The 72,089-nt window shown below is 38.6% G+C and overlaps 3 pseudogenes; 1 reads left to right on the forward strand and 2 right to left on the reverse strand.

Moving 5' to 3' along the window:
- Positions 1-20,142: 20,142 nt before the first annotated feature.
- LOC112649558 (U4 spliceosomal RNA) lies at positions 20,143-20,296 on the forward strand (annotated as a pseudogene).
- A 1,983-nt stretch (positions 20,297-22,279) lies between these two features.
- LOC112649507 (tubulin alpha-1A chain-like) lies at positions 22,280-23,535 on the reverse strand (annotated as a pseudogene).
- Positions 23,536-38,202: 14,667 nt separating this feature from the next.
- On the reverse strand, positions 38,203-42,791 carry LOC125754720 (uncharacterized; annotated as a pseudogene).
- Positions 42,792-72,089: the final 29,298 nt, after the last annotated feature.

The following is a 72,089-nucleotide window of genomic DNA, read 5'->3' on the forward strand; positions in this document are numbered from 1 at the left end:
AAAAACTTATTATGGCAGCGATACACCAATAAATTAAGCAATCTAGAAGAAATGGACACATTTCTGGAAAACCACAAAATACTAAAACTGGAGATGGAAGAAATAGAAAACCTGACCAGGCCAATAACCAGGGAGGAAATTGAAGCAGTCATCAAAAAGCTCCCAAGACACAAAAGACCAGGGCCTGTTGGCTTCCCAGGGGAATTCTATCAAAGGTTTAAAGAAGAAACCATACTTTTTCTACTAAAGCTGTTCGGGAAGATAGAAAGAGATGGAATACTTCCAAACTCGTTCTATGAGGCCAGCATCACCTTAATTCCAAAACCAAAGACCCCACCAAGAAGGAGAATTATAGACCAATATCCCTGATGAACATGGATGCAAAAATCCTCAACAAAATACTAGCCAATAGGATCCAATAGTATACTAAGAAGAGTATTCACCATGACCAAGTGAGATTTATCCCCGGGATGCAAGGCTGGTCCAACACTTGTAAAACAATCAACGTGACAGATCATATCAACAAGAGAAAATACAAGAACCACATGATACTCTCCATAGATGCAGAGAAAGCATTTGACAAAGGACAGCATCCATTCCTGACCAAAACTCTTGAGAATGTAGAGATAGAGGGAACATTCCTCAGCATCTTAAAAGCCATCTATGAAAAGCCCACAGCAAATATCATTCTAAATGGGGAAACGCTGGGAGCCCTTCCCCTAAGAGCAGGAACAAGACAGGGATGTCCACTCTCACCACTCTCTTCAACAGAGTACTAGAAGTCCTAGCTTCAGCCATCAGGCAACAAAAAGAAATAAAAGGCATTCAAATGGGCAAAGATGTCAAACTCTCCCTCTTCACAGATGACATGATACTGTGCATAGAAAACCCAAAAGGGGGATCCCTGTGGGGTGCAGCAGTTTGGCGACTGCCTTTGGCCCAGGGTGCGGACCTGGGGACCTGGGATCGAGTCCCATGTCAGGCTCCTGATGCTTGGAGCCTGCTTCTCCCTCTGCCTGTGTCTCTTCCTCTCTCTCTCTCTCTCTGCGTGACTATCATAAATAAATTAAAAAAGAAAAAATTAAAAAAAAGAAAACCCAAAAGACTCAACCCCAAGATTGCTAGAACTCATCCAGCAATTTGGCAGTGTGGCAGGATACAAAATCAACGCCCAAATGTCAGTGGCATTTCTATACACTAACAATGAGACTGAAGAAAGAGAAATTAAGGAGTCCGTTCCATTTACAATTGCACCTAAAAGCATAAGATACCTAGGAATAAACCTATCCAAAGAGGTAAAGGATCTATACCTAAAAACTACACAACACTTCTGAAAGAAAATGAGGAAGACACAAAGAGATGGAAAAATATTCCATGCTCATGGATTGGCAGAATTAATATTGTGAAAATCTCAATGTTACCCAATGTTCACACAATTAATACAATCCCTATCAAAATACCATGGACTTTCTTCAGAGAGTTGGAAGAAATCACCTTAAGATTTCTGTGGAATCAGAAAAGACCTCAAATAGCCAGGGGAATATTAAAAAAGAAAACCATAGCTGGGGACTTCACAATGCCAGATTTCATGTTGTACTACAAAGCTGTGGTCATCAAGACAGTGTGGTACTGGCACAGAAGCAGACACATAGATCAATGGAACAGAATAGAGAATCCAGAAGTGGACCCTCAACTCTATGGTCAACTAATATTTGACAAAGCAGGAAAGACTGTCCACTTGAAAAAAGACAGTCTCTTCAATCAATGGTGCTGGGAATATTGGACACCCCCATGCAGAAGAATGAAACAAGACCATTCTCTTACACCATCCATAAAGATAAACTCAAAATGGACAAAAGATCTAAATGTGAGACAAGATTCCATCAAAATCCTAGAGGGGAACACAGGCAACATCCTTTTTGAACTTGGCCACAGCAACTTCTTGGAAGATACATCCATGAAGGCAAGGGAAACAAAAGCAAACATGAATTATTGGGACTTCATCAAGATAAGAAGCTTCTGCACAGCAAAAGAAACAGTCTACAAAACTCAAAGACAACCTACAGAATGGGAGAAGATATTTGCAAATGACATATCAGATAAAGGGCTAGTTTCCAAGATCTATAAAGAACTTATTCAACTCAACACCAAAGAAACAAACAATGCAATCATGAAATGGGCAAAAGACATGAACAGAAATCTCACAGAGGAAGACATAGACATGGCCAACACGCACATGAGAAAATGCTCTGCATCACTTGCCATCAAGGAAATACAAATCAAAACCACAATGAGATACCACCTCACACCAGTGAGAATGGGGAAAATTAACAAGACAGGAAACTACAAATGTTGGAGAGGATGCGGAGAAAAGGGAACCCTCTTACACTGTTGGTGGGAATGTGAACTGGTGCAGTCACTCTGGAAAACTGTGTGGAGGTTCTTCAAAGAGTTAAAAATAGACCTGCCCTACGACCCAGCAATTGCACTGCTGGAGATTTACCCCAAAGATACAGATGCAATGAAACGCCGGGACACCTGCACCCTGATGTTTATAGCAGCAATGTCCACCATAGACAAACTGTGGAAGGAGCCTCGGTATCCATCGAAAGATGAATGGATAAAGAAGATGTGGTTTATGTATACAATGGAATATTACTCAGCTATTAGAAATGACAAATACTCACCATTTGCTTCAACGTGGATGGAATTGGAGGGTATTATGCTGAGTGAAATAAGTCAATAGGAGAAGGACAAACATTATATGTTCTCATTCATTTGGAGAATATAAATAATAGTGAAAGGGAATAGAAGGGAAGGGAGAAGAAATGGGTAGCAAATATCAGAAAGGGAGACAGAACATGAGAGACTCCTAACTCTGGGAAACGAACTACGGGTGGTAGAAGGGGAGGAGGGTGGGGGGTGGGGGTGACTGGGTGATGGGCACTGAGGGGGGCACTTGACGGGATGAGCACTGGGTGTTATTCTGTATGTTGGCAAATTGAACACCAATAATAAATTTATTATTAAAAAAATAAAATGATCAAGAAAAGCAAAAAAAAAAAAAAAAAAGAAAAGGAAAAGAAAAAAAAGAACTTATGAAACTCAACAGCAAAGAATCAAACGATCCAATCATGAAATGGGCAAAAGACATGAATAGAAATCTCACAGAGGAAGACTTAGACATGGCCAAGAAGCACATGAGAAAATGTTCCACACCACTGGCCATCAGGGAAATACAAATCAAAACCACAATGAGATACCACCTCACACCAGTGAAATTGGTGAAAATTAACAAGACAGGAAACAACAAATGTTGGAGAGGATGTGGAGAAAGGGGAACCCTCTTATACTGTTAGTGGGAATGTGAACTGGTGCAGCCACTCTGGAAAATTGTGTGGAGGTTCCTTAAAGAGTTGAAAATAGATCTGCCCTACGACCCAGCAATTGCACTGTTAGAGATTTATCCCAAAGACACAGATGCAGTGAAATGCTGGAACACCTGCACCCCGATGTTTCTAGCAGCAATGTCCACCATAGCCAAACTGTGGAAGGAGCCTCAGTGTCCATTGAAAGATGAATGGATAAAGAAGATGTGGTATATGTATACAATGGAATATTTTTCAGCCGTTAGAAAGGACAAGTACCCACTATTTGCTTTGATGTGGAGGGACCTGGAGGGTATTGTGCTGAGTGAAATAAGTCAATCGGAAAAGGACAAACATTATATGGTCTCATTCATTTGGGGAATATAAAAATTAGTGAAAGGAAATAAAAGGAAAGAAAAGATAATGAGTGAAAATATTAGTGAGGGTGACAAAATATGAGAGACACCTAACTCTGGGAAATGAACAAGGGGTATTGGAAGGGGAAGTGGGTGGGGAGTTGGGGTGACTGGGTGATGGGCATTGAGGGGGCACTTGGCGGGATGAGCACTGGGTGTTATGCTATATGTTGGCAAATTGAACTTCAAGAAAAAAATGAAAGGATAAAAACCATGTGATCCGTTCAAGAGATTTAGAAAAACTTTGGACAAAGTATAGCATTCTTTCATGATAAAACCCTCAACAAAGTATGTTTGGAGGGAATATATACCTCAACATAATAAAGGTCGTGTTTGGAAAACCCACAGCTAACATCATCCTCAGTGGGGATAAAAGTTTTCCTCCATGGTCAGGAATAAGACCGGAATGTCCACTCTCACCACTGTTATTTAACATATTACTGGAAGTCCTAGCCACAGATATTAGACAATAAAAAGAAATAAATGCATCCAAAATTAACAGGGAAGGAGTCAAACTTTCTCTATTTGTAGATGACATGATACTCTATATAGAAACCCAAAAGATTGTACCATACAATTGCTAGAACTGATACACAAATACAGTAAAGTCCCAAGATACAAAGTCAACATACAGAAATATGTTGCATTTCTATACATCAATAATGAAGCATCATAAAGAGAAATCAAGGAATCAATCCCACTTGCAATGGCATCCAAAAACAATAAGATACCTATGAATAAACCTAACCAAATAGGTGAAAGACCTATAGTCTGAAAACTGTAGAACACTGATGAAGAAATGGAAGGTAACCTAAGATATGGAAAAACATTCTACACTCATGGATTGGAACAACAAATATTGTTAAAATATCTGTACTGCTCAAAGCAATCTACACATGTAGTCCAATCCTTATCAAAATACCACCCGCATTTTTCACAGAAGTAGAACAAAACATCCTAAAATTTGTATGGAACCACAAAAGACCCTGAATAGCCTAAGCAATCTTGAAAAAGAACAAAGCTGGAGGTATCACAATCTCAGATTTCAAGATATACTACAAAGCTGTAGTGACCAAACAATATGGTACTCCACAAAGATACACATAGATCAATGAAACTGAATAGAAAATCCAGAAATAATCCCACAACTCTGGTCAATTAATCTTCATCAAAACAGGAAAGACTATTCAATGGGAAAATGACAGTCTCTTGAACAGTGATGGGAAAATTGGGCAGCAATATGCAAAAGAATGACACTGGACCACTTTTTTTACACTATACACAAAAATAAATTCAAATTGATGAAAGACCTAAATGAGAGGAAGGAAACCATTAAAATCCTAAAAGAGACCACAGGCAGTAACCTCTTTGACATTCACCATAGCAACTTCTTTCTAGGTATCTCCTGAGGTAAGGGAAACAAAGAAAAAAAAAACCTATTGGGACTTCATCAAAATAAAAAGCTCCTGCACAATGAAGGAAAGAATCAACAAAACTAAAAGGCCACTTAATGAAAGTGAGAAGGTATTTGCAAATGACATATCTGATAAAGGGTTAGTATCCAAAAATATATCAAGAGTTTATTCAACTCAACACCTCAAAACTGAAAAAATCCAGTTAAGAAATGGGCAGAAGACATGAATAGTTTCAAAAGAAGACATACAGATGTCCAACAGACACATGAAAAGATGCTCAACATCACTAATCATCAGGGAAATACAAAACTACAATGAGATATCACCTAACATTTATTAGAATGGCTAAAATAAAAAACGCAAGAAACAACAGGTGTTGCTGAGGATGTGGATAAAAGGGAACTATCTTGCACTCTTAGTGGGAATGCAAACTGATGCCGCCATTCTGGAAAATAGTTTGGAGGTTCTTCAGAAAGTTAAAGAAGGAGCTGGAGATGTGTGTACTTAGAGAAAGTCATATGCCTTTACTGAACAAATTGCCTGAGAATCTATTATGCCATCACCTGGGTCATTGGTTTAGAACCATCATTCAAGACTATCAACAGAGAGAAGCACACCTTCCTTGCCCTTTTAGTAGCAATTGGCTTGGGCTCCAATAGTAAAATTATGAGTATTGAATTAGTGGAGTATAGATCACTTATATCAGGGTTTCCTTCCAGTATTCTTCAATTACATTAGATATTATGTGTGACTGGCTCTGAGAGCAGATCTAGTCAATCATACTGTCCTTTCTCATTGCATATTACACTCCCTATGTGAAAGGGGTATAAGAGAGGAAAGTAAAGGAAATAGGGGATTGGGAAGGAGTAGTGATGAAGTGTCATGGAAAGATTTACAGAGAAGGTCAGTTATCCTTTAGCCCATGAAAGGTAAATAGAAATTCACCAAGGAAAAAGGCAGAAAAAAGTTAAATGCATTGAGGCTAATAGACAAGGGACTAATAGAGCCAATGAAAGACTTGAATAAATAGAAACATACTCTAAGGAAAAGCTTCATAATAAGAAATAGAGAGCTATAAGGGAGAGAAAGAAAAGAAAGGAAGAAAAAGACAGACACACACACATACACCCACAGTTATATTGATAAGAAGATATCCTGAGAAGACTGAGAAAGCAAAAAAGGTACAGAGAGAGAAATTAAAATCCAGGATATAAAAATAGTTATAATCACCCATACTGTAGGGTTTTAAGTGCTGTTTTAAGATGACATCATGGTGAAACAAAACAATATACATATATTTTCTCAGAACACTAGCTCATGGCTGTGGGGAATCTGAATGTGTAGGAAATGAACACCACATTTTCTCATTCTTGATGACACTTACTATTTACAAATGGCTGTTTTAAGGGTAAATATTGATTATAGTTCTAAAAGTAGGCAGATACATCATTAATATATTTAATAATTAAGGATAGTAACATAATACAGTATTGACAAATAAGACAATCTTTTTTTCCTGAACTTGATCTAAAAGTAGAATCTCAAATGGCTGCTGTTGCAATTTCCAGGACTACAATGGTTTTTATTATTATTTGAATTCATTTTCTTGGTTTTATGAAACTTCTGGAAAGATTTTTTGCAGCTGATGAGCCCAAATGTTAAGTGTAGGTGATTTGGCTTCTGCTTTGGGCAATGTTGTTGAGCATTCTAGCTTCCTGGAAGGAACATGGGAGATAGAGATCAATTTTGCTTCATGGTGCTTAATATCACCTCAAGGTCTTTTCCCTTCTGTTTCTTTTTCCTCTTCCTTTTGAATCATACATTCAAATAACCACACAAATAACCATACGTGAACATTCAAGGTAAAGCAGCTCAGCATGTCTTTGTAGAGGTACAGAATATAATATGGCATTACACATGCTCAATATGCTGTTTTGAATTCTCTAGAACTTTGTTGCTCCAAAATCAAATATCTTCAGATAAAGGGAAAGTATGTTGCTCAGTCAGAAACATGTAGATGCCAAGTTTGATTTCTCTTCCATATTCTTACCATTTTCAGCATCTATTTTGCAACCTGAGAGGGTTTTTTTTTTCTGTTTTCTTCTCCATTTGGAGTTTAGAAAGTAAGCAGCAGGTAAGGAATCACTGTATCTAGGGAAAGGCACTGGGTGATTTATCTTTGAAAAGCCTGTATTAGCTACAGACAGATCTAGGAAGAAAAGAGAGTAGCTGATAGCTAGCATATCCATGCTATCTCAATGGATAAAAGAGAATAGGCAATCAAGGAAGGCTTGCCCATATCCCTCCCTTTCTTGACTTAGAAGAAATGGTTACTCTATTTGTATATGGAGAATGTAACTAAGAATGCCCTAAGCATACTTCTAGCTACAAAAAGTCTCCTACTATTTCCTTTTCATGAAACATTTTTTTAATTGCAGAGGTGTATCAGTAGCTTAAAAAATCAGCATCCCTTTAGATGCTAGTGGCTTACAGTTTCCACTCCAATGACATTAGCATCTACAATTCTTGTTTTTGATGATTATTAAGTCATCATTGATTTCTCTGCCGCCACTATAGCATGTGTCCTTACCCTGTTACAGAGGCACTCACCAGTGCCCTCAATTCCCCACTCGTGATCTATTTCTACTGCCTGTACTTTTGCTCTACTGCCCTTGATTTGAAAAGAGTCAGTCTGCCTTGTGGTCATAACATTTTCAAATGTCCTTAGGTAGTCTACATGATTGATTATCACAATTATTTTGTATCTCCAATCCAAAGTAGACATATCCTTTCAGGTTTATGGTTTTCCAAGTATTAGAACAATTTCCTCTAGAAATGACCATGAGGTATTTGAGTAACTCTTGGCATTTCTCATTAACTATTAATCACTCTTTAAAGATAAAGAAAATATTAGTACTGGGGTGCCTGGGTGGCTCAGTCAGTTAAGTGTCTGGCTCTTGATCTCAGCTCAGGTCTTGGTCTTAGGGTCATGAGTTCAAGCCCCATATAGTGTGGAGCCTACTTAAAAAAAAAAAAGAATATGAAGCACTTTTCTCTTACCTCCTTTTCATAACTCCTTTACTCAATCAACCATTCACCAAATGTTTGTTGAGCATTTGTGCTAGGTACTAGTGATAAAGTGGTGAATGAGACATACAAGTTTTCTACCCTCACAGAGGTTATAGTTTAGTGGAACAAGCACATGATTACATGAAAGTTTAATAAGTGTTATGCAAGGGAAAGAAGACTTCATAGTTTGAGGAAATAGCAGCTTAGATGAATCATGAAAGCTAGGAGGAAAAGAGATGGGGTAGGGTAGGAGATTATTCCTTACAATTTTGAAAAATACCTAAGCATAGTTGGAATATAAAACATAAAGGGAAGTGTAGTAACAGATAGGACTGGATAGGGAAAGAAAGAAGAAACAAAATAAAAAAGAAAAGCATAGATAATGGGAACCGTGTAATGCATTCTAAAAACTTTGACTTTATCATATGGTAACAGGAAGCCATGTATTAGATGTAAATAGAGAAGTAACAAGGTTACTTGCACTTGGAAAAGACCACTTTGGAATGTGCCAGAACTAATTGGAAAAGGGCAAGGAGGGGTGAGGGGAAAAGAGTTAAAGGGCTGTTGTTGTAGTAGGCAGGCTACATTTGGTGGTGGACTGAACTAAGGTAGTGGTATGGAGATAGAACAGACTGGGCAGAGTTGAAAGGTAGAATATATTCAACTTAGATATGGGAAAACAGAGAAAAGAGTCAAGGATGGCACCTTATTTCTGGTTTGCATAACTTACCTGGGGGGGACAGTGGTGGTGTCATTTATTAGGATAGGAAATAAAAGATAAGTAGCTGGTTTGGGGAGGAAGATGATTTCAATATTAGAGCTTAGGGTTTAAGCTATCTTTAAGATGTCCAAGTGGAGATGCCAAGTAGATATATAAAACTGAAACGAAGCTTAAAAGAAAGATCAGGCATGAAGCTAAATTTGTGAGGACATGTGAATATATGACCTAGACCATGAGGAGCACACAGAATAAAAAAGCATAAAACCTAGAAGATAGATATTTAGGAAAACCTAATGATTGGACAGAGAAAGAGAGGATTGTAAAACATCTGAAAAGAAGTAGACAGATAAGTAGAAACACAATAAGATATGGAAACAGCCAAAATGTTCATTGATAGATGAATGGTTAAAGAAAATGTGGCATACACACACAGACATACACACACAGACATACATACATGCAATAAAATATTACTCAGCCATAAGAAAGAATGAGATGATGCTACTTGCGACAACATGTATGGAGGGAGAGGGTATTATATTATGCGAAATAAGTCAGACTGGGAAAGACAAATAACATATGATTTCACTTACATGTGGAATAAAAAATGAATAAGCAAACCAAAAAAGCAGAAACAGATCCATAAATGCAGAGAACAAACTGATGGTTGCCAGAAGAGAATGGGGTGGAGTGATGAGTAAAATGGATGAAGAGAAGTGAGAGATAAAAGATTTCAGTTATGGAATAAATAAGTCACAGGAATAAAAGATATGGAATAGGGAATATAGTCAATGGTATTGTAGTAGCATTGTATGATGACAAAATGAGAGCTACAATTCTGGTGAGCATAGACTAATGTACAGACTTGTGGAGTCTCTATGTTGTACACTTAAAACTAATGTAACATGGTGTGTCAACTATACTTCATTAAAAAGTTTAAAAATAAATAGGGCAGTGTAGCAGAAACCAACAGAAGAGAAAACGTGGAGGAAGATAAAATATCAAATGCTGATGGTATGTCAAACAAGATAGAACAAGACTAAAAAGAGAACTTGGATTTTATCACATGCAGGCTAGTAGCTACTATGCTAAGAATATCTTCAAGGAAGTTTTCATAGTTAGGTGGGTAGGTGGGTGATTCTAGGGGTTGGAAAGAAAACCAGAATGCACTGGTTTGAGAAGTTACTGAAAAAAAGGCAAATGGAGACAATGAATCTCAACTAAACCACTCTTTTGAGGAATTTGGCCAAGAAAGGAGAAGAAAAATACAATGGAATCAAGATAGATAAATAGACTCCAGAGAAAGGTATTGTTCTTGATGCTACTTAGTGCCTCTGTAGTTGAAGTAACTATTTTGATTTTTAAGTGGAGGGAGGGGCAAAGGGTGAGGGGAGAGAGAGAGAATCCCAAGCAGACTCCATGCCTAGTGTGAAGCCCAATGTAGTGCTTGATCTCATGACCCTGAGATAATTACCTGTCCAAAATCAAAAGTCAGATGCACAACTGATTGGCCCACCTAGGCACTCCTAAATATTTTGATTTCTTCTATTGCTATAAGGAATATATGGAATTTATATTGACTATAAATTCCTTCTTTTGGGGAATGAATCCTAAGGCAACACAGGAAGGAAGGAAGAGAAGCGCTCAGCAGGGGAATCAGGCAGAATCAAAGGAGGCGCAGTGAAGCTTCCAGTTTCCAGAAGTCACTAACACAGGAAGTGCACCTGAGGGAAAGTGCACCACAAACTGGACTGGCTCCAGACAGAGGTGTCTGTGCCCTGCTGCCTTCAGGAGCCATGCCCACTGGAAGCACGATTCCAGCAGCACAAGCCCCGGATCCCAGGGCACCAAGTGGACAAAGCCCACGATCCTGCACTCCCCCCACCCTCAGGACAGGCGGAAGAGGGGAGGGCACAGGATAGCAAGGACTCTCCTGCCACTGGACAGCCCCAAGCTGTGCAGATCAGTGCACCCGCGCAGGCCCCTGGAGCATCTAGGCCAACGCAGACTGGGAGACTGCATTAGTTACTATTGGGGAGCTGACTCCAGAGCTGGAGATCTGGCTGCTGCCATTGTTGTTTTTCCTCCTTGTTTCACCTTGTGCCTGGGAGAGGCCGGGATGCCATGGAACAAAACCTCACAGGATAAACAGCTCCAACTGAGCCCAGCACCAGGCAGGGGCGGGGCATCTCCCCAGGTACACACACCTGAGAATCAGCAGAGTAGATCCCTTCCCCAGAAGACTAGCTGGAAGAACAGGGGAAGGGCAGCCCTGGTGGCTCAGTGTTTTGGCGCTGCCTTCAGACCAGGGTGTGATCCTGGAGACCTGGGATCAAGTCCCACGTTGGGCTCCCTGCATGGAGCCTGCTTCTCCCTCTGCCTGTATCTCTGCCTCTATTTCTCTCTCTGTGTCTCTCATGAATAAATAAATAAAATCTTAAAAAAAAAAAAAAAAAAAAGGAAGAACAGGGGAAGAGCAAGTTCTTGAGCAAGCAGTGCTGGAAAGCTCCAGGAGAAGTCAAGGGATTTATAGTATATAGAACTAGAGGGTACCCCTCCTTTCCCCCTCTTTTTCTAGTACAAATCGTTTTTATATCGGACTAAAAATTTCCAGTATTTTTTCTCTTTTCCCACCTAAACTACAATATTTTACCACCTCTTCATTTTTAAGCTTCTTCCTTTTTGACTTTCATATTTCTACAATTACAGGTCTTAGATATATTTTCCAATTCTAGATGCTCTTCACCATACTCAGTTTAATTTTGGAAGATATACTAGATATGTTTTTGTATTTTGTGTTCTTTGTTTTCTCTGCCTCATTTTGTTCTACAATGGTGGAAGTTAAAACCTTTTAAAACATGATGAGCATGCACCCAGAACCAAGTGGAATACCATGCTGGTTCATTCTGTGAGATTATATTCTCTCTTCATTCCCGTTCTGTCCCCCTCTTTTATCTCGTTTATGTTTTGGTGGTCAATATTGGGGCTTTCTACCAGTAGTGATGGTTTATATAAATTTGGGACTGCACATCTTCTAACATACAGAACTTACTACACTCAGAACCAAGAGGATCACCCTCTAGGACACCTCAAGCAGACTACATTCTCCCTCCACTGCAACTTCTTCACCACCACCATCTCCCAGTTCCCCCCTTTTTTCTTCTCTTTTTATCTTTTTATTTATTCCTCTTTACTTTTTTTTTTTCCTCCTTTTTTGGGATTCTTCACCTTTTATTTTTTACTACTTTGTTTTAAAATTTGTTTTTGACTTTAGTGGTCCTTTTGTTTTACTTTGTTCTGATCTTTGTTTTCATTTTCTGGTCTCTGACCTCATCAGAATCATCTAGGGTGAAATTTACTTAGGTCGTGGTTGATATTCTTGATGCAGCCCACTCATACAGCCACTCTGCACTGAGCAAAATGATTAGAAGGAAGAACTCACTACAAAAGAAAGAATCAGAAACAGTACTCTCTGCCACAGAGTTACAGAATTTGGATTGCAATTTGATGTCAGAAAGCCAATTCAGAAGCACAATTATAAAGCTACTGTTGGCTCAGAAAAAAAGCATAAAGGACTCTAGAGATTTCATGACAGCAGAATTTAAATTTAATCAGGCCAAAATAAAAAATCAATTAAATGAGATGCAATCCAAACTGGATGTCCTAACAATGAGGGTCAATGAGGTGGAAGAGAAAGTGAGCAACATAGAAGACAATTTGATGGTAAGGAAGCTGAGGAAAAAAGAGAAAAACAATTAAGAGACATTAAGGAAAGGATAAGGGAAATAAATGATAGCCTCAGAAGGAAGAATCTATGTATAATGTTTTTAGCAATTACCACATTTTATTGATATATGCTTACTTTTATGATAATTTCTGTGACATCTGGGTTCCCAACTAGAATGAAAGTTTCACAAAAGTAGAGACTGTTTTTGTATCTCTGGGACCTAGAATAGCATCTGGTACTTAATAGATAGTCTACAAGTACTTGCTAAATGAATAAATGAAGACTCTGTACATATCAATATGCATATCCTTGTTAAGCTTCCTTCCTAAACTTCCTTTAACTTTAATACATAGCTAAGCAACCAATGCTTGTAGGTAGTTCCATAGACAGTGCTTGCAGTAGGCCCATGTAGATATATTCTTTGTGGGCATAATTCCATGTTATAGACCTTCCTAGCCTCAAATAAAAATGTACTTATTTTATGTCCTAACTTTTTAATACTCAGGATTTTTTAGTTTTTATTTATTTATATTTAATTTTTTTCCTAAATATTTCATTTATTTGTTCACTTGTTTGTTTGGAGAGCATACGAGCACAGGGAAGGGCAGAGCTAGAGAAAGAGAAAATCAAGCAGGCTCTGCACTGAGCGTGGAGCCTGAGTGCTCATCTCATGATGTGGGACTCATAAATCAAGTCAGAGGTTTAGCTGCCTGAGCCACCTAGAAGACCCTTTTAAGTTTTTATTTTAATTGCAGTTAGGTAACATTCAGTGTTATAATAGTTTCAGGTGTATGATACTCTAGTCTTAAAAAATCAGAATAACTCAACAAAATTAATGCTTAACTTATATACAACCTTCCAGAGATCATGTCTTAAATGAATTCTTTGTATAGGAGTAAGGCTCCCTTTGAGGTAAGGGGTGGAAGTGGATGCATGGGATGGAGTCATGTCATAGAATCTAACAGAAGCTATGAATTCTTTCTCTGTATGGATATACAAATGCATGTAGACATAAATTATTTTATATATATTTTTAGGGGAATCGTGGTAGAAATCCTATCCATGGAAGATAGGATTTTTGGAGAATTTAATTTAAGGCTAGGTTGTTATTGAACCAGAAACCAGGCATTTGGTAGTAAAAATTGAGGTTGGGTGATGGGTACAAGAGTATTATTAGTATTATCTCTACTTTTGAAATTTTCCATTATAAAGAATTAAAAAGCTAAAGTGCCAATCCAGTTTTTTTTTTTTTCTTAAGAAGAAAACAGAGGCATGGTTTTTGGAAAGAAATGCTCAACACTTCAAGATTTTTTTTACAGAATTTATTTATTTATTCATGACAGAGAGAGAGAGAGAGGCAGAGACACAAGCAGAGGGAGAAGCAGGCTCCATGTAGGGAGCCTGATGTGGGACTCGATCCTGGGTCGCCAGGATCACACCCCAGGCTGAAGGCAGCGCTAAACCACTGGGCCACCAGGGCTGCCTGACACTTCAAGATTTCTTAAGTGAAAAATTGATCCTCTTATTCATACAGACTTAAAAGTTTACCATCATCTTCAAATCCTTTATCTCTTTTGGCCCCTTAATTAATCAATTGTCAAATCTTACCAATTCTACCTCTGCAACTTTTGCATTACACCTATTCTTTCCATCTCCCCTGTTACTTCTATGGCTCTAGACTTGATTACTTCTCATCAAATCCATTGCAGAAAAATCTCCTAAACTTGGATGCTAAACTTTCTTCCCAAACCATTCACTGATCCTGCCTATGAAAGTGACCTCTTTCCACCTTTGGGCATCATGGCACTAATCACAATTTCCCTCATAAGTATACTTATTCATGTCCAAAGTCTGTGTTAACATCTTTACACTACCTAAACTATTTTGAGTTACAGAACCTAGGAGAATCTGCTGAACATTGTAGATTCTCTTTCCACGTCACCTGGTCTCTGAAAAATGCATGTAATATCCTCATTCAAACACAAGAATACTTTAAAAAATAATGCCAAAGGCTTTGTGCATTCCCCCAGACAAGGATCCTCCAGTTTTCAGATTCAGTACACTCCACACACCACCCCAGGTAGTAAGTGCTCCAACTAGAAATATTTCAGTATCACACAGTACCTTATTCACAGACCCAGACCTTGAGTGGCTCCACAACAAAGTCCTCTTTATATGTTATCCCTCTTATTTTTGCATTTTTCTCACTCAAAGCACAAATGAAGTATCTATCTAATCTAGATTGTCAGGCAATGAATATTCATGTTGACCAAAAAGGGAACAAAAAAATGAATCCTAAAAAGTCTGTCATTTCCCTCTTCTCTCCTCCTTCCCACCCACTTACAATCCCATCTGGAAGGGATCTCTCTTTTCTTCTAAACTGAATTGGACTGAACACTATAGATCACATTAAATTGATCAATATGAAATTGCCAATAGTCTACTATTTTTGACCTACAAAAATGCCAACATCATATGTTCCCACCTAATACATAGGGATAAAATATTACTACTAAATAAAATATTACTACTAAAGTGTCAGCCTTTTAAGGGCAGGAATGGCAGGTCTTCTTCCCACCTCAGTCCCTGCATATAGTTGGTGCTCAGTAAATTTTTTATGAATGATGTCTACTTATTGAGATTTCTCAAATTCAAATAAGAACTTTCATTTAAAGAGATATTGGTAAACACAATTTATGAAAAGGGTGTTTGAGAATACTTGACTCTTTGGGGATCCCCTTTATTAAAAAGACATTTAAAATATTTTATAAAAAACATTGACAAAATACACATTTACCACTTTAAGGTTATATAAGGAAGATCCTCCTGGAAAAAGCAAAGTGATGTTACCTGCTGAGCAAATCTCATGTTTTATCACACAAATCATCCAACTCTGTATAAATTAGAGACAAGAAAGCAAATGTACCAACCAAAACTTCTCCCATGTCCCTTGAGCAGAATTTCACACTGTGAGACACTTCTGAAATGAATTCTTAGCAGTTTCTGAAGAAGAGATATTCTGACTGATATTTCTACCTTAAAAGAAACCATCCAGCAAACAGTAGTACTTCCACGACAACATGAACCCTTAGTAAACCTAGTGGAGACCTGGTTGAACATGCCCACATAAGTATTACCTATATATATAAGTATATATAGTAGTACCTATATATATATATATATAAGTATTACATATATATATATGTGGCAAAATTATCTGTTATCTATCTATCTATCTATCTATCATCATCATCTATCTATCATCTATCTATCATCTGTATCTTTTGGCAACTTTCAAGTTTTAAACTGTGTACATGGGTTAACTGTTAGCTAACTGTTTGTTTAAGAAACAGCACTAGATTAAGCAAGGCTTTTTAATTCCCTTTATAATGGCCACTCCCCTCCCCGCGGGGCCCTGACATCTCTGACTCACCATTACCTCTTCCCCTAGCAGTGTATTCCTGAGTTTGGCACCTCCTGTCCTTCCCCACCTTATCAGAAAATGAACCCTGTAGTTTTTCATGGGTTAGTCCCCTCAGGCCCTGGGAAGCATCCCCAAACCAAATCAACCAACCCACCCCGGTCCCCACAAAGGTGGCCAGGTTGGGAGCAGACTCTTCAGACAAAGCCTCTCCAGCTCTGGACAACATCCTCACTCGTTGTGGTCTATCAATGGAGGCTGGGTGCATGTGGAACCAGTATATCCAATAAGAGACTAGGTGATCTCTAGGAAAATCACATGGGCCTCTTGTTCCAAAACAAAAAAAAAACAAAAAAAACAAAAAAACAAAAAACAAAAAACAAAAAACAAAACAAAACAAAACAAAACTTAATTTCAGTAGTATGAAAAACTTCCCTCCCATGCAGCTGTGTTCTCCCCTTTAAGGCTGCTATTGTAACAAAGAACATCTGTTTACTTTCTGTGCCCATCATATAGATTTACAACTACTGTTTTACATAATTGTCTATTAAGTGAAAGAAAGAAGAAAAAAAAGGAATAAAAAATTAAAAAACACCATCAATACTGACTTTTACATTAACCTATGTATTTACCTTTACCACATTCTTTATTTCTTCCCATGAATTTGAGTTCTCCCTAGTGTCCTTTTACTTTAGACTGGAGAACTTTTATTAGCATTTCTTTGAGGGCATGTTCACTAGCAATAAATTGAAGGGTGTTTTTTGTTTGTTTGTTTTTGTTTTATTTTTAGAATGCTTCATTGTCAACTTTTCTTTGAGCCCTTTAATATGTTATCCCACTGTTTCCAGCTTCCATAGTTTCTGATGAGAATTCAGCTATTAATCTTAGTCAGGAAACCTTGTACAAGATAAGTTTTCTCTTGCTGCTTTCAAAATTCTCTTAGGCTTTGGTTTTTGACAGTTGCATTATAATGTACTGTGGATATCTTTGAGTTTATCCTACTTGGAGTTCATTGATATTTTCTTAAGTATAGGTTAATGTTTTTCATCAAATTTGAGTTTCAGCTTTGTATCTTCAAATATTCTTTCTTCCCTTTTCTTTCTCTACTTCTGGGCCTCCCATATGCATATGGTCATACCTTGGTATGCTTGGGGTTGTTCTACAGGTCTCTTAGGCTCTTTTCATTTCATTTTACTTCATGTTTTTTCTTTTGGTTCCTCAGACTGGTTGATCTCAATCAATTTCATGTGTCATGTCACATCTGCTAGTGAGTACCTCTAGTGAATTTTTCATTTTAGTTATTGTGCTTTTTCACTCCAAAATTTCTATTTGTTTACCTTTATAATTTCTATCTCTTGACTGATATTCTCTATTACATTGGATGTTGTTCTCAAGATTTCATTTAGATTTTTGTACATGGTTTCCTTTAGCTGTATAAACATACTTTAACTAGTTAAAGTATGTTTAGTAAGTATAACACCTTACCTTGTCTAGTAAGTATAACATCTAGGATTCCTCAAGGACAGTTTCTATTAATTGCTTTTTTTTCCCTATGTGATGGCTATACTTTCTTGTTTCTCTGCATGTCTCATAATTTTTTGCTGTTGTTGAAAACTGGATATTTTGAAAATTATAATGTGATAACTGTGGAAATTAAATTCCTCCCTCCCCAGGGATTGTTGTTACTACTTGTTGTAATTAAAGTTGTTTGAGGCATTTTTAAACTAATTTTGTAAACTAGGTGTTCTTTGTTATATATGGCCACTAAAGACTATTCCTTCAGCTTAGTGGTCAGCCAGTGATTATATGGAGATTTCTTTAAAACCTAGAAATAAAAAAAATCCTCTAGTCTTTGCAAATGGGCATTGTGTGTGTGTATGTGTGTGTGTGTTAGGATATGCCCTCAGTACTCAGCTAGGTGATTTGTAACTCTGCCTTATCCTTTACTTCCTGTTTGTGAAGAGCCTGAAAGTGAGCCAGAGGTAAGAAACTGAGAGCTTTCTCAGATCTTTTGTAAACCTATGCATAGCCCTTGGCATGTGCAGGTCTTTCCAGATTCCCAAGAATCTGTCAGAGCTTTTCAAATTCCCCTTTTCCCCAAATCATCTCACTTCTCTTTCTTCCCAAGCTTTCTAAAAATTCTATTGTTTCCCCTAGCTTTATCCATTGCTATAGGCAGCAGGGATTAATATAGCTGCCTAAAAATGTTTTCCTCTAATGCCCACTGGGGCATTACGTCTGTTGAGATTGTCTATTTTTCTTAAATCAGTTTTATCAAGTTGTGTTCTTCAACAAACTTACCTAGTGCATCGAAGTTGTTAATAATATGTCTTTATTATCCTTTTAATGTCAGTGGGATCTGAGCAATATCCCCTCTTATATTCTTGATATTGATATTTTGTTTTTTTTTATGTTGAGCAATTTTAATTGGGCTTTATCAATTGTATTAATCTTTTATATATTTGGACTCAAATTATTTATTTTCTAATTTACTAATTTCTCTCTTAGTCTTATTATTTTCTTTCTTCCATTCATTTTGGATTAATTTAGTCCTTTTTCTAGCTTCTTAAGATTAATTATTGACTTTAAATTCCTCTTCCTTTCTAATAATATAAATCTTTAAAACTATAAAGCTTCTTTTAGGTACTGCTTTAGCTTCATCCCATAAATATTTATATGTTGTATTTTCATTGTAACCCACTTTGAAATATTTTCTAGTTTTTCTTATTATTTCTTTTTTGAAAAAATAAGTAAATGCCCTAGACTCAAACATGTCTTTAAATTTCCAAATATTTGGGCATTTTTTCTTATGTATCTTATTGCTATTGATTTCTAATTTAATCCCCTTATGATTAAAATATATTACATAAGGTTTAGATTTTTGAAATTTTTAAACTTATTTTATGATCCAGTACATACTCTGTCTTGGTGAACATATTCTATGTACATATGAAAATGTGTGTTCTAAAAATATCAGTTAAATTGAATTGGTTGATGAAGTTGAAACCTTCCACAGCCCCAAGATTTTTTTTCTCTAGTGTTTCTACCAGTTACTAAGAGGAGTTATTAAAATCTTCAAATATGATTGTGAATTTGTCTATTTCTCTCTTTAGGGTTGTAAATTATTTTTCAATTGAAATATAATTTACATGCAGTGTTTATAAGTTTCAGGTATAAAATGTAATAATCCAAAATTCCATACTTAACACAGTGCTCATTAAGATAAATGTACTCTTGATCCCCTTTATTTCAAACCCCCACCACTCTGGCAAACACCAGTGTGTTCTCTGTATTTAAGAGTTTATTTTTCTCTTTTTTTCTTTGTTCATTTGTTTTATTTTTTTAATTCCACATATGTTTGAAATCATATGGTATTTCTTTCCCTGACTATTTCACTTACCCTCTAGACCAATCCATGTTATTGTAAATGGCAAGATCTCATTCTTTTTTATGGCTAATATTCCATTGCATATACATACCACTCTTTAAAAAAATTTTATTCAAATTCCAGTTAGTTCACATACATTGTAATATTAGTTTCAGGTGTATGATATAGAAATTCAACACTTCCATAAAACACTTGGTGCTCATCACGAATGCATTCCTTAATCCCTATCACATACTTAACCTATATCACTTCTTCTTTATCCATTCATCTATAGATGGACACTTGGGCTGCTTCCTTATCTTGACTATTGTAAATGATGCTGCGACAAACATAAGAGTGCATATATCTTTTCAAATTAGCTGTTTTTTTCCCTTTGGGTAAATACCCAGTAGTGAAATTACTGGATCATATGATAATTCTATTTTTAAGCTTTTAAAAAATCTTCATACTGTTTTCCACAGTGACTACACCAATTTGCATTTCCATGAACAGTGCAATATGACTCCTTTTCTCCACATCATCACTAACACTTACTTCTTGTCTTTTTGTTATTTCTAGCCATTCTGACAAGTGTGAAGTGACATCTCATTGTGGTTTTAATTTATATTTCCCTGATGAGCTTTGTGCAGTGGCAGTATCATAGCCAATGAGGTTTATCCAAGGTGTGATTATGGGTAATTTAAAACATTTCCCTGATGATTAGTAATATTGAACATGCTTTTGTGCGTCTTTTGGCCATCTGCAAATATTATTTGGAAAAAATGTCTATTCAAGGACTCTGCCCGTTTTTTAATTGGATTGTTTGGTTTTTGAGTTGTATAAGTTCTTTATAAATTTTGGTTATCAACCCTGTATTGAATTTAACATTTGTAAATATCTGCTCCCATTCAGTAGATTGCCTTTTTGTTGTTGTTGATAGATTCCTTCAATGTACAAAAAAGCTTTTTGCTTTGGTGTAATTTCAGTAATTGCATTTTGCTTTTGTTTCCCTTGCTTCAGGAAACATATCCAGAAAAATATTGCTATGGATAATTTCAAAGAAATTACTACCTAAGTTTTCATCTAGGATTTTTACAATTTCATGTCTCACAAGTCTTTAATCTATTTTGATTTATTTTTGTGTATGATGCAAGAAAGTGGTACAGTTTCATTCTTTTGCATGTAGCTGCCTGGTTTCCAGCACCATCTGTTGAAGAGACTGTATTTTCTCCATTATATACTCTTGCCTCTGTTATAGATTAATTGGTCATATAATCATGGACTTATTTCTGGGCTCTGTAATCTGTTTCATTGATATATGTGTCTATTTTTGTGCCAGTACTACACTATTTTGATTACTACAGCTTTGTAGTATATCTTGAAATCTGAGATTGTGATACCTCCAGCTTTGTTCTTTTTCAAGATTGCTTTGGCTATTTGGGGTCTTTTGTGGTTTTGTACAAATTTTAGGATTTTTGGGATCCCTGGGTGGTGCAGCGGTTTGGCGCCTGCCTTTGGCCCAGGGCGCGATCCTGGAGACCCGGGATCGAATCCCACATCGGGCTCCCGGTGCATGGAGCCTGCTTCTCCCTCTGCCTGTGTCTCTGCCTCTCTCTCTCTCTGTGACTATCATGAATAAATAAATAAAATCTTTAAAAAAAAAAAAATTTTAGGATTTTTTTTTCTAGTTCTGTGAAAAATGTTTTTGGTATTTTGATAACATTGCTTTAATATGTTGATTGTTTTGGCAGCATGGATATTTTAATAATATTGGTTCTTCCAATCCACAAGCATGGAATATCTTTCCATTTGTATGTGTCATCTTCAATTTCGTTCATCAATGTGTTATAGTTTTCAGAGTACTTAACTTGGTTAAGTTTATTTCTAGATATTTTTGTTCTTTTTGGTGCAGTTGTCAATGGAACTGTTGTCTCAATTTCTCTTTCTGGTATTTTATTATTAGTGTATAGAAATGCAACAGATTTCTATATATTAATTTTGTATTTTGTGACTTTGCTCAGTTCATTTATCAGTTCTGGTAGTTTTTTTGTGGAGTCCTAGGGTATTCTATATATAGTATAATGTCATATGCTAATAGTGAAATTTTCACTTTTCCTTACCAATGTATATGCCTTTTATTTCTTTTTTCTTGTCTGATTGCTGTGTCTAGGAATTCCAGTACTGTTTTAAATAAAAATGGTAAGAGTTGGTATCTTTGTCTTACTCCTGATCTCAGAGGAAAATCTCTAAATCTCTTTCACCATTGAGAATGATGTTCATTGTGGATTTTTCACATATGGCCTTTATTATGTTGAATTATGTTCTCTCTTAACCTAATTTTTTGAGGGCTTTTATCATCAATAGATGTTGTACTTTGTCAAATACTTTCTCTGCTTCTATTTAGATGATTGTGTGATTTTCATTCTTTTTCTGTTTAGTATGATGCATCACATTGATTTGTGAATATTGAACCACACTGGTATCCCAGGAATACATCCCACTTGATCATGGTGAATGATTTTTTTAAAATGTATTGTTGGACTTGATTTGCTAATACGTGTATATATATTAAGACAGAGAATACTTTATTCAAACCCACCAGAGAAATGGACAGCTTGGGTCTGTAACAAAGCATTATGTTTTAAAGCATAGGTCAATAATTGTATGAAAGTGTACACTGCTACATACAAATTAACTGATCAGAGAACAGCTTTTCAGTGTTCAAAATAGAATAAGCTTCCCTATAAAGGCAGCACCTTTGTGACATTTTTAACTTTAGTATTCCTTTCCTTCTTCACCCTCTCCTTCAACAGAATCCACACCAACCTCCTCATAATCCTTGTCAAGGATAGCCATGCCCTCACAGGCCTCAGAAAACTCTTCTTTCTCCATGCTTTCACCCACATACCAGTGACCAAAGGCACACTTGGTATACACCAGGTCAAACTTGTGATCCAGGTGAGCCCAGGCCTCAGCAATGGCTGTGGTATTGCTCAGCATGCACACAGCTCACTGTACTTTGGCCAAGTCTCTACCACCATGGGAGGCTGGTAATTAATGTCAACCTTTAAGTCAGTGGGGCACCAGTCCACAAACTGAATGGTACCCTTGTTCTTGATCATAGCAATGACAGCATTGACATCTTTGGGAACCACATCATCATGGTACAACAGGCAGCAAGCCATGCATTTATCATGGTGAGGATCACATTTTACCCTCTGGTTTGTTGACTCAAAGCATGCCTTGGTGATCTTTGCTACAGAAAGCTGTTCATGTAGGCTTTCTCAACAGAGATGACAGGCTTTTGTGGCCAGAGGGAAGTGATTGTGGGGTAGGGTACCAGGTTGGTCTGGAATTCTGTCAGATCAACATTCAGAGCTCCATCAAATCTGAGGGAAGCAGTGATAGAGGATACAATTTGACCTTTCAGTCTATTCAGGTTCATGTAGGTTAGGCATTCAATATCAAAGTTACTATGATAGATGTCAAAAATAGCTATGTTTTCTACCATGAAGGCACAATCAGAGTGCTACAGGATGGTGTGAGTAGTGAGGATGGAGTTGTAGGGCTTAACTACAGTTGTGGAAACCTGAGAGGCTGGGTAAATGGAGAATTCCAGCTTGGACTTCTTGCTATAATTGACAGGGAGATGTTCCATCAGCAGGGAAGTGAACCCAGAGGCAGCTCCCCCTCTAAAGCTGTGGAAAATCAAGAAGCCCTGAAGACTTGTGCACTAGTTGTACAGTTACTGAATTTGGTCTAAGACAAGGTCAATGATCTCCTTGCCAATAGTGTAGTTAGTGCCATCGGGCATAATTATTGGCAGCATCTTCCTTGCCTGTGATGAGGTGCTCAGGGTGGAAAACCTAGAGGCAGGTGCTAGTGTGAACGTCATCAATGACTGTGTGTTCCAGGTCTACAAAATCTGCCTTGGGCACATGCTTGCCAGCACTTGTCTCACTGAAGAAGTTGTTAAAAAAGTCATCTCCTCCCCCAATGGTCTTGTCACTTGACATATGGCCATTGGGCTGGATGCCATGTTCCAGGCAACAGAGCTTCCAGAAGGCATTGCCAATCTGGACACCAGCCTATCCAACATGAATGGAGATGCATTCAGTTGCTGCTTTGCAGCTGCTGAGTAGATGATGGGGAGGAAGAGGAGAGATTGTTGCTTTTTATAAGCATGACTCTTGGGTGGTCAATGTAAGAGACCAAATCTTTATTTGTTAGTTAATATTTTGTTGAGGATTTTTGCATCTATGTTCATCAGAGATGTCAACTGGTAGGGTTTTTTGAGGTTTTTTCATATAATTTTAATATTAGGGTAATGTTGATTTCATAGATTGAATTTGGAAGTTTTCCTTCTATTTTTTGGAATAGTTTGAGAAGAATAAATATAAATTCTTTAAATGTTTGGTAGAATTCACTTCTGAAGTCATCTGATCCTGGACTTTTGTTTATTGGGAGATTTTTGGTCACTGACATAATTTCTTTCCTGGACTTTTGTTTACTGGGAGATTTTTGATCACTGATATAATTTCTTTGCTAGTAATTGGTCTGTTTCAATTTTCTATTGGTTCTTGATTCAGTTTTGGAAGGTGTTTCTAGGAATCTGTCCATTTCTTCTAGATTGCCCCATTGGTTTGCATATAATTTTTTAGAATATTCTCCTTTAATCCTTTGTATTTCTGTGGTGTCAGTTTTCTCCATCATTTCTGATTTTATTTATTTATTTATTTATTTATTTAATTTTTTTTTCATTTCTGATTTTAAATCATCTTTTATTTTTTTCTTGATGAATTTGGCTAAAGTTTTATCAATTTTTTTTTTATCTTTTCAAAGAATGAGTTCCTGGTTTCATTGATCTATTCTATTGAGGCTTTTTAATATCTCATTTATTTCTGCTCTATTCTTTATTATTTCCTTTATCCTACTGGTTTGGGGCTTTGTTTATTGTTCTTTTTCTTGCTCCTTTAGGTGTAAGTTTTGATTGTTATTTGTGATTTTTCTTGCTTTTTGAGGTAGGCCTGTATTGCTACCCGTTTTCCCTCTTAAAACAGCTTTAGCTGCATCCCAAGATTTTGGACTGTTGTGTTTTCATTTTCATTTGTTTACATGTATTTTTAAATTTTTTCTTGGATTTCTTCATTGACCTATTGATTGTTTAGTATCATGATATTTAACTTCTGTGTACCTGTTTTCTTTCCAGATATTTTCTTGTGATTGATTTTGTTTCATGGTCTTGTGACCAGAAAAGACACATGATATGATTTCAATATTTTTATTCATTGAGACTTGTTTTGTGATCTAATGTGACCTATTCTGGAGAATATTCCATGTCCACTTGAAAAGAATATGTATTCCCCTGTTTTGGGGTGTAATGTCCTGAATATTTCTGTTAAATCCATATGGTCTAATGTGTCATTCAGAGGTGAAGTTACCTTGTTGATTGATTTTCTGTCTGGAAGATCTATCCATTGGTGTAAGGGGGTGTGAAAGTCTCCTACTATTATTGTATTACTATAAATTTCTCCTTTTTTTCTGTTAATAGTTATTTTATATATTTAGGACCCCGCCTAATATAGGTGTATAAATATCTGCAATTATTATATCCTCTTAATGGACTGTTCCATTTATCATTATGTAGAGGCCTTCTTTGTCTCTTGTTATGGTCTATTTTATTTTTCAATCGTATTTTATTTAAATCCAATTAATTAACATATAGTACATCATTAGTTTCAGATGTAGATTTCAGTTATCAATTGCATATAATACCAAGTTCTCATTACATCACTGACCTCCTTAATGCCTGTTACTGAGTTATCCCATCCCCTGACCCACCTCCTCTCCAGCGACTCTCAGTTTGTTTCCAATAGTTAAGAGTCTCTTATGGTTTGTCTCCCTCTCTGATTTCATCTTATTTTATCTTCCCCTCTCTTCCCTTCTGATTCTCTGTTTTGTTTCTTAAATTCCACATATGAGTGAAACCATGTGATAATTGTCTTCCTCTGATTGACTTATTTTGCTTCACATAATGCCCTCCAGTTCCATCCACATCATTGCAAATGGTAAGATTTTATCCTTTTTGAAGGCTGAGTAATATTCCATGATGTGTGTGTGTGTGTGTGTGTGTGTGTGTGTGTGCATAGATAGTACATCTTCTTTATCCATTCATATGTAATTAGACATCTGGGTTATAGTCTGTTTTAGAGTCTATTTTATCTGATATAAATATTGCTATCCCAGCTTTTTTTTAAATTTCCATTTGTATAGTAAATGTTTTCCCATCCCCCACTTTGAATATGCATGTGTCTTTAGTTCTGAAGTGAGTCTCTTAGAGGCAACATGTAGATGGTTCTTCTTTTTTATTGATTCACTAACCCTATGTCTTTTGATTGTTGCCTTTAGTGTGTCTACATTTAAAGTCATTGTTGATAGGTATGCACTCATAGTTATTTTGTTACTTGTTTTATGGTTTCTTTTGTAGTCCTTCTCTTTTCCTTTCTTTTCTTGCCATCTTCCCTTGTGGTTTGGTGGCTTTCTCTCCTGTTATGCTTGTATTTAGTTCTGTTAATTTTTTGTATCTATTATAGATTTTTGATTTTTGGTTAAAATGAGGTTCGTACATAACGTCCTATGCATATAGCAGTTATATTAAATTGAATGTCCCTTAAGTTTGAACCCATTCTAAAACCATTAAATTTTACACCCCATATTTTATATATATGCTGCCATACATTATATCCCTTTATTTTATGAATGCTTTTTTTTTTATTTTATGAATGCTTTGATTGATTTTACAGATATACTTGATTTTATTGCTTTTGTGCTTTAACTTCCATACTGTTTTTATAAGTGATTGATCTATTACTTTTATTATATGCTTACATTTACTTGTGATATTTTACCTTTCATAATTTTTTTTTTATTCCTGGTTTTTGCCTTTTCTTTCCACTCAAAGAATTCCCTTTAATGTCCCTTGTAAGGCTGGTTTGGTGGTAATGACTTCCTCTAACATTTGTTTGGGAAACTCTTTATCCGTCTTTTTTTCTGAATGGTAGCCTTGCTGGATACAGTATTTTTGGTTGCAGATTTTTTCTGTTCAGCACTATGAATATATCATGATGGTCCCTTCTGGCCTGCAAAGTTTCTGCTGATAAATCAGTTGATAGCTTTATGGGGTTTCTCTTTATGTATCTACTTTCTTTTCTCTTATTACTTTTAAAATTCTCTCTTATCATTATTTTTTGCCATTTTAAGTATTATGTGTCTTGGTACGAACCTCCTTGGATTAATTTTGCTGGGGGCTTTCTCTGTTTTCTGGATCTGATGTCTGTCTCTTTCCTTAGATTAGGGAAGTTTTCAGTTATTATTTCTTCAAATAAATTTTCCTCCCTTTCTCTTGTTCTTCCTTCTTGGATCCTTATAATGTGAATATTATTATACTCGATGATGTTGCTGAGTCCTCGTAACCTTTCTTTCTTCTTTCTTTCTTTCTTTCTTTCTTTCTTTCTTTCTTTCTTTCTTTCTTTTTCTTTCTTTCTTTCTTTCTCTTCTTTCTTTCTTTCTTTTTTTCTTTCTTTCCTTTTCTTTCTTTCGTTTTTTCTTCTTTCTTTATCTTTTCAGCTTGTATGCTTTCCATTACCCTGTCTTTTAGGTTGCTAATCTATTTTGCCTACTCTAATCTGTTATTGATTCTTTCTAGTATATTTTTAAATTTCAGTTATTGGGCTTTTCATCTGTGGTTCTTTTTTATATTTTAATCTCTTTGTTGAAGGATTCACTGAGATCCTCGACTCTTTTCTCAAATCCAGTATCTGTATGATCATTACTTTGAATTCTTTATCAGGCATATTGCTTATCTCTGTTTTATTTGATTATTTTGCTGTGGTTTTGTCCTGTTGTTTCATTTGGGACATACTCCTTTGTCTTCTCATTTTGTCTCTGTTTCTATGTATTAGGAAAGTCAGCTATGTTTTTTTATCTTGAAAGTAGTGGTCTTAGAAGAAGAGGAGTTGTGGTGCTGTGTAACACAATATCTCCTGTTTACCAGAACCAGAGATCTCCTATGTGGGTTTTGTGCAACCCTACTATTATAGCTCAGTCATGTTTGCCTTCAGTCCAGTTGCCTGCAATAATAGCCCACTTCACCTGCTGTCAGTATATTGTTTTTTTTTTTTTATTTTTTATTTTTAAATATTTAATTTTTTTTTATTGGTGTTCAATTTACTAACATACAGAATAACACCCAGTGCCCGTCACCCATTCACTCCCACCCCCCGCCCTCCTCCCCTTCTACCACCCCTAGTTCGTTTCCCAGAGTTAGCAGTCTTTACGTTCTGTCTCCCTTTCTGATATTTCCCACACATTTCTTCTCCCTTCCCTTATTTTCCCTTTCACTATTATTTATATTCCCCAAATGAATGAGAACATATAATGTTTGTCCTTCTCCGACTGGCTGTCAGTATATTGTGCAGGCTTTGTTCCCTGTGCTGTTAAGGGAGCAGTTTGGGGTTGCCATGGGCTTATATTTGGCCAGTGTCAGTGGTCAGACCAGATGCCTGTCCTCAGCCCATATGTCAGGGATGTAGTCCCACAGACCTGCAGGGTACTCTCCCTGTTTTGTCCCTGAGAGGATTTCATTGGTGCATGACACTGGCAGTCAGACCAGGTGCCTGCCCCTAGTTCCTCTGCCAGGGCTGCAGTTGCAGTGATTGGTAGGGGCTCTCTCTGTGCTACTAGGCATAAGGTTTGGCTTCTGGGACTTTGGGTGCACTATTATGTATGGTTATCTTCCCCTTTACCCAGGGTAGGATTCACTTTGGAGTGGTGTCAATTCCTGCCAAGGCTTCTTGCAGGATGTGTAGAGTCAGGAGCCACTTTGGAGGGAAGCCTGCAGAGTGAAATGGGTTGGATAGGATAGATCTACAGAAAAAGGTGTGGGTAGTCTGTGTGGTCCCAAAAAGATAGGCAGAAAGCATTTGCAATGGTTTTTGCAAGTGTCCTGCTAATTAGGCTGTGGGTGGGGAGAAATGGCATCCATTAGCTCTTTTGTTTTTGGAGAAATCTCCTAAATATCCCTGTTCCTCCAACACATATTCTAAGATTAATAAATAAATCTGCTTCATGTATACCCCAGGCTCTTTAAAAACTGCTACTTCTATGCTGTGCCACCACTGGGTTATTTGTTATGCTGGCTCTTTAAGAGTAGGAACTCAGTTTCCTATTACCCTTCAGCTCTATATGTATGGGCTCTTTTTCCTAGTGCAAGTCCTCCATAATTTGGGTTCATGGTATGTGGTCTGATCCTCTTGTTTCTCTGTGCTTGTAATGTTCCTTTGTGGTTAGTCTCACTGGGAGTTTGGTTCCTGATCCCATCTCTGTCCTACCTACACTTTTTAATGTGGCCTCCTCTCTACAATTAACTGTGGAAAGTCTGTTCTGCCAGTCCTCAGGTCATTTTCAGAGTTGGTGGCACTGATATGGTTGTTATCTTGGTATGTCCATGGGACTAGGTGAACTCAGGATTCTTTTACTCCTCCATCTTCCTTTACCTAAAATCTAGTTTTGTCAGGTTCCAATAGAGCAATATTATTAGCTACAGATTTGATTGTCATGTTTTCTTCCTGTATTAACCTATAAAAATAGTCTGAAATTTCCCTATTTATCTCAGGTAATAACCCTTGTCTTGAAGTCTCTTTAGTCTTAAATTTCATAGACACACAAACCTTCTTACACTTATTTTTGTACTATATAACTTTTTGTACCCTTATTTTCAACCTGTGTCATTATATTGAGACACAATGCCTATTGTAGCATACAATGAAGGCAGCAGTTTGTAAATCTTTGTCTTTTAGTTGGAGAGATTAGTCTACTTACATGTAAAATAATTTATTGATATGTATGGGTTTAAATCTATTATTTTGTTTTTCAATTTTTTTCTATTGGCCTCATTTGATTTTCGTTGTTCTGTTCCTCCTTTCTTATCTTCTCTTAGGTTAATTAATTATTTTTATTCAAGTGCCAATAATCTTTTATTGAATGTAGTTCTCAATTAGGATATGAAAGGATTCAAGGGTGTCAGGCAAAGGTCATGGTCAGGAATCCAGAATGTGTCTCCACACTGGGCCCTCTTCAGTGGTACTTGTGTAGCAGCTCATGTTTGAGTTCCTCGTAACAATGACAGCAGTTGAAAAGCACATAAACTGCTAATACCGTAGAAAACCCAGTGATCCCCCTTTCTTTACAATGGCATACTTGTTGTAATACTTGTAGTAATCTCTTTGAAACACTCCAGTAATGACTTTAGGGGTGAAATCCTACATCAATAACCAGCTTTGCAGTTCTTCTCCTTCAATTATATGGATTAAGCTATCTTGGAGTCCTGGGTATCCATTATCAGGTAATTTTTTTTTAAGTTTTCCATTTAAATTTCTCTTATGGCTTTTTAACTTTGCCTTTTATATTAGTTTTTAGTGTTTGCTGTATGGATTATGATATGCATCCTTAACATTTCAGTTCACTTAGAGTTAATATTATATAAAAGGTTATTTTCAAGATGTTGTACATATCTTTGTTTTGGGAAATTTGATTATGAGGTGCCTCAGTTTTTGTTTAGTGTATTTATACTTCTTAGGGTCAGTGAGCTTCTTAGATCAATGTACATTTATGATTTTCACCAAATTTGGAAAATCTTCAGGCTTATATCTTCAAGTGTTTTTTGCTTCATTTTTTCTCCTTTCTTCTTCTGGGAATCCAAATACATGTGTGTTATATGATACAGTCTTATGTGCTTGAAGTGTTAGATCAAACATAGGCAAACTCTTGTTCTTCATCTGAATCTGGTCTTTTTTAAGGGCCCTCAAGCTAAGAATGGGAAATAAAAATGGTTTTCATATTTATAAAAGTTTGTTAAAAAAACAAAAACAAAAAGGAAAACAAAGAAGAATATGCATCAGAGATTGTATATGGCCTACAAAGCCTTACATATTTACTATCTGGCCATTTGTACAAAAACATTGTTGTCTTTTGCATTAGAGGGTGGATTTTGTGGGTGTTATAGTAATTTAATTTGAAGCAGAAAATCCTGGAAAGAGGGGAGCCATAGATGGGGGGAGCTTGCAAATCTCCTTATAAGCTCCTTTTTATCCTAATGATGCTCTGGCTATGGATTGGTCTTAAGGGAAGTGATTTATGAAGGTGTCCCTCAAGCAGTATGATTTCCTTTCAAAGGTAAAAGAACTCTATGATTTTTATAGATTTTGTTTTCTCTCCAGTTCCTTCAAATAGCAGTTGTTTTTATATTTTGGCAGAGTCTATAATTGTTATCTATGGGAGATTTAGTTGATACAATCCACTCTTCCAACACCAGAACTCATCAGACTTATTTTTAATTAAGTAGAATATAAATTATAATAAGTGGATGATTAAAAACAGATACATTTTTATTCTTTTGTAAACTATGCTGCATTTTAATGCTTGGTTTCTCATGCAAATGTGTGCTGCATTTCACTACAGGCACTAAAAAATCTTCTTCATTGTATAGACTAGGCAGACATCAAAATAATAGCAATAAGTTTTTGTCTATTTGGGTTGCATTTATGTGTCTCTCATCTGTAATAAGAATTTACCCACTAATATCCATTATCATTGCCTATAGATTTCTTTACTGGTCTTCTCATCCACAGTAGTTAATCAAATGATTTTTACAGTTAAAAAATCTAGATTTTTTTTAAAGTGACCAAATGTGAAAAGAAAATCCACTTCTTATATTTTAAAAAGGATTTAGTTAATGCTTTTAGTACATCTGAGTAACCTACATAACTTTCATCCATATATCCAATGTCTAAGAATTTAGCCTAAGAAAATAATCATGGTTGTACACAAAACACATCCACCAAGCGCTCATTTCAGTGCTATTTTCAATATTATGATAATGAAAACTAGCTTTTCTGCCATCTTTCTGTGGTGCCACAATGGTGTACATGAAAGTCCTGGCAGATGCTCTCAAGAGCACTAACAATGCTGAAAGAGAGGCAAATGCCAGATTCTTATGAGGCTTTGCTCCAAAGTCATCATCTAGTTTCTAACCGTGATGATGAAGCATGGTTACATTGGTGAATTTGAAATCATTATCACAGATCTTGGAAAACTGTTGTGAACCTCACAGGCAAATTACACAAGTGTGGAATAAGGAGCCCAGATTTGATGCACAACTCAAAGATCAAGAAAAATGGTAGAGAGGGAGGCGGCAAGATGGCAGAAGAGTAGGATCCCCAAGTCACCTGTCCCCACCAACTTACCTAGATAAATTTCAAATCATCCTGAAAAACCTACGAATTCGGCCTGAGATTTAAAGAGAGAACAGCTGGAATGCTACACTCAGAAGAGTTCACGCTTCTATCAAGGTAGGAAGACGAAAAAAAAATAAAGCAATAAAAAGCATCCAAGGGGGAGGGGCCCCACGAGGAGCCGGGCTAAGGCCACGGTGAGTGCCCCCAGACCGGAAAGCCCCGTCCAAGAGAAGCAGGAGCTACACCAATCTTCCCCGATGGAAAGGCTCTCACAGGGAGTTGGAGCAGGATCCCAGGAGGGGCGGGGATGCTCTCAGGCTCCCAGGGGCAATAACAGAGGACCTGCGCCCCGGGGGGAAAGCAAGCCATACCCCACAGCTGAGCTCCCTAAATGGCTGCAGTGGGTGCCCGGTTGGGACCAGGAGCTGCTCGGGGCGGGTCCGGGAGGGAGCTGCGTGGCCCCAGCAGTGGGACTCCAGCAGCACAGGCCCCGGAGCCCAGGGTGCCTGGGGACACAGCCCAGGATCCAGTGCTCCTTCCGGAACAGGCAGGGGCCGGGAGGGCCCAACACAGAAAGGATGCTCCTGCAGCCAAAGGGGTGGGGGTGGGGGCTAGCTGTGCAGATCAGGTGCTCACACCTGAGAATCAGCACAGCAGGTCCCTCTCCCAGAAGACCAGCTAGAAGGACTGGGGAAAAGCAAGTTATTGACCAAGCAGCACTGGAAAGTTCAAGGGGAAGAGGAGGGATTTACAGTATATAGAATCAGACAATACTCCCACTTGTTTTTTGTTTCCTTGGCTTCCCCCACCCTTTTTTTTCTTTTCTTTTTTTTCTTCCACTTTTCTTTTCTTTTTTCTCTTGTCTCTTTTCTCCTTTTCCCAGTACAACTTGTTTTTGGCCACTCTGCACTGAGCAAAATGACTAGAAGGAAAACCTCACCTCAAAAGAAAGAATCAAAAACAGTCCTCTCTTCCACAGAGTTACAAAATTTGGATTACAATTCAATGTCAGAAAGCCAATTCAGAGGCACTATTATAAAGCTACTGGTAGCTCTAGAAAAAAGCAAAAAGGATTCAAGAAACTTTGTGACTTCAGAATTTAGATCTAATCAGGCCTAAATTAAACATCTATTAAATGAGATGCAATCCAAACTAGAGGTCCTAATGACGAGGGTTAACAAGGTAGAAGAACAGTGAATGACATAGAAGAAAAGTTCATGGCAAGGAGGTAAACTGAGGAAAAAGAGAAAAACAATTAAAAGATCATGAGTATAGGTTCAGGGAAAAAAAAGAAAGCCTCAGAAGGAAAAATCTACGTTTAATTGGGTTCCTGAGGGCGCCGAAAGGGACAGAGGTCCAGAAACTGTATTTGAACGAATGATACCTGAGAACTTCCCTAATTTGGGGAGGGAAACAGGCATTCAGATCCAGGAGATAGAGAGATTCCACCCCCACCCCCTTAAAATCAATAAAAACCGCTCAAACCTCAACATTTAATAGTGAAACTTGCAAATTCCAAAGATAAAGAGAAGATCCTTAAAGCAGCAAGAGTCAAGAAATATCTAACATTTATAGGGAGAAATATTAGATTAACAGCAGACCTCTCCACAGAGACCTGGCAGACCAGAAAGGGATGGCAGGATATATTCAGGGTCCTAAATAAGAAGAACCTGCAGCTAAGAATACTTTGTCCAGCAAGGCTCTCATTCAGAATAGAAGGAGAGATAAAGAGCTTCCAAGATAGGCAGAAACTGAAAGAATATGTGACCACGAAGCCAGCTCTGCAAGAAATACTAAGGGGGGATTCTGTAATAGAGGAAATCCAAGGAAACAATCCACAAAAACAGGGACTGAATAGGTATCATGATGACACTAAATTCATATCTTTCAACAGTAACTCTGAACATGAATGGGGATTTGAAGGCCCCATCAAAAGGTGCAGGGTTTCAGACTGGATAAAAAAGCAAGACCTATCTATTTGCTGTCTACAAGAGACTCATTTTAGACCTAAGGACACCTACCACCTGATAATGAAAGGTTGGAGAACCATTAACCATTCCAATGGTCCCCAAAAGAAAGCAGGGGTATCCATCATTATATCAGATAAACTAAAGTTTATCTCAAAGACTGTAGCAAGAGATGAAGAGGGACACTATATCATACTTAAAGGATCTATCCAACAGGAAGACCTAACAATCATCAATATTTATGCCCCGAATGTGGGAGCTGCCACGTATATCAATTAATAACCAAAGTTAAGACATACTTAGATAATAATACACTTATACTTGGTGACTTGAATGTAGCACTTTCTACAATCGACAGATCTTCTAAGCACAACATCTCCAAAGAAACAAGAGCTTTAAATGATACACTGGACCAGATGGATTACACAGATATCTATAGACCTTTACATCCAAACTCAACTGAATACATATTCTTCTCAAGTGCACATGGAACTTTCTCCAGAATAGACCACATACTGGGTCACAAATCAGGTCTGAACCGATACCAAAACATTGGGATCGTCCCCTGCATATTTTCAGACCATAATGCTTTGAAATTAGAACTAAATCACAACAAGTTTGGAAGGATTTCAAGCACGTGGAGGTTAAGGACCATCCTGCTAAAACATGAAAGGGTCAACCAGGAAATTAGGGAAGAATTAAAAAGATTCATGGAAAATAATGAGAAAGAAGATACAACCATTCAAAATCTTTGGGATGGAGCAAAAGCAATCCTGAGGGGGAAATACATCGCAATACAAGCATCCATCCAAAAACTGGAAAGAACTCAAATACAAAAGCAAACCTTGCACCCAAAGGAGCTGGAGAAACAACAGCAAATAGATCCTACACCCAGCAGAAGAAGAGAGTTAATAAAGATTCGAGCAGAACTCAATGAAATAGAGACCAGAGGAACTGTGGAACAGATTAACAAAACCAGGAGTTGGTTCTTTGAAAGAATGAATAAGATAGATAAACCATTAGCCAGCCTTATTAAAAAGAGAGAAAAGACTCAAATGAATAAAATCATGAATGAGAAAGGATCACCACCAACACCAAGGAAATACGAATGATTTCAAAAACATATTATGAGCAGCTATATGCCAATTAATTAGGCAATCTAGAAAAAAAGGACACATTTCTGGAAAACCACAAACTACCAAAATTGTAACAGGAAGAAATAGAAAACCTGAACAGGCCCATAACCAGGGAGGAAATTGAAGCAGTCATCAAAAACCTCCCAAGACACAAAAGTCCTGGGCCAGATGGCTTCCCAGGGGAATTCTATCAAACGTTTAAAGAAGAAACCATACCTATTCTACTAAAGCTGTTCGGAAAGATACAAAGAGATGGAATACTTCCAAACTCTTTCTATGAGGCCAGCATCACCTTAATTCCAAAACCAGACAAAGACCCCACCAAAAAGGAGAATTATAGACCAATATCCCTGATGAACATGGATGCAAAATTCTCACCAACAGTAGTGTCTACTATATTCCCATTGTTGTGCAATAGGTCTATAGAACTTTTTCATCTTGCAAAACTAAACCTCTATACCCATGGAACAATACCACATTTCCCCCTCCACCCAGTCTTTGGTGGCCACCATTTTATTTTCTTTTTCTGTGAGTTTGACTACTTTAGTTATTTTATATACCTGAACTCATACAGTATTGTGTTTTTGTTACTGGGTAATTACATTTAGTATCACATCCTTAAATTTCATCCATGTTGCATCCATATCACTATTAAAGCTGAATAATATTCTATTGTATGTATATGCCACATTTTCTTTATTCATTCACACACTGAAGAACATTCTGTTGCTTCAGCCTCTTGTGAATAATGCTGCAATGAACATGAGTATGCAAATATCTCCTTGAGAACTTGCTTTCAGGGATCCCTGGGTGGCACAGCGGTTTAGCGCCTGCCTTTGGCCCAGGGCGTGATCCTGGAGATCCGGGATCGAATCCCACGTCAGGCTCCCGGTGCATGGAGCCTGCTTCTCCGTCTGCCTGTGTCTCTGCCTCTCTCTCTCTCACTGTGTGCCTATCATAAAAAAAAAAAAAGAACTTGCTTTCAATTCCTCTTGGATATATACCAAGAAATGATATTGTAGGATCATATGGTAATCTAATTTTTAATTTTTTGAATAAACTTCATATAACACTACACCATTTTACAGCCTCAACAACAGTGCATAAAGGTTCCAATTTTTCCATATGCTCACCAATAAATATTATATCCTGGTTTTTTTTTATAGTGGCTCTCCTAATGAGTATGACATGATATCTCATACAATGTTTTAAGTTCTTATTTAAATTTCAGTTATTAACATACAGCGTAATATTAGTTTCAAGTGTACAATTTAGTGATTCAATACTTACATACAACAGCAGATGCTCATCGCAACAACTACCCTCCTTAATCCCTATTACCTATTTAATCCATCCAGCCACCTACCGTCTGGTAACCATCAGTTCTCTATAATTAAGAGTCTGTTTCTTGGTTTGCCTCTCTCCTTTTTCTTCTATGATCATTTGTATTGTTCTTAAATTCCACATGAGTGACATTTTATGGTCTTTTTCTTTCTCTGACTGACTTTTTTCACTTAGCATCAAAATCTCCAGCTCTACCCAAGTCATTTCAAATGGCAAGATGTCATTCATTTTTATGGCTGAGTAATATTCTGTTGTGTGTGTGTATGTGTGTATATATATATATATATATATATATATACATACATACATACATATATACCACTTCTTTATCCATCCATCAGTCAATGGACATTTGGACTCTTTCCATAATTTAGCTATTATTGATAATGCAGCTATAAACATCGAGGTGCATGTATTCCTTCAAATTAGTGTTTTGTATTTTTTGGGTAAATATCTAATAGTACAATAACAGGATCATAGAGTAGAACTATTTTTAACTCTTCAAGGAATCTCCGTACTGTTTTCCACAGTGGCTGCACCAGTTTGCATTCCCACCAACAGTGTAAGAGGGTTCTCCTTCCTTCACATCCTCAACAACACCTGTTGTTTCTTGTGTTGTTAATTTTAGCCATCTGACTCATGTGAAGTGGTATCTCACTGTAGTTTCGATTTGTATGCCCTGATGATCAGTGATGTTTAGCATCTTTTCATGTGTCTATGACCATCTGTATGAATTGTATAGAAAAAAATGTCTATTCACATCTTACCATTTTTAATTGAATTCTTTGTTTTTGGGGTTTTGAGTTTTACAAGTTCTTTCTATGTTTTAGATACTAACCCTTTACCAAATATGTCATTTGCAAATATCTTCTCTCATTGCATAGGTTGCCTTTTAGTTTTATTGATCATTTCCTTCATTGTGTGGAAGCTTTTTATTTTGATGAAGTCATAATAATATATTTTTGCTTTTGTTTCCCTTGCCTCTGGAGACATATCTAGAAAGAAGTTGCTACAGCTGATATCAGTGAAATTACTGTCTGTGTTCTCCTCTAGGATCATTATGGTTTCAGGTCTCACATTTAGTTTTTTATTGAATTTTGAACTTAGTTTTGTGTATGGTGTAAGAAAATTGTCTAGCTTTCATACTTTTGTATGTTGTTCTCCGGTATTCCAAACAACATTTGTTGAAGAGATTGTCTTTTTCCTGTTGGATATTCTTTCCTTCTTTGTCAAGATTAGTTGACCATATAATTCTGGGTTTATTTCCTATCTTTCTATTCTGTTATTTTGATCTATGTGTCTGTTTTTGTATCAGTATCATACTGTTTATCTATTCATGAGAGACACACAGAGAGAGACAGGGACACAGGCAGAGGGAGAAGCAGGCTCCCCGTGGGGAGCCTATTGTAGGACTTGATCCCAGGACCCAGGAATCATGCCATGAGCCAAAGGCAGACACTCCACTGCTAAGCCACTCAGGTGCCCCCGTACTGTTTTGATCACTACAGATTGTGGTATAACTTGAAGTCGGAAATTGTGATGCCTCCAGTTCTACTTTTCTTTTTCAAGATGGCTTTGGTTATTTGGGGTCTTTTGTAGTTCTTTTTTTTTTTTTTTTTTTTTTTGCAAACACACGAGGGTTTATTTACAAGCTCCAGCTTGGGTCCAAGTGTACCCGGCACAGCAGAGCAGGGACTTGGACCCCGAGGTGGGTTTCAGCTTAGTTTTTTGTAGGCTGGTCTAGGGGACCTCCAGAAGGGGTGGAGCAATTCCTCAAGTTCTGTTTACATTTTGATATGGGGCCTTCAAGGGCATTGAGCTTTGTTCTTATTCTAATAGGGGCTTCCTGCCACTGGCTTGGGCTCTGTTTTTATTCTAAATGGGGCTTTCTAGGACATTAAGCTGTAAGCTGTTTTCTTCCTTTAACTGAAGGTAAAGTTCAGCTCTTATTCACAGGGGCCTGGGATGGCTGTACTTGTGCTAACGCTGAACTTAAAGTGGAATGGCCTTAATTTTCTCGGCCTCCACATTTCCCCCTCTCAGAGGAACCTAAGGAAGAACCCAATCATGGGTCCAGGCTGCTCTCAGAGTGAGCCAGGGGGAATGATTAAACCAGGATTCTAACCAACCTTGTTGCTATTCTCGCTCCCATTTACATTCCAGCGAAGAAGCAACATCCTACGTTTAAGGCAGCACATAACCCTTCCCCCTCATCCTTTGCTGTAAGAAGACTAATTCTAATCTCCTTCTATTTTGAAAGACAACCTCAGACTAGGGAGTCTTGGAGGTGGGAAATAAGTGAAAACTGCGCAGTCTTAGCTTTAGGGGATTGTCTTTGTCTGGTTGGCTTTTCCATTCTGGAACAAAGTCCTTGAGAACGGCGAGTGGGTCAGCGGGCTGGACTTGGGTGTAGTGGACCCAGGGAGTAATCCTGTCGACCTTGAGAGCGATGGGAGTGGTCAGGATCACGATGTAAGGTCCCTTCCAGCGAGGTTGAAGTGTCCGGTGTTGGTATCTCCACACGTACACCCAGTCACCGGGCCCATGTCGATGGGGTTCTGGGGGTGGCCCAGTCTCATAGAGAGCCCTCAGCTTAGGCCACACCTGCTCATGGGTTCGTTGTAACATTTGGAGGGAGAAAAGAAGTTGGTGATCATCAAATTCAGCAAGCACCTCAGGTTTTAAATTGGGGTAATAGGTGGAGGAAGACCGAACATGATCCCATCTTATATGGGGAGTTCCTCACCCTATATAGGGCGAAGGGGAGGAGTCACCCATTCCCGGCAGTCTCCAGGGTTAATTTAGTTAAGGTCTCCTTTAATGTTCTGTTCATCCTCTCTACCTGTCCTGAGCTCTGGGGCCTATATGCACAATGTAATTTCCAATCTGCCCCAAGTACTAGTGCCACTCCCTATGTTACCTTAGAGACGGATCCTGGGCCTTTGTCTGACCCAATTTTAACAGGAAAACCATACCTCGGTAAGATGTCTTCCAGCAGTTTCTTGGTCACGGTCTGTGCCGTTTCATGTTTGGTGGGAAATGCCTCTGTCCATCCTGAAAAAGTATCTACAAATACTAGTAAATACCTGTATCCGTATTTTCCAGGTTTTACCTCAGTGAAGTCCACTTCCCAGTAGGCTCCTGGGTGGTCCCCCCGAAGCGGGTGCCCGGGTTAGATCCATGGGCGGTGGCATTAGTTAACTGGCATGCGTGGCAGCTTGCCACAATCTGCTCGATCTTTGCTAGAGAGTCTTTAATAGTGATCTTTGCATGTCGTATGAGGTCTTCCATCTTCCTTGTCCCCATGTGAGGACTCCGATGCATTTGGGATAGGCCTCGCCGTCCCAGTTCCTCTATCAGGATGATGCTGGAGTCTGTGGCCCTCCACCAGCCACGCAAGCGCTGGGTCACAGGCAAGCATTTGATACAGTGTAAATCAGCATCAGTATAGTCGGGGGTGTCCGGCAGGGTCGGTGCCCCCGGATCGGGTAGCGTGGTTGCTAAGACCTGGGTCGCCAAAAGGGCCGCCTCCTTTGCTTTTAAATGGGCTCGCCGGTTTCCCCCGCTACTGGTGTGTCTGCCTTTTGGTGCCCCGGACAGTGGATGACGGCCAGGGCCTTGGGCAGCCAGAGGGCCCTCAGGAGTTCAAGAATCTCCGTTTGGTTTTGAACAGTCCTTCCCTCTGCTGTCAGGAGCCCTCCCTCCCTCCCTGTAAAGGGCTCCGTGGATGTGAGCGGTGGCGAGGGCAGACCTGCTGTCGGCGTAGATGTTTATGCGTTTACCTTCCCCCATGGTCAGCTCCTTGGCCAGTGTGGTCAGTTCTGCCCTGAGCAGATGTTTGGGCTGCCAGTGGCCCCGCCCAGACGGCTGCCGTCTCCGTGGTTACGGCTGCCCCCCCCCCCCCCCCCGCATCTGACTCCTTTTCGGACAAAACTGCTGCCGTCGGTGTACCAGGTGATGTCCGCATTCGGCAGTGGCTGGTCCTGGAGATCAGCTCTGATTCCGTGCACCTGTGCCAAAATTTCTTGACAGGCATGCAGGGGGGGGGTCCCAGTCTGGGTTAGGGAGTAGCGTTGCCAGATTCAGGGTTGTTGGTGGCTTAAATAAAATTCTGGTAGGGTTCAGCAGTAGGCTCTGATAATGGGTCAGACGGGCATTGCTGATCCAGCGGTCTCGGGGCTGTTTGAGTACCCCTTCAATAGCATGTGGGGTGGTAACGTGCAGTTCTTGACCCATGGCCAGTTTGTCTGCATCCTTGACCATAGTGGCCACCGCAGCAATAATTTTTAAGCATGGGGGCCATCCAGCAGCCACCGTGTCCAGCTTTTTGGGGAGATAGGCTATGGGTCTCTTCCAGGGACCTAAGTACTGGACAAGGACCCCTTTTGCAACCCCGTCTTTCTCGTCCACATACAGGTAGAAGGGCTTGGCTAGATCGGGCAACCCAAGAGCCGGGGCAGACAGTAAAGGCTCATTTAAGGTCATTAAAGGCTCTGTTCATGGCCTCTGTCCATTCAAACTTTTGCTGGTGCCTGGTGGCCTCATAGAGGGGTCTGGCCATCTCAGCAAAACCCGGAATCCATAAGCGACAGAACCCTGCTGACCCCAGGAATTCACGTACCTGGTGGACAGTTTGCGGCTGTGGGATTCTTAAGACAGTTTCCTTCCTTGCATCTGTCAACCATCTTTGTCCATCCTTTAGTTTGTACCCAAGGTAGCTCACCTCTGCTCTGCAGATCTGGGCTCTTTTAGCTGAGGCCCGGTATCCTAGGACTGCTATGGTCTGGAGCAAGTCCCTGGTGCCTTGCAGGCACGTGTCCTGGTCCTCTGCCACCAACAGGATATCATCTACATATTGTAATAAAGTCAAATGAGGGTGCTCGGAGCAGAACTCACCCAAGTCTTCGTGTAAGGCCTCTTCGAAGATGGTCGATGAATTTTTGAATCCTTGTGGTAGTCGAGTCCAGGTGAGCTGGCCATTGATGCCTTTCTCAGGGTCCGTCCATTCAAAGGCGAAGAGGTCTTGGCTCCTGGGTGCTAAAGGCAGGCTGAAAAAGGCATCTTTTAAATCTAACACTGTATACCAAGTTTTGTCTGGAGGCAGGGTGGCGAGGAGGGTGTATGGGTTTGGGACCGTAGGGTGCATATCCTCTACTCACCGGTTGACTTCCCTCAAGTCCTGGACTGGCCTGTAATCGTAGAGTGAGGTTTCTGAACCAGCAGCAAGGGAGTGTTCCAGGCCGATTGGCAGGGCCTTAATATGCCCGAGTCCAGTAGTCGCCGTATGTGGGGTGTGATTCCCTTTCGTGCTACTAGAGGCATGGGGTATTGGCGGACCCTGACAGGGTCTGTCCCCGGCTTCAGTTCTATGTATATGGCTGGTCGATGCTGGGCCAGCCCGATTCCCCCAGTTTCTGCCCACGCTTGGGAAAATTCCCGCAGCCAACAGTCAATGTCAGTCATTGAGGCTGAGGGCATTTGGTGGAGATGATATTCGTCTTCTAAACTCAGGACAAGCACCTGAATCGGGTGCCCCTTCTTGTTTAGGACTTTTGCCCCTTCGGGGTGGAAGCAAATTTGTGCCCCCATCTTGGTGAGCAAATCCAGACCTAACAACGGGTAGGGACACTCAGGGATGACCATGAAGGAGTGGGATACCCAGCCCCTGCCGAAATCCACAGTTCTTCGGGTAGTCCATGAGTATTGTTTGGTGCCCATGGCCTCTTGCACCCATGAAGTTTTGTTTGCCAATTTCCCTTGGGGTTGTCATAAAACTGAATGTTGTGCCCCAGTGTCCACTAGGAATTCAACAGGTTGCCCCTCCACTTTAAGAGTTACCCTGGGCTCTGGGAGGGGTGCCGAACCCCGACTCCCCTAATCGCCTAATCGGCCAGGTCCTCCATTTTCAAGATCTTGGCAGGGGCCTTAGATCTTTTGTTAGGGCAGCTTTTTACCCAGTGGCCCTCTTCTTTGCAATAAGCACATTGGTTTTTGTTCAGCTTAGGGCGCTCCCGATGGGGACCAGGGCCATCCTCCTTACCTGTCCCTGAAGCCAGCTTCTTGAGGTGCCTCCGTCTTTCCTGTGGGTCATCCCAGGTTGTGGCCAGCAGGATCTTGGCCAGGTTTCAGGTCTGCCGGTCACTTAGTTTGGTTTGTTGTTCTTCTGGACTTTCTCTATTATTATAGACTTGTTCTGCCACTATCACTAAGTCCTGCAAGCTCTTCTCTCCCAGTCTCTCTACTCTTTGCAATTTCTTTTTAATGTCTGGAGCGGCCTGGTTAACAAAAGCCATGATAATTGCAGCCTTTGTTTCCGGGGCTTCTGGGTTCATAGGGGTGTACTGCCTAAAAGCCTCTATGACTCTAAGAAGGCTGCTGGACTCTCATCCTTACCCTGTCTCACATCATAGACCTTGGCCAGATTGGTCGGCTTGAGACCTGCCATTAGAGTCTGGCGGTGGACCCGGAGTCTCTCCTTACCTTCAGCCGAGTTGTGCACTTTGGGGGGTAAAAAGGGTTTTAGCCAAGGAGGGGAATTTTCGGTCATGTCCTGCCAGGCCAGGATGTTGGGCACCTGGTCAGGGTGGCCATCGGGTTTGTCCCTGAAGATCACGGCCTTAACCATGTGTGAAACCCTCCGGATAGGGTCCTGGGGGTCTCTCGGATCCCGGACGAGCCCCCAAATGTTGTGCCCAAGATCACGAATCCGAGAAACCACCAAGGAGCTGACACCAATGCAAACACACGAGGGTTTATTTACAAGCTCCAGCTTGGGTCCAAGTGTACCCGGCACAGCAGAGCAGGGACTTGGACCACAGCAGAGCAGGGACTTGGACCGTCTTTTGTAGTTCTACACCAATTTTAGGATTGCTTGTTCTAGCTCTGTGGAAAATGTTGGTGGTATTTGATAGGGATTGCATAAAATGGGTAGATTGCTTTGGGTAGTATAAACATTTTAAAAATATTTGCTCTTCCAATCCATGAGCATGGAATATCTTTACATTTCTATGTGCCATCTTGAATTTCTTTCTTCAGTGTTTTATAGTTTACAGAGTTTAGGTCTTTTACCTCTTTGGTTAGGTTTATTCCTGGGCACCGTATTGTTTTGGGTGCCATTGTAAATGTAATTGATACCTTGATTTCTTTCTGCTGCTTCATTATAGGTGTATAGAAATGCAACAGATTTCCGTGTTGATTTTGTCTCCTGGAATTTTACTGAAATTGTGTATCAGTTCTAGCAGTTTCTTGGTTGAGTCTTTTGGATTTTCTGTATACAGTATCATGTCCTCTGCAAATAGTGAAAGTTTTACTTCTTTCTTGCCAAACTAGATGCATTTTATTTCTTTGTGCTGTCTGATTGCTGTGGTGAGGACTTCCATTACTACATTACATAACAGTGGTGAGAGTGGACATCCCTGACTTGTTCCTGACCATAGAGGAAAATCTCTGTTTTTGCCCCATGGAGGATGATATTTACTCTGGGTTTTTCCTATAAGCCCTTTATTATGTTGAGGTATGTTCCCTCTACACCTACTTTGTTGAGGGTTTTTTTTTTTTTATCATGAATGGATGTTGTACTTTGTCAAATGTTTTTCTGTATCTGTTGAAAGGATTATATGGTTCTTATTCTTTTATTAATGTAATATATCATGTCGATTGACTTGTGAACATTGAACCACCCTTGTAGTCCAGGAATAAATCCCACTTGATTGTGGTGAATGATTCTTTTATGTACTGTTGAATTTGATTTGCTAGTATTTTATTGAGAATTTTTGCATCTGTGTTAATCAGGGATATTGGTCTGTAGTTTTCTTTTTTTAGTGTAGTCTTTATCTGGTTTTGGTATTAGGGTAATTCTGGTCTCACATAATGAGTTTAGAAGTTTTCCTTCCATTTCTATTATTTGAAATAGTTTGAGAAGAATAGGTACTAACTCTTCTTTAAATGTTTGGTGGAATTTGCCTGTGAAGCCATTTTCCCTGGGCTTTTGTTTATTGGGATTTTTTTGACTACTGATTCAATTTCTTTGTAAGTGAATGGTCTATTCAAGTTCTCTATACCTTCCTTTTTTTAGTTTTGGTAGTTTATATGTTTCTAGGAAGTTATCCATTTCTCCTAGGTTGTCCAGTTTGTTGGCATATACTTTTTCATAATATTCTCATACACTTCTTTGTATTTCTGTGGTGTTTTCTCCTCCTTCATTTGTGATTTTATTTATTTGGGTTCTTTCTCTCTTTTTTTTGGAATAGGTCTGGCTAGAGGTTATCAATTTTATTAACTTTTTAAAAAGATATTATTTATTTATTTGAGTGAGAGAAAGACAGCATGAACAGAGGAAGGGGCAGAGGGAAAGGGAGAAGCAAACTCCCCACTGAGCAGGGAGCCCAATGAGGAGCTCAATCCCAGGATCCTGAAATCAGGACAAGAGCTGATGGCAGATGCTTAATTGACTGAGCCACTCAGGTGCCCCTTATTAACTTTTTCAAAGAACATCCTCCTGATATCATTGATATTTGTCTTTTCTGTCTATCCTTCTAGGATCCCTATAATATGAATGTTATTACATTTCATAGAGTCACTGAGTTCCCTAAGTCTATTCTTGTGTTGCATAATTCTTCTTTCTCTCTTTTGTTTAGCTGCATTATATTCCATTATTTGTCTCCTGTATAACTTATTCATTTCTCTGCTTCTTCCATCCTTGTGTTCATTGCATAAAGCCCATTTCCAATCTCAGTTATTGCATTTTTCATTAATGACTGATGTTTTTAACTCTTTAACCTGTCTGGTAAGGGTCTCCCTGAAGTCTTCCATTTTTCCTCAAGCCCAGCTACTATCTTATTATTATTGTTTTAATTCTTTATCAGCCATGTTACTTATATTTGTTTCACATAGATCTCTGTTCATGATCTTATCTTGTTGTTTCATTTGGGATGAATTCCCTCATCTTGGTATTTTGTCTAAGTATCTGCCTTCTTCTCTGTGTTAGAAAAGCCCATTATGTTTCCTGCTCCTGAGAGTAATGGCTTTATGAAGAAGAGATCATATTGTGTCCAGGACCTGACACTTCAGGGAGTATCTCTGGTATGTGGTCTGTGTGCTCTGCTGTTGTATTTTGGCTGCTCTTTCCTTCAGGTCAGTCCTCTGCAGAGATTCTTCTTGCCTACAGTGGACAGTGTTTGGTCCTGGACAAGAATATGGTAAGTTTTAACTAGGGGTACTCTAGTCTGCTTGTTAAATGAGACATGGTACTACTTCCACTAGAACTGAAGCCCTGAAGAATTCTCTGGCTAGAAAACATGTTTGTGGGCAGAGGTTTCTGCTGGTCTTCTGGGGAAGCTGTCTACCACACTGGAACTGAGGCAACCTTGACTGAGAAGTACAGTCCCACCAGAGTGCAGAGTTGTGGGACTTGGTGTAAGCAGGTTAGGCAGTCAGTGCTGGTACTACATTGTTTCCTGCAGGTGGCTCTTTGTTTTATGTTGAGGCATGGGGGAGTTAACTGGTATCAGCCAGCAACTTTGTCCTTAGAGAAATGTCTTTTTAATTCTGCCTCTCAGGGATGTGCTCCAAGAAGAATGAAAATCTCCCCTTCTGTGTGTCCCAAGCATTCTTCAGATCACTATTTCCATTCCCTTTGCCCCTAGATTGTTTGCCTGCTTTCTCTCCAGTAGTAGGGAGGTGCTCTCAGGGTTCTATCACAGACAAACATGCTGACCCTTAAAGCTCCAATATATAATCCCTGCTGGTTGCAAGAACTCATGAAAATCAGCCCCCCTCCTTTCTCAGCCAATGGCTTTGTGTAAATGTTCTCATTTTGCATTCCTCTATGTGTTCTCCCCCTTCCCTTTTCTCTGTACCAATGGCTCCCTCCCCTTCATAGCACCTACAATCTAGTTCTCCCCTAGTGCTAACACTTCCTATCTTCTTTGATATGGCTTCTCTTCCTTTAGTTGCAGAGTTTTTTTTTTTTCTTTTAGTCTTCAGGTTGATTTCTGGGGTATTTAGAATAATATGATAGTCATCTAGTTGTGTTCATGGGATGAAATGAGCCTAGGATCCTCCTACTCTGCCACCATATTCTCTCCGTTCATTATAGTTTTGATTTTCATCTCCCTGATCAATGAGTTTGAGCATTTGGTCATATACTTATTGGCCATTTGTATATCTCCTTTGAATAAATGTCCATTTAAGGCCTTTGTCTTCATTTTTCTTTTTGTGATTTTCTGGGTTTTTTTTCTGCAATGAATGCTTAGTAACTTTTATGTTGAAGAAATTATTGTGAATAATAATAATAAAAAAACATATCAAGCAAGTTGTTGCAATAAGTAGATGGACCAGTCTTGAGTGACCGGTTGGGGTAGCTTGTGGGTGGCTAGTGCTACTGACTTTATTTAGGATTAAACCCTTAAATAACCCTTAAAGTGGCAACTTTATTCCAAATCAAGGCCCCTCCATCTTTTGTGGATCAGTTAGCTTGGGTGACATAAAGCATGGCAGGCAGAGGATTAAGTAAGTGAGGCTGAACTGGAAATGCAGCCATGAAGCAGTAACAGCCTGTGTTCAAAATCCATGTAGGATACTTAGTGATCTTGCACGTGAAATCTCAGTCTGGATACTACAAATTATTGTTCTCTCAGGAATTTTGACACTTAGAAGAGAACTTTATTATGTAAGGTTTTTGGCTTTTATGTAGCCAATTCAGAAGAGGTGACTAGGCAAATCACTAAAAATTTTGTAATCTGGGTTTCAAGAAATGCTCTGTAAGCATTTAGGGCACAAGTTTATGTTAAATAAAGATAAGCAAAGAAAAGCTCATAGCATGACTTTAATTTTAAAATTCCAGTAAAAATAGGCACCTGGGTTGCTCAGTTGGTTAAGCATCTGCCTTTGACACAGGTCATTATCTCCTTCTCTTTTTGCCCTTCCCACCCCCACTCATGTTCTCTCTTATGCACTCCCTCAAATAAATAAATACTCTTTTTTAAAGAGTTTACAAAAAATAACATTCCAGTAAAAAAATTTAAACCTTAAGTGATTGATAGCAATAAAGTGTGTTTCCCAAAAGTCTGGACTAGTGACAATACTAGCAAACTTGCTGGATGGAATTTCTGCCTTGAAAGGAAATAATGGGGAATGATGACATTCAAAACTCTTAATTGGGAATACAAACTATTATTATTTTCTTGAAGGAAAGGCTAATATGATAGCAGAGTGATCTGAGTAGGAGTACACACATTCATTCTGCAGGAGCAAATGAAAACTAGACATCTAAGGTAATTATGGAAAAGAGTTATTGGGTTCAATGAAACAACCATATATATGAATACTTCTATTCTTGCTTCTTAACTCTTTTAATTGAAATCCTAGATAGCATGCATGTTTAAGAACCACACTCACTCTTATAATACTACAAATTTCTTCCTGAAATGTCTTGCCCTTTACCCCCAGTATTATTTAATTTTGAGTACCTCTTGCTTTCTGTTATGGCTCCATTTGTCTCTTCTTTCATATTCTAATACTTGACTGAAACTGCATTTGGACATTATGTTGTCCTGCCATCTACCTCCTCAACATTTTACTTTTTTCAACCTGATCAACAGCACTTCATGACTAGCTTATTATCTTACAGCTATAAATTTTCTATCCCATTTTCAGTCATTGAAGTTTTGACTATATCATGTCTCTGCTCCTATGTATGGGTCAGCAATCTTGGCTTCGTATTTTAGTGTCTATCTACCTGCAACATTAATACTACCCACCTCTACTTCCTCCTGACTTATTTCCTCTGGGACAAGTCTATCTCATTACTCAGTCCTGTCTCTTGCTTTCTGTATCACAGTGCTCTCTGCCTTCTAAGATCGGTGTCCTATTTCCTTCCTTGAAAGATTAACTTTCTTTTTTTCTAGCCAATGAGCCTTGCTCTACATTATTATATGGTTCACCCTTGACCTCTAGTCATTCATTGGTTATGGATCACAGTATTCTATTAGCTTCTTATGATTTTTTAACCTTCTTTTCCCCCTCTTTCAGTGTATATAAGGAAATATACTCCTCAAGGATATGTTCTTTTTATTGTCCCAAAGTAAGAATGAAAAACATTTAATAATCTATTATAATTGTTTTCACTCCCCCACCCCAAATTATGTCTCTTTTTTCCCCTGGTGAATTCAATCTGTAATATGTTTACTTAGCACATTTTGACATTTAAAGAAGCTAATTAACCCTTGGAATACCCTCTGAGACATGTAACCAGTCTATAGAGGTAGCTGACATAAGGCTGGGAGCAAAGCCCAAGAATTTGTTTTTCAAATAGCTCTTAAGACTATGTTTTCTTTCACTTTGTCTCTCCACAATTTGAATAGATACAATCATGAATAAAGTACTTGGGTTTAGTTCACAAGGAAATTGCCAGAAATTGTGTGACCTTCTTGATACCCCAGATTTCTCTAATCAAACGCACGTTAGTCCCCTGTGAACTGCTTAGGAACAGCTGGGAGTCAAACCACAGAACAAGACTAATGCATATCATCTGGTTTTCTTTCCATTTCATCCAGAAAGACAAGATTACTCACCCTGATCTATCATTACAAGTCACTTCCAAGAATCCTGTAAGGAGATCATGTATGAGGGTGAATGTACAAGTCTGGAAAGGGAGAGGAAGGCAAAAGGAAGAGGACTAAATTGTTGCACAGATTTGTGTTGCTCTGGTTGACCACATTATCACAAAGATAAAATGGAATAGGAGAAAGTGAAAGAGCTCCCTTAGCCTCAATCTTACCAAGGTCACTTTTATTTGTTCTTTAAAAAATATTGAAAATATAATCTGTTTAGTCCTATGGCTTATATGCTATATAAGGCCATTTGAGATTTGTAGTTTGGGTTTTAAGAAGTAAAATGAGTTAGGGTGCTGAAAATGAATGAGAAAAATCAGTTTTACCTATCCATTATTATTATGTTTCCCAGTAGTAAGGAAGGGCTTTTGTATAATGAGGAAAATTACTGGCAATTAAATGACTTTCTTCTCTTTTTCCAGTTCAAATGCAAGGTGATTGCTTAACCATTGCATCTAAATTATAGAGGCCATTGGTGATCATTAACAATGAATAAAATAGTTAAGTGCAACTACATATTGAAGAATGCCAGCCTAGTCAACACTTTCTTAATCATGTAAAAAATAAAGCAAACAATCTTAAACATATTAGACTCTCCTTATTTCCTATTGCCTTGCCCTGATGTGATGGACATTGTTTTTCAATCTTAGCTGAAATACAGTAATGGTTGGGAGAAAGGCCAGTTTAATTGAAAGTTTTCCTGTTCACAAACATTATTCATAAGAGATAGACTATTTCCTTTTGTGAGATGAAGACATATTAGGATCCTTATTGAGAGATATAGGAAATTTGCCATAGCTATTTTGGTACAATGGTTTTAAACCAACTTAGATCAAATAGTCATCTTCATACACAACAGCTACTGATTTTCTTCCTTCTAACCATAAAGTAGTACATATAACAAATGTCTCTGATTTAGTAGTGGGGCTCGTTTCATATTAATACTTATTATAGGAGCAATACCTACAACAAAGATTTATGTGCTTAAATGTTAGGCAAATAAGTGTCAAGGCTAAACTTATACTTAAGATATGTTATCTCATTTAACATTCATTTATCTACATTTACCAATAAGGTAGCTATGGTTGAAGGATTAAGTGACTTGGCAAAAATTATCTATCTAGGAAATGGCAGAGCTGGAAAATAAAATCAGAAAGCTTGTTCCTTAGTTGGCTTGGCCTTCTATAACTAAACATCAGAGACTGAGTAGTTTATAAACATCAGAAATTTTTTCTCATAGATCTAAAAGCTGGGAAGTACAAGATCAAGGCACTGGCAGGTTTAGTTCCTAGTGAAGGCCTGCTTTCTGACTAATAGATTGTGCCTTCTCATTGTGCCTTCACATGGTGAAAGGGGAAAAGGAGTTCTCTGGGCCCTCTGTTATAATGGCATTAATCACTTCTAAAGGCTCTACTTTTTATATCACCAACTTGGGGGGTTATGAATTTTGAGGGACACAAACATTCAGATCATAGCAAATGCTATACTATATTGTCTTATCCTAGGTTCAGGCAGGTGAGAAGGCCCAGAGTTACTTGCTAACAAAACTGTCTTTGAAGAATACAATTTAATGTTGTTTTTTTTTAATTAGGACACATGAAAATGTTCCAAAGTAAAACAGAAAAACAACAACAACAAAATATAATACAAAACACCACCTGAAGTGGGAGAGCTAGTTTCTTGTCTCACAGAGTTGAAGAATGAATCTTGCAGACAAAGGAGAGTGAATAAAGTGGTAGAAGTTTATTACATGAGGATACAGAGAAAGCTCTCAGGAGTGAGAGGGCTCCTGGCAGTGTTGCCACTGGGGGCTTGTAGGGTTGGTCTTTTATTGAAAGCCAACCAGGGAACCTAAATCTTTTCAGCATATATATTGATATCACCATTGAATAAGGACTAGTGAAAACAAGCTCAATAACTTACTTCCTTTTTAGGGCCCAGTAATTCTTTATTGGTCACAAGTAGCTGTTATAACAAGACCCCATCCCTGAAACCTAGGACAGGATGGTCTGGTTTATCTCTGGTTTCCTTTAATTTGCACATTTTGGGGGATTTTGTGAGCCTGATTCCATGGCCCTCTACCAAGCCCTTCTTGTCCCTTACTCACCACCATTTCAAATTGCCATAAATTCTCATCTATTAATCTCTTTCTCAAGGTTCAAATCTCCACATCTTTCTCAAGGTTCAAATCTCCTTATGTACCTGGTAATGATGATTGGAAAACAAATACAACTTAAGAAATGCTACTCACTTAAAGTATTACATTGTTGGGAGAATACTATTTGTACATTCAACAAGATAGTAGTGATCCACTTATGGTTCACTATCTATGTAGGTGGGGTGAATGTGTTCTATCTCTTGTCCTCCTGGAGTGAGCTATAGAAATTTCACTTTCTCTAACAATAACAATGCAAACACAAAACAAAACAAATTGGCATATTGCAGCAATTAAAGAAGCAATGACAGCTGCCACTGAATTCCACACTCCTGGAGCAGAGTTTCAAGTTATTCTCTCATTTCCTCTACCCTTTTCATTTCTGTAACACTAACATTAATTAATTTCTGATTTTGCTCAACAATGCTGTGTGTGTGTGTGTGTGTGTGTGTGTATTTAATGCATAAGTGAGTTGTTGAGAAAGTAAGGAATATGCAGAGGAAGTAAAAAACAAAAACAGGAACTCAGAGAAGTAAGCTCACTTTTGCCTGGAGTGCGTTAATAAAAGATTGAACTTGAGCTTTTGTTTTTTTATGACCTTATGGGTGTGAGGGACCAGAGATAAAGATCAGGGCTGACCAGATGGAATATCTACAATAATACTCTTATTCTTATATAAAACTAAGATTGCAAAAAGCTATCTCCCTAGTACAAAGGCAGACTGGAAATAAAGGACTCATCACATACTAAGGGATTCTTAATGAAAATTGCCTATCTCAAAACATGGTGCTGGATGGTGGAATAAATATCTGCCCTGAAAATTAACTTTAAAATGATCTTTTGTTGGTAGTTACCTCAAGCAAGTTTTAGTGGATGAATTGATTACTGGAAACAAATACATTTGGATCCTATGGTCAATTAAAAATGGTCTTAAATCCTTTGGAACTCCCATCATGGAGAGATGGCATCTATTTCTCCTTCCATTGAAATTGAGTAGACTATGTTACTTTTCCTAGACAATAGAATATGCCAAAGCAAAAAAATATGTGTCAGTTCCTGGGCTTTAAAAACTGGCAGTTTCTGATGGAGGAACAGAGGACTAGCTGAGGACAAAGCACATTGACAAGTCCTTGAAACAGGGAGAGTGACATTCCTCTACAGACTCAACTGCCTCGATGTTCATACTTTGCTAAGGGCAAAAGGCAATCTTAACCCAACCCCCAGGATCCTGTAAGTCTACTTTAACATATAAAAATTCCTTTAGAAATTTCCTTTATCTCTAAATCCCCAAGATACATGTTGACTATCATCCTCCAAGCACATAGCCCACCGATATACATCTGAAGGGTCTCATGACTCAGGTTTTATTAGACAATAATAAGTGACATTTTCCCAACAATAGCTAGCCCCCTTAAGGTCTTGGAAACCTTTCTTTTTTATTTTTTTTTTATTTTTTTTTTAAATTTTTTTTTTTTTTTTTTTTATGATAGTCACAGATAGAGAGAGAGGCACAGAGACACAGGCAGAGGGAGAAGCAGGCTCCATGCACCGGGAGCCCGATGTGGGATTCGATCCCGGGTCTCCAGGATCGCGCCCTGGGCCAAAGGCAGGCGCCAAACCGCTGCACCACCCAGGGATCCCTTGGAAACCTTTCTAACTTCCTTAGAGAGTATGCTATCCTCAAACCCCTCTCAACTCCCAGGTATATAATCAGCCATCACTCTTCCTGCCCATGTGTCCTGTCCCTAGGCTTTACTAAAACCACCATTTTGCACCAAAGACGTCTCAAGAATTCTTTCTTGGTCGTTGGCTCCGGACCTCACCTATAATTCCAAAACTTCATCAGTATCCACTTCCTGTCTCTTGAAACACTTGACCTGGGGAAAGCTAGTCAACATGTAAGAAGTTTAATTACCCTGAGATTGTTATTCTGTGAAGAAGCTCAAGCCAACCACCTGAAGAAGTCCTGTGGAGAAAGGATGTGAGATCAGCCCAGGCATCAGATATGTGAGTGAGGAAGACTTTAGTTGACTCCAGACTCAACTGATATCTGACAGAAACTATATGAGGGATCTCAAGAGAGAATATCCAAGATGAATCTGTTAATTCCCCAGAGCCATGAAAGATAATATCAAATTGTTCTATTTCATTAAGTTTTGGGGTGGCTTGCTACATAGCACTAGATAACAAAAATAGACTCATTTTTTATACTGTATTCACAAAATCCTTTTCAGGAAGACTAAAGACTTAAATGTAAAGGTTTAAAATCCCCCACTATTTTCAAAGACACTTACAGGAAAATATTTTTATTCTTCTAGTGTAGAAAAGGAATTCTTAAAGAAGATATGGAAAGCACAAACCATAGAGAAAGAGATTGCTGAAATTCAACTCTATTAAAACCAAGTAAGGACTTCTATTTATCAAAAGTTCTCCTAAAGAAAGTAAAATAACAAACTATAATCTGGGAGAAGATATTTGCAAAACATATGAGGAACAGAGGATTAGTATCTAGATTACATACACACACACAAACATATTTGTATGTATCCTATGAATTAATAAGACAAACAGAAACAACATTTTAATGAGGTCAGTAAAAGCTAGAGACATGAACAATAATGTTGAGAGTACTGTTGTCCCCAATAGCCTCAAACTGGAACAAACCAAAGGCCCATCAACAGTAAAATAAATCACCAAGTTGTGCCATATATCTGAAAATTAGTGAAGCATAGCTTCAAATAACCACACAAATAATTTTCAGAATACTGCATGGATGAAGCAAGCAGCAAATATATATATATATATATATATATATATATATATATATATATATATATTTTTTTTTTTTTTTTTAATTAAGCTCAAAGGAGCTTCTGGGGACGATGGTGGAATAGGACCCTAAACTCACCTTTTCCTACAGATAAAACTAGGTAACACTGCACCAGAACAAACAAACCAGAAAAGGACCCAAAGGCTAGCCAAAGAAACCTCATAGATCTGATCACCAGAGGGAGGAAGCCACAGGTGCAGAGATGGGTGCAAAATCGACTAGCACACTGGGAAGCCTACAAAGGGAAGAGAAATCCATATAGTATTTGACTTTGAAAATAGGAGGAGCTGATTTTTTTTGTGTGCTTACAACCAGTGGGGCTTAAATCCTAGACCTTTAAAAATCAGCTGACTTAGCTCTAAGGGGTTGGGTGAGCAATAGGAGCCTTAGCCCCTGTCCTTAAAAAGACAGCACAGCTAACAGCCTGCAGAGATACAGCTTGGAAGCATCAGTATGAAAAGCACACGGGGCCTATGAAAGGGAGCATTAGTTACTAAGCTCAGAGTTCACTGAGGGACTTCTCCAGGAACAAAGGAGCTGCCAGCATAATTTCTCTACCCCACTTCTTATTATAAACACACAGCCACCTGTAGGAACCAGTAGAGCACTGTACTTACTACCTAACTTGCTTACAAGGCACCCCCTAAACCCCAGCCAGACCTGCCTCATTCCCTGCCCTTTGGATTCCCTTTCCTAAAAGATCCATACAAACTGCCGAAACTGAATCTTCTGATCTCCTTTGGAGGATGCACAGACTTTCTAAAAATGGTACCCCTAGCTCATGCCGTCTGTGTGGAGCAGCCCTGGCCACCTAATCTACACAGCAGCTCTGCGTCCCTGGTGAAGGAGTAAAGGTGCCCACAGCTTGTGGCACTGTACCCCCCCACCTGTGAGCACTTTCTAGAGTGCCCTGGCTGGCCCTAGTCTCTAGGGCAGCTACACATTCCCTGTGGAGGAAGACTAGCACCACGTAATTAAAAGTGAACATCCAGAGGAGGGGCAAGATGGCGGAGGAGTAGGGTCCCCAAACCCCCTGTCCCCACCAAATTACCTAGAGAACCTTCAAATCATCCTGAAAATCTACGAATTCGGCCTGAGATTTAAAGAGAGAACAACTGGAATGCTACAGTGAGAAGAGTTCGCGCTTCTATCAAGGTAGGAAGACGGGGAAAAGAAATAAAGAAACAAAAGGCCTCCAAGGGGGAGGGGCCCCGCGAGGAGCCGGGCTGAGGCCGGGGCGAGTGCCCCCAGGACAGGAGAGCCCCGTCCAGGAGAAGCAGGAGCTGCACCGACCTTCCCGGGCGGAAAGGGGCTCGCAGGGAGTTGGAGCAGGACCCAGGAGGGCGGGGATGCCCTCAGGCTCCCTGGGACAGTAACAGAGCAACTGCGCCCAGGGAGAGTGTGCCGAGCTCCCTAAAGGGCTGCAGCGCACGCGGCTGGACCCGGGAGCAGCTCAGAGGAGCTCAGGCAAAGGTTCCGCGCGGAGGGGGCTGCGCGGCCCCAGGAGCAGCTCGGAGGGGCTCGGGGGCAACTCTACGGAGAGGGGGCTCCCGGCCTGGCAGGGAGCGCGAATCCAACAGCGCAGGCCCGAGAGCTCAGGGCGCCGGGGACACAGCCCAGGATCCGACCTCCCCCCGGGACAGGCAGAGGCCAGGGGGGCCCAGGACAGCAAGGACACTCCTGCCCCGAGCTGAGCAGAGCAGCGGCCCCGCCCCGGAGCATCCAGGCCCCTGAAGACCGAGAGCTCTGTAGTTACTGCGGGAGCTGAATCCAGGGCTCCAGGGCTGGCCGCTGCCACTGGGGTTGTTCCTCCTGGGGCCTCACGGGGTAAACAACCCCCACTGAGCCCTGCACCAGGCAGGGGCAGAGCAGCTCCCCAAAGTGCTAACACCTGAAAATCAGCACAACAGGCCTCTCCCCAAAAGACCAGCTAGACAGACAAGGTCCAGGAGAAGTCAAGGGACTTAAGGTATACAGAATCAGAAGATATTCCCCCGTGTTTTTTTTTTTCTTTTTGATTTCTATTTGCTTCCCCCACCCTTTTTTCCTTTCTTTCGTTTTCTTTCTCTTTCTCTTCTCTTTTTTCCCCTTATTTTCTTCCTTTTTTCTTTTTTCTTTTTCTCTTTTCTTTCCTTCTTTCTCTCCTCTCTTTTTCTCCTTTTCCCAATACAACTTGTTTTTGGCCATGCTGCACTGAGCAAAATGACTAGAAGGAAAACCTCACCTCAAAAGAAAGAATCAGAAACAGTCCGCTCTCCCACAGTTACAAAAGCTGAATTACAATTCAATGTCAGAAAGCCAATTCAGAAGCAATATTATAAAGCTACTGGTGGCTCTAGAAAAAAGCATAAAGGACTCAAGAGACTTCATGACGGCAGAATTTAGATCTAATCAGGCAGAAATTAAAAATCAAATGAATGAGATGCAATCCAAACTAGAAGTCCTAACGATGAGGGTTAACGAGGTGGAAGAACGAGTGAGTGGCAGAGAAGACAAGTTGATGGCAAACAGGGAAACTGAGGAAAAAAGAGACAAACAATTAAAAGACCATGAGGATAGATTAAGGGAAATAAACGACAGACTGAGGAAGAAAAACCTACGTTTAATTGGGGTTCCCGAGGGCACCAAAAGGGACAGAGGTCTAGAATATGTATTTGAACAAATCATAGCTGAAAACTTTCCTAATCTGGGAAGGAGAACAGGCATTCAGAACCAGGAGATAGAGAGAGCCCCGCCTAAAATCAATAAAAATCGTTCAACACCTCGACATTTAATAGTGAAGCTTGCAAATTCCAAAGATAAAGAGAAGATCCTTAAAGCAGCAAGAGACAAGAAATCCCTGACTTTTATGGGGAGGAGTATTAGGGTAACAGCAGACCTCTCCACAGAGACCTGGCAGGCCAGAAAGGGCTGGCAGGATATATTCAGGGTCCTAAATGAAAAAAACATGACACCAAGAAGACTTTATCCAGCAAGGCTCTCATTCAGAATGGAAGGAGAGATAAAGAGCTTCCAAGACAGGCAGGAACTGAAAGAATATGTGACCTCCAAACCAGCTCTGCAAGAAATTTTAAGGGGGACTCTCAAAATTCCCCTTGAAGAAGAAGTCCAGTGGAACAATCCACAAAAAACAAGGACTGAATAGATATCATGATGACACTAAACTCATATCTTTCAATAGTAACTGTGAATAACCCCATCAAAAGGCACAGGGTTTCAGACTGGATAAAAAAGCAGGACCCATCTATTTGCTGTCTACAAGAGACTCATTTGAGACAGAAGGACACCTACAGCCTGAAAATAAAAGGTTGGAGAACCATTTACCATTCAAATGGTCCTCAAAAGAAAGCAGGAGTAGCCATCCTTATATCAGATAAACTAAAATTTACCCCGAAGACTGTAGTGAGAGATGAAGAGGGACACTATATCATACTTAAAGGATCTATCCAACAAGAGGACTTAACAATCCTCAATATATATGCCCCGAATGTGGGATCTGACAAATATATCAATCAATTAATAACCAAAGTGAAGAAATACTAAGATAATAATACACTTATAATTGGTGACTTGAAACTAGCTCATTCTATGCTCGATAGGTCTTCTTTTTTTTGATTTTTATTTATTTATGATAGTCACAAGGGAGAGAGAGAGAGAGAGAGAGAGGCAGAGACACAGGCAGAGGGAGAAGCAGGCTCCATGCACCAGGAGCCCGACGTGGGATTTGATCCCAAGTCTCCAGGATCGAGCCCTGGGCCAAAGGCAGGTGCCAAAACACTGCGCCACCCAGGGATCCCTATACTCAATAGGTCTTCTAAGCACAACATCTCCAAAGAACTGAGACCTCTAAATGATACACTGGACCAGATGGATTTCACAGATATGTACAGAACTTTACATCCAAACTCAACTGAATACACATTCTTCTCAAGTGAATATGGAACTTTCTCCAGAATAGACCACATACTGGGTCACAAATCGGGTCTGAACCGAAACCAAAAGATTGGGATCATCCCCTGCATATTCTCAGACCATAATGCCTTGAAAATAGAACTAAATCACAATAAGAAGTTTGGAAGGACTTCCAACACATGGAGGTTAAGGACAATCCTGCTAAAAGATGAAAGAGTCAACCAGGAAATTAAGAAAGAATTAAAAAGTTTCATGGAAACTAACGAGAAAGAAACCACAATCATTCAAAATCTTTGGGATGCAGCAAAAGCAGGCCTGCGGGGGAAATACATTGCAATAGAAGAGTCCATTCAAAAACTGGAAAGAACTCAAATACAAAAGCTAACCTTACACCTAAAGGAGCTACAGAAAAAACAACAAATAGATCCTACACCCAGCAGAAGAAGAGAGTTAATAAAGATTCTAGCAGAACTCAACGAAATCGAGACCAGAAGAACTGTGGAACAGATCAACAAAACCAGGAGTTCGTTCCTTGAAAGAATTAATAAGATAGATAAACCATTAGCCAGCCTTATTAAAAAGAAGAGAGAGAAAACTCAAACTAATAAAATGATGAATGAGAAAGGAGAGATCACTACCAACACCAAGGAAATACAAACGATTTTAAAAACATATTATGAACAGCTGTACACCAATAAATTAGGCAATCTAGAAGAAATGGATGGATTTCTGGGAAACCGCAAACTAAAAAACATGAACAGGAAGAAATAGAAAACCTGAACAGGCCAATAACCAGGGAGGAAATTGAAGCAGTCATCAAAAACCTCCCAAGACACAAAAGTCCAGGGCCAGATGGCTTCCCAGGGGAATTCTATCAAACGTTTAAAGAAGAAACCATACCTATTCTACTAAAGATATTTGGAAAGATAGAAAGAGATGGAGTACTTCCAAATTCGTTCTATGAGGCCAGCATCACCTTAATTCCAAAACCAGACAAAGACTCCACCAAAAAGGAGAATTGCAGACCAATATCCATGATGAACACGTATGCAAAAATTATCAACAAGATACTAGCCAATAGGATCCAACAGTACATTAAGAAAATTATTCACCATGACCAAGTAGGATTTATTCCTGGGACACAAGGCTGGTTCAACACTCGTAAAACAATCATTGTGATTCATCATATCAGCAAGAGAAAAACCAAGAACCATATGATCCTCTCATTAGTTGCAGAGAAAGCATTTGACAAAATACAGCATCCATTCCTGATCAAAACTCTTCAGAGTGTAGGGATAGAGGAAACATTCCTCAATATCTTAAAAGCCATCTACGAGAAGCCCACAGCAAATATGATTCTCAATGGGGAAGCACTGGGAGCCTTTCCCCTAAGATCAGGAACAAGACAGGGATGTCCACTCTCCCCACTGCTATTCAACATAGTAGTTGAAGTCCTAGCCTCAGCAATCAGACAACAAAAAGACATTAAAGGCATTCAAATTGGCCAAGAAGAAGTCAAACTCTCCCTCTTCACAGACTACATGATACTGTATAGAGAAAACCCAAAAGCCTCCACCCAAAGGTTGCTAGAACTCATACAGCAATTGCGCAGTGTGGCTGGATACAAAATCAATGCCCAGAAATCAGTGGCATTTCTATACACTAACAATGAGACTGAGGAAAGAGACATTAGGGAGTCAATTCCATTTACAATTGCACCCAAAAGCATAAGATACCTAGGAATAAGCCTAACCAAAGAGGTAAAGGATCTATATCCTAAAATCTATAGAACACTTCTGGAAGAAATTGAGGAAGACACAAAGAGATGGAAAAATATTCCATGCTCATGGATTGGCAGAATTAATATTGTGAAGATGTCAATGTTTCCCAGGGCAATTTACACGTTTAATGCAATCCCTATCAAAATACCATGGACTTTCTTCAGAGAGTTAGAACAAATTATTAAGATGTGTGTTGAATCAGAAAAGACCCCGAATCATCAGGGTAATTTTAAAAAAGAAAAGCATAGCTGGGGGCATCACAATGCCGGATATCAGGTCATACTACAAAGCTGTGGTCATCAATACAGTGTGGTACTGGCACAAAAACAGACACATAGATCAATGGAACAGAATAGAGAATCCAGAAGTGGACCCTCAACTGTATGGTCAACTAATATTCGATAAAGGAGGAAAAACTATCCAGTGGAAAAAGATAGTCTCTTCAATGAATGGTGCTGAGAAAATTGGACATCCACATGCAGAAGAATGAAACTAGACCACTCCCTTGCACGATACACAAAGATAAACTCAAAATGGATGAAAGATCTAAATGTGAGACTAGATTCCATCAAAATCCTAGAGGAGAACACAGGCAACACCCTTTTTCAACTTGGCCACAGTAGCTTCTTGCAAGATTCATCCACGAAGGCAAAAGAAACAAAAGCAAAAATGAACTATTGGGACTTCATCAAGATAAGAAGCTTTTGCACAGCAAAGGATACAGTTAACATAACTCAAGACAACCTACAGAATGGGAGAAGATATTTGCAAATGACGTATCAGATAAAGGGCTAGTTTCCAAGATCTATAAAGAACTTATTAAACTCAACACCAAAGAAACAAACAATCCAATCATGAAATGGGCAAAAGACATGAACAGAAATCTCACAGAGGAAGACATAGACATGGCCAACAAGCACATGAGAAAATGCTCTGTATCACTTGCCATCAGGAAAATACAAATCAAAACCACAATGAGATACCACCTCACACCAGTGAGAATGGAGAAAATTAACAAGGCAGGAAACCACAAATGTTGGAGAGGATGTGGAGAAAAGGGAATCCTCTTGCACTGTTGGTGGGAATGTGAACTGGTGCAGCCACTCTGGAAAACTGTGTGGAGGTTCCTCAAAGAGTTAAAAATAGACCTGCTCTATGACCCAGCAATTGCACTGTTTGGGATTTACCCCAAAGATACAGATGCAATGAAACGGCGGGACACCTGCACCCCAATGTTTCTAGCAGCAATGTCCACAATAGCCAATCTATGGAAGGAGCCTCGATGTCCATCGAAAGATCAATGGATAAAGAAGATGTGGTTTATATATACAATGGAATATTGCTCAGCCATTAGAAATGACAAATACACTCCATTTGCTTCATCATGGATGGAACTGGAGTGTATTATGCTGAGTGAAATAAGACAATCGGAGAAGGACAATCATTATATGTTCTCATTCATTTGGGGAATATAAATGATAGTGAAAGGGAATAGAAGGGAAGGGAGAAGAAATGGGTAGGAAATATCAGAAAGGGAGACAGAACATAAAGACTCCAAAATCTGGGAAACGATCTAGGGATGGTGGAAGGGGAGGAGGGCAGGGGTGTGGGGGGGTGAATGGGTGACGGACACTGAGGAGGGCACATGATGGGATGAGCACTGGGTGTTATTCTGTATGTTGGCAAATTGAACACCAATAAAAAATAAATTAATATTTAAAAAAGAAAGTGCACATCCTACCCATTACTTTCAGGGGCAAAAGACATAGCTGACTTTCCTAACATAGAAATAGACATAGAGATGTAGGTAATTGAGGAGACACAAGAGTATGTCAAAAATAAAGGAACAGACCAAAACCGCAACAAGATACCTAAGCAAAACAGATATAAGTAACATGCCTGAAAGAGAATTTAAAATACTCATCATAAAGATACTCAATGGAATTGAGTAAAGTGTAGGACAGTAGTGAGACCCTTAACCCAGACATAAAGAAGAACTAATCACAGATGAAGAACACAATAAATGAAATTAAGAATACACTGATGGGATAAATAGGAGGCTAAAAGAAGCAGAGGAATGAATTAATGACCAGGAAAGAAACTGAAAGAATATGTGACCACCAAACCAGCTCTGTAAGAAATATTAAGGGGGAGGAAGTCCAAGGAAACAATCCACAGAAACAGGAACTGAATAGGTATCATGATGACACTAAATTCATATCTTTCAATAGTAACTCTGAACGTGAATGGGCTTAATGATCCCATCACAAGGTGCAGGGTTTCAGACTGGATAAAAAGGCAAGACCCATCTATTTGCTATCTACAAGAGACTCATTTTAGACATAAGGACACCTCCAGCCTGAAAATAAAAGGTTGGAGAACCATTTACCATTCAAATGGTCCTCAAAAGAAAGCAGGGGTAGCTATCTTTATATCATATAAACTCAAGTTTATCCCAAAGACTGTAGCAAGAGATGAAGAGGGACACTATATCATACTTAAAGGGTCTATCCAACAAGAGGACCTAACATTCATCAATATTTATGCACCAAATGTGGGAGCTGCCAAGTTTATCAGTCAATTCATAATCAAAGTTGTTAAGACATACTTAGATAATAATACACTTATAATTGGAGACTTGAACACAGCGATTTCTACAATCAATATATCTTCTAAGCACAACATCTCCAAAGAAACAAGAGCGTTAAATGATACACTGGACCAGATGGATTTCACAGATATTTACAGATCTTTACATCCAAATGCAAGTGAATACACATTCTTTTCAAGTGCACATGGAACTTTCTCCAGAATAGACCACATACTGGGTCACAAATCAGGTCTTAACTGATACCAAACGATTGGGATCATACCCTGCATATTTTCAGACCATAATGCTTTGAAACTAGAACTAAATTGCAAGAAGTTTGGAAGGATTTCAAACACGTGGAGGTTAAAGACCATCCCGCTAAAAGATGAAAGGGTCAAACAGGAAACTAGAGAAGAATTAAAAAGATTCATGGAAACTAATGAGAATGAATATACAACCATTCAGAATCTTTGGGATGGAGCAAAAGCAGTCCTGAGGGGGAAATACATGGCAATAGAAGCATCCATCCAAAAACTGGAAAGAACTCAAATACAAAACTAACCTTGCACCTAAAAGAACTGGAAAAGGAACAGCAAATGGAACCTTCATCCAGCAGAAGAGAATTAATAAAGATTTGAGCAGAACTTAATGAAATAGAGACCAGAAGAACTGTGGAACAGATCAACAAAACCTGGAGTTGGTTCTTTGAAAGAATTAATAAGATAGAAAAACCATTAGCCAGCCTTATTAAAAAGAAGAGAGAAAGACACAAATTAATAAAATCATGAATGAGAAAGGAGAGATCACCACCAGTACGAAGGAAATACAAACGATTTTAAAAACTTATTATGAGCAGCTATACGCCAATAAATTAGGCAATATAGAAGAAATGGACGCATTTCTGGGAAACCGCAAACTACCAAAAATGGATCAGGAACAAATAGAAAGCCTGAAGAGGTCGATAACCAGGGAAGAAATTGAAGCAGTCATCAAAAACCTCCCAAGACACAAAAGTCCAGTGCCAGATGGCTTCCCAGGGGAATTCTATCAAACGTTTAAAGAAGAAACCATACCTATTCTACAAGAGCTGTTCAGAATCCTAGAAAGAGGTGGAATACTTCCAAACTCATTCTATGAGGCCAGCATCACCTTAATTCCAAAACCAGACAAAGACCCCACCAAAAAGGAGAATTATAGACCAATATCCCTGATAAACACGGATGCAAAAATTCTCAACAAGATACGAGCCAATAGGCTTCAGCAATACATTAAGATTGTTCACCATGACCAAGTGGGATTTATCCCTGGATACAAGGCTGGTTCAAGACTCCTAAAGCAATCAATGTGATTGATCATATCAGCAAGTGAAAAAACAAGAACCACATGATCCTCTCAACAGATGCAGAGAAAGCATTTGACAAAATACAGCATCCATTCCAGATCAAAACTCTTCAGAGTGTAGGGATAGACGGAGCATTCCTCAGCATCTTAAAAGGCATCTATGAAAAGCCCACAGCAAATATCATTCTCAGTGGGGAAACACTGGGAGCCTTTCCCCTAAGATCAGGAACAAGACAGGGATGTCCACTCTCACCACTGCTATTCAACATAGTACTGGAAGTCCTAGCCTCAGCAATCAGGCAACAAAAAGAAATAAAAGGCATTCTAATTGGCAAAGAATGGGCAGCCCGTGTCCTTCAGCGGTTTAGCACCTCCCTCAGCCCAGGGTGTGATCCTGGAGACCCTGGATTGAGTCCCACATCAGGCTCCCTGCATGGAGCCTGCTTCTCCCTCTGCCTGTGTCTCTCCCTCTCTCTCTGTGTCTCTCATGAATAAATAATTTAAATCTACAAAAAAAAAATAAATTGGGAAAGAAGAAGTCAAACTCATCAAACTCTCCCTCTTTGCAGATGACATAATACTGTACATAGAAAACCCAAAAGATTCCCCCTGAAGATTGTTAGAACTCATACAGCAGTTCGGCAATGTGACAGGATACAAAATCAATGCCCAGAAACCAGTGGCATTTCTATACACTAACAAGGAGACTGAAGAAAGAGAAATTAAGGAGTCAATCCCATTTATAATTGTACCCAAAAGCATAAGATACGTAGGAATAAACCTAACCAAAGAGGTAAAGGATCTATACCCTAATAACTAGAGAATACTTCTGAAAGAAATTGAGGAAGACACAAAGAAATGTAAAAATATTCCATGTTCATGGACTGGAAGAATCAATATTGTGAAAATGTTAATGTTACCCAGGGCAATTTACACATTTAATGCAATCCCTATCAAAATACCATGGACTTTCTACAGAGAGTTGGAACAAATCATCTTAAGTTTTGTGTGGAATCCGAAAAGACCCCGAATAGCCGGGGGAATATTGTAAAAGAAAACCATAGCTGGGGGCATCACAATGCCAGATTTCAGGTTGTACTTCAAAGCTGTGGTCTTCAAGACAGTGTGGTACTGGCACAAAAACAGACACATAGATCAATGGAACAGAATAGAGAATCCAGAAATGGACCCTCAACTTTATGGTCTACCAACATTTGACAGAGCAGGAAAGACTCTCCACTGGAAAAAAGGCATTCTCTTCAATAAATGGTGCTGGGAAAATTGGATAGCCATGCTCAGAAGTAAGAAACTGGACCATTCTCTTACACCTTAGAGAAAGATAAACTAAAAATGAATGAAAGATCTAAATGTGAGACAAGAATCCATGAAAATCCTAGAGGAGAACAGGCAACACTATTTTTGAACTTAGCCACAGCAACTTCTTGCAAAATTCATCCATGAAGATAAGAGAAACAAAAGCAAAAATTAATTATTGGAAATTCATCAAGATAAGACGCTTTTACACGGCAAAAGAAACATTCAACAAAATTAAGAGACAACCTACAGAATGGGATAAGATATTTGCAAATGACATATCAGATAACGTCCTTGTATCCAAGATCTATAAAGAACTTATGAAACTCAACACCAAAGAAACAAACAATCCAATCATGAAATGGGCAAAAGACATGAACAAAAATCTCACAGAGGAAGGCATAGACATGGCCAAGAAGCACATGAGAAAATGCTCCGCATCACTTGCCATCAGGGAAATACAAATCACAACCACAGTGAGATACCACCTCACACCAGTGAAAATGTTGAAAATTAATAAGATGGGAAACAACAAATGTTGGAAAGGATGTGGAGAAAGGGGAACTCTGTTGCACTGTTGGTGGGAATGTGAACTGTTGCAGCCACTCTTGAAAACTGTGTGGAGGTTCCTCCAAGAGTTAAAAATAGAACTGCCCTATGACCCAGCAATTGCATTGCTGGGGATTTACGTCAAATATATAAATGCAGTGAAATGCTGAGTCACTGCACCCCAATGTTTATAGCAGCAATGTCCACAATAGCCAAACTGTGGAAGGAGCCTCAGTGTCCATCGAAAGATGAATGGATAAAGAAGATGTGGTCTATGTATACAATGGAATATTACCCAGCCATTAGAAACAACAAATTCCCCCCATTTGCTTCGACATGGATGGTACTGGATGGTATTATGCTGAGTGAAATAAGTCAATCGGAAAAGGACAAACAGTATATGGTCTCATTCATTTGGGGAATATAAAAATTAGTGAAAGGGAATTAAGGGAAAGGAGAGAAAATGAGTGAAAATATCAGTGAGGGTGACAAAACATGAGGGACTTCTAACTTGGGAAATGAAGAAGGGATGGGGAAATGGTGGTGAGTGGGGGTTTGGGTGACTGGGTGATGGGCACTGAGGGAGCACTTGGCGTGATGAGTCTGGGTGTTATGGTAAATGTTGGCAAATTGAACTCCAATCCAAAAAATTAAAAATATATATACTAAAGGCTTTACAAAAAGAAAAGTGATTAGGAAGACATTGTACTGGGAAATAATCACGTTAAACAAATAGCAGAAAAAATGAGTTATGCAAAAGAGAATAGACTTAGGGTACTCATTGACTACATCAATTATAATAACACTCCCATTATTGGGATCCTAGAAGGAGAAGAGAGAGAAAAGGGGGCTGAACATTTATTTGAAGAAATAATAGCTGAATACTTCTATAATTTGAAGAAACAGATATCTAAATCCAGAAGGCACAGAGATCCTCCAACAAAACCACAAAATCAACCAATGGAAGTCCACACCAAGACACACAAATCAAAATGGCAAAAATTATTTTAAAAAAATAAAAGAAAGAAAGAAAAGAAAAATAAAAACCAGCACGAGAAGACAATTGCATACAAGAGAAAGCCCATAAAGCTATCTGTGAAGTTTTTATCAGAAAAGTGAAAAGGAAATAAAGAAGTGGCATGATTATTCAAATTGCTGAAAAGGAAAATTATACAGCCAATAATATTCTATTCAGCAGGCTGTCATTCAGAATATAAGGTGGGATAAGGAGATTCTCAGACAAACAAAAACTAAAGAAGTTCATGGCCACCAATCCAGCCCTACAATGTATATTAAAGGGACTATTTGAGTGGAAAGGAAAGACCATTAAAAGTATGAAAGGAAGGAAACACAAAAGCAGTACAGTAAGTATTTATGTAAAAAGTCAGTTGGATTCACAAAATAAAAGGATGTAAAATATGACAACATACACCTAAAATGTGTGTGGGGGTTGGGAAAAGGAATAAAGAATGGGTTTGAATGTGACCATCAACTTAATATAGACTGCTATTGGCAGATGTTACGTACGAATTTAATGGTGACCACAAATCAAGAACCAGTAATAGATATGCAAAGAATAAAGAGAAAAGAATCCAAGTATATCACTAAAAAAAAATAGCAAACCATGAAAGAGAACAAGAAAGAATCAGAGAAAAACTACAAAAACAACTACAAATCAAGTAGCAGAATGGCAATAAATATATGTCTATCAATAATTACTTTGAATGTAAAAGGATTAAATATTCCATTCAAAAGACACAGAGTAACACAGTGAATAATAAATCAAGACCCATCTTAGGGTGCCTGGGTGGCTCAATCAGTTAAACATTTGACTCTTGATTTTGGCTCAGGTCATGATCTCAGGGTCGTGAGATCGAATTTCATGTGGGGCTCAACACTGAGTCTGCTCAGGATTCTTTCTCTCCCTCTCCCTCTCCCTCCACCCATCCTGCCACTAATGCTCTCTCTCTAAAAATAAATAAAATCTTAAAAAGAAAAACCTCACAAGACTCACAGGCATTAAGGAGGGCACTTGATGAGATGAGCACAGGGTATTATACTATATGTTGGCAAATTGAATTTAAATAAAATATTTAAAAAAACAAGATTCATCTATACACTGCTTACAAGAGACTCATTTCAGACCTAAAAGCACCTACAGATTGGAAGCAAGGGAATAGAGGAACATTTATCATGCAAATGTTACATAGTTTTGGAATGTAGTTTGGTTTAGTGGGGGTGAGGTTGAGAGCCAATGACTAAGAAAGAATTTTTGAGACATTTTTGGTGCAAAAATGTGGTTTTATTTAAGCATGGGGACAGGACAGGCAGAAAGAGCTGCTGCACCATGGTTGTGAGGGGTGTTGGGAGTTGGAAAGGTAAGAAAAAAGGAGATTTTCAAAAGAACTTTCGGGATCCCTGGGTGGCGCAGCGGTTTGGCGCCTGCCTTTGGCCCAGGGCGCGATCCTGGAGACCCGGGATCGAATCCCACATCGGGTTCCCTGCATGGATCCTGCTTCTCCCTCTGCCTGTCTCTGCGCCTCTCTCTCTCTCTCTGTGACTATCATAAATAAATAAAAATTAAAGAAAAAAAAAAGAACTTTCATATGCTAAAGAGGACCTACAAGATACTGGAGGCCTTGACATTGTCAAGTTAAGGTTGTTTTTCCTTCTAGCAATGCATTAACATTAAGGCAGTTGAGAGTTTCCTGGAAGAATGTCACACATATCCCATCCAGGAAAGGGGGGTGTTGCAGGATGTCAGCTTATGCTTTGTCTTCAGCTAGCCTTCTGCTCCCTCATCAAAAGAATGTCAAAAGAAAGCAGGAGTAGCAGTACTTATATAGAACAAAATTGACTTTAAAACAAAGTTTGTAAAAAGAGGCAAAGAAGGATGCTATATAATAATAAAGGAGAAAATCCAACAAGAAGGGTATAACAATTATAAATATTTATGCATCCAACATAAGACAAATAACATAAGACAGTAAATAACAACATAAAAGAATTAATTGATAATAATACAGTAATAGCAGGGGACATCAACATCCCAGTTACATCAATGGACAGATGACCTAAACAAAAAGTCCACAAGGAAACAATGGCTTTGAATGACACACTGGAATAGATGTATTTAAGAGATATATTCAGAACATTCCATCCTACCTACAATAGCAGAATACATATTCTTTTTAAGTATGCATAGAACAGTCTCCAGAATAGGTCACGTATTAGCTCACAAAACAAGTCCCAAATTCAAAAAGATTGAAGTCATACTCTGCATCATTTCTGATCACAGGTATGAAATTAGAAATCAACTCAAGAAAAAAATTTGGAAAGAAATACACAGAGGTAAAATAACATCCTACTAAACAATGAACAGGTCAACCAAGAAATCAAAGAAGAAATGAAAATTTACAAACAAAAGTGAAAACACAATGGTCCAAATCATTTGAGATGCAGAAAAAATTATTCTAAGAGGGAAGGTTACAGCAATACAGGCCTACCTCAAGAAACAAGAAAAAAAATCTCAAATACACAACCTAACCTTACACCTAAAGGAGCTAGAAAAAATAACAAACAAAACCAAAAACAGCAGATGGAAGGAAATAATAATGATTAGAGCATAAATTAATGATACAGAAACTAAAAAACAACAAAATAAAACACCCTGAACAGATCAATGAAACCATAAGCTAGTTCTTTGAAAAGATCAACAAAATTGTTAAACCTCTAGCCAGACTCACAACAAAAAATAATAAAAAAATAAATTAAAAAACTGGAAAAATAACTCAAAATCACAAATGAAAGAGGAGAAATAACTACCAATATCACAGAGATACAAACAATTATAAGAAAATATTATGAAAAAATATATGCCAACAAATTAGACAAGCTAGAAGAAATGGGTAATTTCCTAGAAACATAACCTACCAAAAGTGAAACAGGAACAAATAGAAAATATGAATAGACCAATTACCAGCAAGTAATTTAAAAACCCCAACAAACAAAAGTCCAGGACCAGATGGCTTCACAAGTGAATTCTGCTAAACATTGAAAGATGAGTTAGTACTTATTCTTAAACTATTCCAAAAACTAAAAAAGAAGGAAAACTTCCAAATTCATTCTATGAGGCCAGCATTACTCTGATACCAAAACCGGATAAAGACATCACTAAAGAAGAACTACTGGCCAATATCCCTGATGAATACAGATGCAAAAATTCTCAATAAAATACTAGCAAACTGAATTCAACAATACATTAAAAGAATCATTCACCATGATCATCAACTGGGAGTTATTCCTGGGTTGCAAGTGTGGATCAATATTCAGAAATCAATGAACATGATACACTACATTAATAAAAAAAAAGGACAAGAACCATATAATTTCAGTAGATGCAGAAAAAGCATTTGACAAAGTACAGTATCCATTCATGATAAAAATCCTCAGCATAGTATGTTGAGGGAAAACGGACCTCAAAATAATAAAGGCCATATATTAAAAACCCACAGCTAATATTATCCTTAATGGGGAAAAACTGGAAACTTTTTCTCTATGGTCTAGAGTAAGATAGGGATGTCTACTCTCACCACTGTTATTTAACATAGTACTGGAAGTTCTAGCCACAGCAATCAGGCAACAAAAATAAATAATAGGCTCCAATTCAGCAAGGAAGAAGTCAAACTTTCTCTATTTGCAGATGATGTGTTACTCTATATAGAAAACCCAAAAGATTGCATCAAGACATTGGCCATAGTAACATTTGTCTAGATATGTCTCCCAAGGCAAGGGAAACAAAGTAAAAAATAAACTAATTCAAGAAATTGATTCTTAAATTCAGTAAAACCCCAGAATATAAAATCAATGTACAGAAATTAATTGCATTTTTATAAACCAATGAAGAAATAGCAGAAAGAGAAATTAAAGTCAATCCCATTTAAAATTGCACTAAAACCAGTGAGATACCTGTGAATAAACCTAAGCAAGGAAGTGAAAGATCTGTACTCTGAAAAGTATAAAACACTGAGGAAAGAAATGAAAGATAACACAAAGAAATGGAAAGACAGTCCATGCTCATGGATTAGAAGAACAAATATTGTTAAAATATCTATATTATACAAAGCAATATACATATTTATGCAATCCCTGTCAAAATACCAACAGTATTTTTCATAGAGCTAGAAAAATCCTAAAATTTATATGGAACCACAAAGATCTCAAATAGCCAAAGCAATTTTGAAAAAGAAAAAGAAAGCTGTAGGCATCACAATTACAGACTTTACATTTTAATGTTAAGCTGTGGTGATCAAAACACTATGGCACTGGCACAAAAATAGACATATCAGTCAATGTAACAGAATAGAAAACCCAGAAGTAAACTCACAACTATATGATCAATTAATCTAAACAAAGCAGGAAGGAATATCCAATGGGATAAAGCAAGTCTCTTCAACAGATGGTATTGGAAAAACTCATCAGCTACATGCAAAAAATGAAAATGGACCACTTTCTCACACCATATAGGATAATAACCTCAGAATGTATTAAGGATCTAAATGTGAGACCTGAAAGCCACAAAATCTTATAAGAAAGTACAGGCAGTAATGTCTCTGACACTAGCCATACTGACATTTGTCTAGATGTGTCTCCCAAGGCAAGGGAAACAAAAGCAAAAATAAACTATTGGGAGGAGATCAAATTAAGAACTACACCGTGAAGGAAATGATCAATAAAACTAAAAGGCAACCTATTGAATGGAGGAAGATATTTGCAAATGACATATATAATAATAGGTTAGTATCCAAAATATATAAAGAATTCATACAACTCAATCCCCCAAAAACAAATAACCCAATTTAAAAATGGGCAGAAGACATGAACGGACTTTTCTCCAAAGAAGACATCCAGATGGCTAACAGACACATGAAAAGATATTCATCACTCATCATCAAGGAAATGCAAATCAAACCTACAATGAAATATCACTTCACACCTTTTTGGAATGACAAAATAAAAAAACACAAGAAAGAAGTGTTGGTGAGGATGTGGAGAAAAAGGAAACTTCAGCACTTTGGTAGGAATGTAAACTGGTGCAGCCACTCCAGAAAACAATATGGATGTTCTTCAGTGAAAGATAGACTACCCCATGATCCAGTAATCACACTACTTGATATTTACCCAAAAAAAAAATACAAAAATTCAAAGGGATACATGCAGACCTATATTTATAGCAGCATTTTATACACATACACACATACACACACACACACACACACACACACACACACTGGAATATCATTCAGCCATAAATAAGAATGAAATCTTACCATTTTCCACAACATGGATGTATCCAGAGAATATAATGGTAAGAGAAATAAGCCAGAAAAAGACAAATACCATATTATTTCAGTCATATGTGGAATTTTAGAAACAAACAAATGAGCAAAGGGAGAAAAACAGGAGGGGGGGGCAAACCAAGCAACAGACTCATACTAAAGAGAACAAACTGATGGGGAGGTGGGTGAGGTGATAGGTTAAAGATGTAATAGATGGTAAGGAATGCACATGTGATGAGCACTGGGTATTGTACGGAATTGTTGAATCACTATATTCTGAAACTAATATAACACTGTATGCTAACTTCATTGGAATTAAAAAGAATAAAATCAATTTAAAAATTAAGTTCAAAATTACACAAAAGTAAACAATGTATTATGTGGAAATATAAATATATGTAAAATTATGAAAAATGCAAAGTAT

The sequence above is a fragment of the Canis lupus genome, chromosome X (genome assembly GCF_003254725.2).
Source record: "Canis lupus dingo isolate Sandy chromosome X, ASM325472v2, whole genome shotgun sequence".
NCBI classification, from domain to species: Eukaryota; Metazoa; Chordata; class Mammalia; order Carnivora; family Canidae; genus Canis; species Canis lupus.